The 72,089-nt window shown below is 35.4% G+C and overlaps 5 protein-coding genes and 1 pseudogene across 5 annotated transcripts; all 6 read left to right on the top strand.

Moving 5' to 3' along the window:
- The first annotated feature begins 8,439 nt into the window (after nt 1-8,439).
- Nucleotides 8,440-9,808, top strand: LOC127539650 (olfactory receptor 5B12-like). Its single transcript, XM_051963892.1, has 2 exons — nt 8,440-9,367; nt 9,801-9,808. The coding sequence occupies exons 1-2, from the start codon at nt 8,440-8,442 to the stop codon at nt 9,806-9,808; spliced, it is 936 nt and encodes a 311-aa protein (XP_051819852.1).
- A 14,458-nt stretch (nt 9,809-24,266) lies between these two features.
- On the top strand, nt 24,267-25,202 carry LOC127541627 (olfactory receptor 5B12-like). Its single transcript, XM_051966846.1, has one exon. The coding sequence runs from the start codon at nt 24,267-24,269 to the stop codon at nt 25,200-25,202; it is 936 nt and encodes a 311-aa protein (XP_051822806.1).
- A 9,852-nt stretch (nt 25,203-35,054) lies between these two features.
- On the top strand, nt 35,055-35,989 carry LOC127541626 (olfactory receptor 5B12-like; annotated as a pseudogene).
- A 10,538-nt stretch (nt 35,990-46,527) lies between these two features.
- LOC127541625 (olfactory receptor 5B12-like) lies at nt 46,528-47,463 on the top strand. The gene has a single exon (XM_051966845.1). The coding sequence runs from the start codon at nt 46,528-46,530 to the stop codon at nt 47,461-47,463; it is 936 nt and encodes a 311-aa protein (XP_051822805.1).
- An 11,495-nt stretch (nt 47,464-58,958) lies between these two features.
- On the top strand, nt 58,959-59,906 carry LOC127541624 (olfactory receptor 5B12-like). Its single transcript, XM_051966844.1, has one exon. The coding sequence runs from the start codon at nt 58,959-58,961 to the stop codon at nt 59,904-59,906; it is 948 nt and encodes a 315-aa protein (XP_051822804.1).
- Nucleotides 59,907-70,671: 10,765 nt separating this feature from the next.
- On the top strand, nt 70,672-71,619 carry LOC127541623 (olfactory receptor 5B12-like). Its single transcript, XM_051966843.1, has one exon. It carries the CDS (start codon nt 70,672-70,674, stop codon nt 71,617-71,619), a length of 948 nt encoding a protein of 315 aa, XP_051822803.1.
- The last annotated feature ends 470 nt before the right edge of the window (nt 71,620-72,089 follow it).

Raw genomic sequence — 72,089 nt, 5'->3', positions numbered from 1 at the left:
TTTAACCATTAAACATTGCTATAGTTTGATAATAATATCAACAGAAATAATACGTGTCAGATGCAGGGAAAACTGGGACACTGATGCATTGTTGGCGGAGTTGTGAACAAATCCAACCATTCTGGAGAGCAATCTGCAATTATGCCCCAAAAGTTATCAAACTGTGCATACCCTTTGATCCAGCAGTGCTACTACTGGGCTTATACCCCAAAGAGATACTAAAGAAGGGAAAGGGACCTGTATATGCCAAAATGTTTGTGGCAGCCCTGTTTGTAGTGTCTAGAAACTGGAAAATGAATGGATGTCCATCAATTGGAGAATGGTTGGGTAAACTGTGATATATTAATGTTTTGGAATATTATTGTTCTGTAAGAAATGACCAACAGGATGAATACAGAGAGGCTTGGAGAGACTTATATGAACTGATGCTAAATGAAATGAGCAGAACCAGGAGATCATTATATACTTCAACAAGTATATTCTGATGGAAGTGGATTTCTTTGACAAAGAGAAGATCTAACTCAGTTTCAATTGATCAATGATAGACAGAAGCAATGATAGATAGAAGAAAGAACACTGGGGAATGATGTAAACTGTTTATATTTTGGTTTTTCTTCCTGGGTTATTTTTACCTTCTGAATACAATTCTTCCTGTGCAACAAGAAAACTGTTGGGTTCTGCACAAATATATTGTATTTAGGATATACTGTGACATATTAAACATGTACAGGACTGCTTGCCATGTGGGGGAGGGTATGGAGGGAGGGAGGGGAAAAGTTGGAACAGAAGTGAGTGCAAGGGATAATGTTGTAAAGGATTACCCAGGCATGGGCTCTGTCAATAAAAAGTTATAATTATTTAAAAAATAAATAATATGTGTCTCTACTTTCTACATCAATAAACCATGGTCTTTACATAACACTTATATTTGAAATAATTTATAATCCCTGATTAGATTTGTGATCTCTGCGAGCAAGGGTTATTTTACTTTTCAGTATACACCCTCAGCACTAGAAATGCTACTTTGTACATATTAGATACTAAATAAATGTTTTTTACCCATTCATTTATTCATTATTACATTTTTCATTGCCAATACAGCATAAAAGGTAAACCACATGATTCCTTTCAATTAAAACGACAAATTTTATCAACCAAGAAAATCACACTCATTATTATCAGAAACTGAAGAAATTTTATTCTGTGCACATAATTACTGTGTTACACATAGGATATTTGGACCAGAGTTCAACTTCATTTCTCTTTTTCAGTGAATTTTAACAAATACTTGATAAGAACTTACTTTGTAAAAGGCTAGACTAGAAGCCAGAATAGTTCCAGAGGCTAGAGAGACAATGGTTTAATGCAAGGTTTCCCTTTTAGTGTTTCACAAACTCTTTGGGGATTTGCAATGATACTTCAAGGCATTTTATTATGCCATAAGAGTAAATAATGACTTAATTGTGTTAAATGTGTCTTTTCCCCTCTGTGACAATAAGTTGCATATATCTGAATAATTTTAGGCTGGTTTCTGCAGCAATTTGAAACTTTCAAGATAATGGATACAATAATTTGGCGATATATGCAAATTTTACATCCAACTCTTGGACTACATCTGACAAATGTGAGGGATTCTTTCATTTCTTCAATTCCTCAAATCATTTCCAAAATATCACAAAGGTTTTACATTTGAATACACATTGATTCTCAGTAGATGGCCACATGCAAGTAAATTTCCTCTTTCATTTTATCATCCAAGAGTATTCTTTTCTGTTACCATATAAATAATCAGCTGAGAAATCTAATGATGTTATGTTATAGAGATGATATGTAACTTTGTGCTGTTGAAAGCAAATCATCAGATATAGCTAATGTATGAGCACTAGGATGGTGATGATAATTATGGTGATGGTACCTACCAGTTATACAACACCCTCAAATGGAAGGCACAGAACTAAATCCTTTACAAATACCATCCCATTTGATCCACAACCACCCCGAAAGCAGATGTTATTAATATCCTCACCATATAATTGAGAAGAAAGTGAAGCAAACACAGGTTCAGTGACTTGCAGCTAGTTTCCACCAAGGGATTTGAACTCAGGAGTGTGACTAATACAAGGATTTTTTTTGGTGAGACAAATAGGGCAAAGTGACTTGCCCAGCATTATATGTCAAGTAAGTGTCAAGTGTCTGAGATCAAATTTGAATTCAGCTATTCCTTATTCCAGGGCCACTTATCTTCCACTGCACTACCTAGCTGCACCTTTATTTCTATTTCAAAAAAAATAAAATAACTTGAGAATTAGAGGTGTTCAGTGACATGGCCAATATCACTCACCTAGGAGATGGTAGAAACAGGTCCCATTCCACCTCATTTTTTTTCTAAAAATAAGTTAGGATGACAAAGTATCCATGAGGAAATTGTTCTTTTCCCATACTCAAAGCATAATTTAATTGTTTGTTTTGTTCAGCAATTGGCAGCATACCTGCCAGAACTTCCAAGGGAGCATAATCTCCCAAGAGCCTCAAGGTTCTCAGGTCTGCATAAAGTCCTAGGTTTAGCCACTGACACTGAAACATTTCACTATAGGGCTAAGTGCTGAGGATCCAGCTGGTAGGTCAAATTCACTCATTCATCTAGTTTCTGTTGTTTCCTGAGGTTTAACTGCATGGGTGGTAGGAGTAGGTATTGCTAACTCTACTACCATCAATACCATAGCAATGGCCAGAAGTGGCTACTCTACTATTAGATATTTTTGAACACTTTTTCCCAATACAATTATGTGTTTCCTAATTTGCAACTTCAAGGTCAACACTTGAATATCACGTTTTCAATATCTCCTTTTGGGCTTCTTCATTATTTTTCTTTATATTAACCTGGCTGTGTATGAGGATATCCAATTCAAAACTGTAGGGCTTACATAGATACCAAAATGGGAGAGTAGAAACACTGCTGGACATGGAAGCAGGAAAACTGGCATAAAAATCTTCTCTCAGACATTGACTCATTTTCCCTATGGGTAAGTCTATTAAATTCAATTTTCTTATCCATAAACTATGTATAATTACAATTGCAATACATATTTCATTGGATTGTCTTAGAGCTCAAATGAAATCTTGTATGGAAACTATGCTCAAACATTCAAATATTACTTCTTTTCAAGCTCCTCATTCTTCAATAATCAAATGATCCTTCTGAGGAATAGGTGACTCTGTAAACCTAATGAGTACATAATTTGATCATGTTAATTATCTGTACATTGTACACAAAACACAGCATCAAAAGGATTTAATAAGAAAATTTAGGAGAGTCTTTGTCCTGAATGATAATACCTTATATTTGTATGCTATTACAAGGATCTTCAATTTTTTAAAATTTTCTCTCCCAACTATTTGAAATAAATATTATTACTATGATGTCCATTCTCCTTTGAGAGGTAAACAACATGAAGCTGTTTGACTTAAGTGAATTGTCTAGAAATAAACGAACTAATAAGGGTCTGAGATGGAATTTAAATGTACGTCTTCTTGATTCAAAGATCAAATCTCTCCATTCTGCCATATCGTCACTTTAATACTTTGTTTTGTGGGAGTTCCTCTATCTTTTCATATGAACATATCTGTGTTTCTCAGAGCATTTGCTCAACCATTGTCATGTACAAGCCCAATAACCTGATCTTGGTTAACTCTGAAATCTATAGCATTTAAATCTTGACAAATAATTTCCTCCCAAATACTGTGATCCACATACATGAAGAAATATTATTCGCATTGTTCAAATGATCAGAGGTGCAATAGGATCAACTAACTTCCATTGAATAACAGAAAAAAATGAATATCCAAATAACATTAGAAGTCAAATATTCATATCCCTAATCAATCTTTTCCAAGAGAATGGTATTTACTAACATCTGGGGATTTTCTGAAGAGAAAACTAATCACATTTTCAAGTCTGCCAACCTAAAAGGATTCTCTCTAAACATGGGGACTCAATAGCACCAAACCTTGAGTATATCAATGAAAAAAGTTTGTCACAGACTATATCTATATCTCTATCTATCTGATATAAGTTATCAATTACAAAACTGATACAATGCGATGCATGCAACAAACATTAGTAAAATCCTGATTGTTATTTGATTGTTCTCTGCTTACTATAGTTTCTATTATGTTAGTATAAAATATTTATTTCTTGATATTTGCTAAAATAGATTATTTTATATTTCTCTAAGAGTCTATATAATGAGTTTTTATTCATTTACTTTATCCTTAGCTATCAGTCTCACATTAACCACATTAGAAAAAAAAGTCCTTTCAATGTAGTGCTATGAAGAATAATGGATATTTTTAAAACTAATACATATTAAAAGTTTGACAGGATCATCAATTCAGAAATAGAAAGAACTTCAGAAACCTAAGAGTTCAGCAATTTTCTTTATCAATGACCAAGTTGAGGATAATGATATCTTAGTTCTACAATGTCCAAAGATATTTGTGAATAGTAAGATGGAGAGTAGCAGTAGTATTAAATAACAGCAGATAATGCTGTTATAGAGGTTTAAAGTTTTAAAAGCATTTTACAAAATCATCTCTTATACTCAGAATAGTCCTATAATGAAAGTGCCATTATTTTATCTTTTTTTTTTTTTTTTACTTGTGACTGAATGGAGACTCTGAGGAGATGTGGCTTATCCATGGTAACAGGGATATTAAGTAGAGGTAGGAATAAAATTTTCCTATAAAATTAAAATAAACTTTTTTCACTTACTCTCCATATGCTCTATTATATGTATATATATGTATATATATCATATACATATATTTGTGTATACATATAATCTATATATGTGTGTGATATAATTGAACAGAAGGTCAACTAACTCTTGCCTTAATATTTCAAGTTGGGAGAAATCTAGTACATGTTAAGACAGCACCTCTTACTTCTGAATATCATCATTTGGGAATATTTTTCTTAAATCAAACCTAAATTTATTTCTCCTTAACCTCTATCCTTTCCTTCTAGTTCTTCCTTTATACCAAAGCTTTCCTCTCCATGTCAATCCTTGAGGCATTTGAAGATATCTACAATCCCAATCGATACCTCCAGCTATCTTTTATCTTATCTACATCAAATATCCTCACTTCCTTCATAATTCCCAATATGTCAACATTTCAATGCCTTTCTCCATCCTGGCCGAACTCCTCTGAAAAAAAAAAACATGAACTTATCAATGTTCTTCCTAAGGTGTGGAATTCATAACTGAACATGTTGCTTCAAAGGTAAAATAGAGAGGGACACCTTTGTGTACCTGTCTCTGTCTCTTCCTGCAGTGTAAGGTCAAATTGATGTTCTTTTTTTCATGGCACAAACTTATTGTGGGAATTGAATGATCCAATGTATTTAAAGAACTTTGAAATTTTTAAAGAGGCATCTGTGGTAGAATGGAAAAAGCCTTGAGACTGGAGTCAGGAATACCTGAATTTAAATCCAGTTGTGGACATTTAAGGTATGATCCAGGGGCAAGTCACTCAACATCTGTTTACCTCAGTTTCCTCAATTTTAAAATAAAAATAATAAAAGTAAATATATTACAGGGTTGTCATGAGAATCAAATAAGAAAACATTTATGAAGTGCAGCACACTGTTTGACATTTAATGGACGCTATACAAATAGTTCTTCCCTTCTCTCCACAGATATAGGTTCTTGTTCTCATTTTCTTTGGTATAAACTCTTTTTCTATTATTCTAAATCAAAAACTCATTATCTTTGTCAGAGAAAATAGAAAATCCAAACTGAACAGATCTGCCTTTGTTTGTCATTCATTGTACTTATATCCTCAGCCTTCAGAATTAGTTCCTTATTTGACTAATTTTTGTTTTCCAAAATAACCCAGTTTTCAATAAAAAGCACCCACCTCTTTGTATTCTTTAAAGCTTTCGTCAGTTCACACTAAGTCCTCTGGCTATAAGTATAAAATAGGGTCTGCTTTTAATTCATCTTTGCTTACTTCTTTTTTTTCTTTTCTGCAGTTTTTTTCATATTTAACTCTACCTAAATGTCAATTTTTCATTATATTTTCAAAATTTCTTTCTTGAGATCTTTCTATCCCTTCAAGTTTGAACAAGTCTATAGAATTAATCCATTAGATCCCATTTTAACCTTCTTTTAAAAAGCCTGGAATTGATTGTCCAAGCAAAATGTGCATTACTAACAATTTCTAAGTTTCATTTCTTTCATTTCATTTCTCAAAGTTTAGGGGGATTTAATTACTTTCCCCCATTCTTAAAACAACCTCATTTATTTTGACCTTCCCTAATAATCCCCTATGCTTCGTGAGAATTAAATCGAGAATAAAATTCTTTCATGTTTGTTCCTTTATTTTGAGCTTTTAATTAATTAACAAATCCATTTACATCAAATTTTCAATACCTGTTCTTTGAAAAAAAGAGACAGAGATAGATTGAAAGATGATAGGTAGATAGGTAGGTAGATATGCAGATAGAAAGAGACACAAAAGGAGAAGCAAGATTATAAAAGAAAAATGAAAAATTAGAGACAGTGAAACACATGTAGAAAGAAATATGCAAAGATATATGGAGAGACAGAGAAAGAGGCAGAGGACAGCATTGAGAGACAGAATAAAAAAAGTATAGAATAAGCAAAAACATTCTGGCGGATGCCCAGATAATTTAAATCTCCCATTAGTAATATACTGATAACAGTATAAATACTTTCCATAATGTCTTCCCACTGAAGTTCATGAATTCTTTATATCACCAGATTTTCTCAGTTTAAAAATATTATGGTTGCTAGAAGTAAACTATCCTATTTCATTTAAATAAAATAAAAACCTATACTAATCCACATCCTAGTTCAAAGTCCCATATGCCAAGTCTCAATGGTACCTTGCCAGTCAGATGTGTTTCCATGTTTGACAGATTCTAATTCTTCTTACATATGAGCTATAATTCTTTGAGGACTTTGAAGTTATTATAGATCCATATAATTCATCTCTTTCATTCTTTCTTCTTAAGAAGCTCTTCTGCTTTTCCAATATTTCATTACTTTTGGAATATTTTGATAAAGGTGATTCCTGGTCAGATATGATTGAAGTAGCTGACCTCTGAGGAACCATGTTGACTTCAGATTCTCTGCTTCTGTTTACTATACATAAATGTTTAAAGATATAACCTGTAATACCATGTGGCAGCCTACTTATAACATCTATGAAAACTTAAATAATTCATGATGATAAAGATGAAAGTAATCACTCTTTGAATAAAAGAACGATGCACAATTGGATAAGTTCCTTTCCAAGCTGTGATGCTTGGGGATGTAAAATAACATTATGTGAAGCTTAAAGACCAGCTTTGCTTACTTCAGTCATTGACGGTTAATACCAACTAATCTGTGAGTCAATATGTCTAGCACCATGCTAAGCACTGAGAACAAAGAGAGGTAAAATATAGCCCCTGTTGGCAATGAATCTTATAGTCTCTCTGCAAATCATGCAAATATTAGCTTACAAATAAGCAATAGCCAGGATAAATTAGAAATAATCAAAAGAGGGGAGGCACTGAATTGAGTTCAGTGGATTTAAAAAGACTTTTTTAGGTGAAATTTTAGTTCAGACTTGAAAGAAGCAGAGCCCAAAATTGGAGATTTCTCTGGCACCCCAAACATATAATAAAAGGAATGACAAAATATCTCCATTTGTGACTGCCTTCTGTTTCCATAGTAGCAGTGGTGAATGGAAAAGGGAAGACTGGGTAAAAGAAAAAAAGGGGAAAAACCCTATACATATTGTTATGTGATCTAGTAGTGATCTTTTGGACAAAGGAGTCCCACAACTGTATTACTGGTGTCAATTGACAACTGTTCCTACTTAGGAACTGCTGACCAGTCCATTCAATAAAGTCCAAAGTCACAGTGAGTCCTAATCAGGATCCCCAGAGAACTGTTGGCCAACACTTTAATCCTCTCCAAACTTCTTGCAGTTTTTTTTTTTTAACTTTTCTCTTGGTTCCTTCTACTTTTCCTTTATTTCTCTTTTCTCCCTTTCTTCATCATAGGGAAGCATGTTCATATTAAAAGATTGAGTTCTCTAACCTTTACTTAAAGTAATCCCTTTTCTAATGCTAATTTTTCTTCACAGACTAAGACATTTCCCTTTCTGGAAGTGGGAAATATCGCTTTGAATATGGTTAAATTTGGGGAAGATTTTTAAAAGTAAAAAGTAATTCATAAAGGACATTAATTATGAGAAAATGGATTAGTGAATTTTGAGGATTTAGAGTAACTGCTACAACTACCTAGATATTATTGGTCTCTTGATTGTTTATTTCTAGCCCTCACATAAAATAGATATCTAATTGAAGTGGATTTTTCTGAAGATTATTACTCTTTTGTTGCAGGTGAATGACATCACTACCAAATGGTATCTATGGAAAACAGATCTGAAGTGAATGAGTTCATCCTCAAAGGAATAACAGATGATCCAGAGCTTCAGGTTCCTCTCTTCATCATGTTCACCCTCATCTACCTCATCACCCTGGTAGGGAACCTAGGAATAGTATCTTTGATCTCCTGGGATTCCCACCTCCACACACCCATGTACTTTTTTCTCAGTAATCTCTCTTTGGTGGATTTTGGCTTTTCTTCAACTATAACTCCCAAGGTGATGGCTGGGCTCCTAAGAGGGGACAAGGTCATTTCCTTTAATGGATGTGCTACACAGCTGTTCTTTTTTGCATCTTTTGGTACTATGGAAAGTTTCCTCTTAGCCTCCATGGCCTATGATCGGCATGCAGCTGTGTGTAAGCCCCTACATTATACCACTATCATGACATCAACTGTATGTGTACATCTAGTCAGTGGTGTTTACTTCTGCAGCTTTCTAGCCATCTCCATAGTCACAGGAAACATATTTAGCCTTTCCTTTTGTAGATCAAACATACTCGAACACTTTTTCTGTGATGTTACCCCTCTGCTACTTCTCTCTTGCTCTGATATCCACATCACAGAGGTAGTAGTCTTTATAGTAGGGATATTCACTGTATTTTCTCCAATTCTTATTATCTTTACTTCTTACTTACTAATCTTCATCACCATTCTGAAGATCCATTCTGCTGAAGGCCGTGAGAAAGCCTTTTCCACCTGTGCTTCCCATCTCACAGCAGTGTCTATATTTTATGGAACAAGCACGTTCATGTACTTACAACCTAGTTCCAACCATTCAATGGGCTCAGACAAAATAGTGTCAGTATTCTATACGATGGTCATCCCTATGTTGAATCCTCTAGTGTACAGTCTTAGGAACAAAGATGTCAAAAACACTTTCAGGAAAGTTGTGAGGGGACAACATTAATTAGGTCAACATTTTTCTTAAAGAGAAATACAATCTGTACCATCCCCATTCTGGGATGCAATCAAGAAATCGGGTTATTTTTTTTTTATGCACAGAGAAGTGCATTCAACATCTTAGATTTTTCATTTTATAGCTGATCCATTTATAGATCTTTCTAACTTCCCATATAAGGATGAATTTATATTTGTATATGTCTATGTAGGTAGATAGGTATATATCTATATGCATTTTTAATAGGGGGAGAAGTAGAAACTTCTCTTATGTAAAAATCCAAAATACTATTCTATCAATAATCAGTACAATGTATAACAAGGAAAATCCCCAACTAACTAAGAGGAGAACATATGGAATCAGGGTGAGTTGTGGTGTAAGTATAAATCTTAGGATCAGACATCAAGAATGCTTTTAGGACACTATGAGAAAATAACAACTTTAATTAGATCATCTTTTTTCTTAGAAAGAAAATACAATCTGTACCTTCTTTCCTCTGGGATCCACTACCAAAATTAGGCTCTTTTTCTTATGCACAGACAAGTATTTGCCAATCTTTTTAGAGGCAATATCATATATTAGAAGGTGTCATAGAAAGAGTTAGAAGAGACATGAATTTAAATTCCATCCCAGATACTTTCACATTGCATAAGTCAAAAATCCTGACTGGTTTAGAAAGCACAGCTTTGATGGTAATACCACTGCTTATTCACTAGACCCTAAACCAGAGGTGAACTGGGAAATGCTTAAGAACTTGACATTCAATTAAAAAAATACAGCCACGTAACCCACTTTAAAATTTAATCAGCATTTTGTTCCCTTGCATTCTGAAAATTAAATCATCAATAAAACAATGAAAGAAATTTGGAACTATAGAACAGTAAAGTGAAATCATAAGAGATTTGACAAAGACAAACTAATTCATTTGTACACGGCAAAATGATACAATTAGCTCTTAAGATCTTTCTCATTTTTAGAGAAATATATATAGAGGGCACAGGTATGAGTTGAGGATGGCTGGATATTTTTAAAAAATAAATTTATGAGATAAGGAAGAGGAAAGGGCTGAGAAAGGGAGAAAAAGAGATATGTAATAGAGCAAATTATCTAATATAAAAGTTCATAAGAGCTTTTATAGTTTTTGCTACTATTGAAAGTTTTCTTTTAGCCTCCATGGCCTATGATCACCATACAGCTGAAAGTAAGGCCCTACATTATACCTTCATCATGACATCAACTCTATGTACAATTCTGTCAGTGGTGCTCACATTTTTGGCATTCATGATATCCACCATAGTCACAGGAAGCATATATAGCCTTTCCTTTTGTAAGTCAAACATAGAGCATCATTATTTCAGTGATACCCCCCTTCTCCCAGTTCTGTCTTGCTCTGATATTCATATCACTGAGTTAGTAGTCTTTATGTTAGCATCATTCAGAGTTTTTTTTGCCATTTCTTGTCATCTTTGCTAATTTTCATCACCATCATGAAAATCCGTTCTGCTGAAGGTCGCCATAAAGCATTCTCCACCTGTGCTTCCCAGTTAATACTGGTGACTTTATTTTACGGGACTATCATTTCATGTACTTCCAATCCAACTGCAATCATTCAATGGACTCAGATCAACTTTTTTCTTAGAAGAGAAAATCCAATCTGTACCATTCCCACTCTGGGATCCATCATTGAAATCAGGTTCTTTTCTTCTGCACAGAGAAGTGCAATGCAAATCTTTCATTTTTATACCTGATATTTATACATTATAGAGAGTTACAGATAATGGGGAAAAGATATAAGACTCTTTGGTCCAGTAAAATGAACCCTGCTGATGTGTCTAGATAAGTTCCCCATCCCTCCTAGGGGTGACTCAGCCTTCCTGAGAAGTCAGGGTGTTTGACAACCTATGTTATAATCAAAGCAATGTTATACAAAAGTGACAAGGAGACATCTACACATAATAGCAAGTTGTTTATGTGGTCCCACATGTACAGTATATAGTTAGCACATGTTCAGTGTGCTATAGTTATATAAGTGTATTAGGGTATATAGGCTGAGAAAATTTTGAATAAATGGACTCTTGTGTGACTGTCTTTGTGAGTTATGCCCCTTCACTCCTCACCCATGATCAGGATTCAGGCTGATACTGAAATCCTCTAGTGAGCAAGTCCAGACAAATGGCGTTCAATGCAATGTCCTGGAAAGCAGGATACACAGCAGCTCGGCTGACAAGATCAGTGCAAGTTCAGGAGAGGAATCCCTCTAACTCAGGAACAGCGTTAAAAAACAAAACCCTGTTTAAAAAAACACAGGTAAGTAGGAAGATTCAATAAAGGCTAATCTAGTTACTTTCATTTTCAGCCAAATTGAGGCAAGTGTTAAGAAAAGAGCCTCCCTTTCAAGGAAAATATGAAGAAAGCTTAGTTAGGTTGATAAAGAAGCAAGATTTTTTAAGGAACCAGAAGCAGATCACAGAGTTCTTGAATGTTGTGGAGTGCACATGTCCGTGGTTCTCTGGGAAGGAGAGGTTGGAGCCAGAGATGTGGAAGATAGAGGGAGAACAATTAACTGAAAAATTGGCTTTAAGAAATCCCACATATAAGAAAACAAAAGATTTTAGTGTGGAATATCAAACAAGGAAGTATGAGGAGAACAAATATGGAGATGGTACCCACAGCCCCAGAGAATATGATGCATGGGGCAGGGATGAAGACAGGTATTGGACTAGGAAGTCTAAGAGGTGTGGTGATTTTCAGTTTCTAAGCCCCCCTACATCTATGCCTATGCAGGCATCGTTGGGGTATTCTACACTTCTGATCCTTCTCTCACAATTCCAACTTTGGGAGCAGGAAAAGGAGAAGCTAGAGGGCAGTGACACCATAGGCACTGCAACACAGTTTTGTCCTCCTCCTTTATCCTGATCATAAAAGGCATTAGGTAAAGCAAGAGAGGAGAGATGGGATATATTTAGGTTGAGAAGAAAAGCACACCCCTGACTCTAATGGGCCTCCAGGTCAAATCAAGAGAAGACACACTCCTTTTAATCAAGTCAAAGAATTGAAAAAGGCTTGCATTTTTTATAGATCTGCATCATTTTATGTTAGTATATTATTAGAGAATTTGGCTTATGAAATCCTAACCCCTAATGACAGTAAATCCATAACAAAAACAGTACAACTAGAACAAAGGCTTAATTCTTATCCAGTGCTTGTGGCTAAAATTGTTAAAAGCCATTAAACAAGTAATACAATTATCTGGCATAGGATCTAACAAGATATACATGTTTTATACCAATGTACAAATTAATGTATGCTGTGAAACCATCCCAGCTCCTTTTCTCACTTTTTGAAACCATTGGCCACAGCTCCTAATTTTACACATGAGTCTCCCTTAAAGATAGCCTGGCTGTTACATAATTGGTCATGAGTTTTTAAAGAAAAGGTTTCTAAGATTCCTCTTAAAGGACTGACCATCTTTTTACAGATGTGTCCAAACATAACATTTGTGCTGTCTCCTAACATATTTATATAAAGAGTATTCAGTCCATTCAGCAGAAGGAGTTATATGCAATTATGCTAGCTCTTATTAACCAGGAGATATAAATATAATATCTGAATCTACTTATTCAATAGGTGTATTACAAAGAATTGCCACAGCCCAAATAAATTTGTAGCCTCTAATATATTTCAGCTTTTTAAGGAACCTCAGGAGCAAGTGCAAAACCACCCAAGTAATATTATCTCTTGCATATCCCCTCTCATACTGGTCTTCCAGAACCTATTTTTTTTGGACACTCAGAGGTAAATCATCTCATGATTTTAGCCAATACTCCTGTATTTTAGGCAGCCCAAGAATCTCATTCTAAATATCATCAGGCAGCTTGAGCTTTACATCTGCAGTTTGGAAAACAAAAGAGGAAACTAGAAGCATAGTAATAGCCTGTACAGCTTGCTTCCCTTTCCATACTCCTACACTTCCTCCAGGGAAGAACCCTCATGATTTGAAACCCTATGAAATTTAGCAAATGGATGTGACTTAATTTAAATCTTTTGGTCATCTGTCTTTTATCTATGTTGCCATGGATACCTTCTCAGGATTTACTTTTGCAATACCAGCAACAAAAGAGATGGCCCAGGGAGTCACTGAATTCCTTACACAGGCCTTTGCAGTTAGGGGTGTGTTACAAGCAATAAAAACAGATAATGGACTTGTATATACTTCCAAACATTTCTTACACTGTTTTGTACAGTATCAGATTTCACACACCACTGGCATATTCTTCAGTCCTCAAGGACAGGTGATAGATAGTCGAAAGGAGAAACAAAAAGCAAAGAAAGGGGGAGCCACAGGTAACCTTAGAGAATTTCTAAACTTACTTCTTTATACTATTTTTTTTTTTTGATGAGAACACACTGGCTCTGGCAGACAGGTTTCATAACGCATCAGAAAAGCAGTGTCCAGTGTGAGCAGCTCCAGTATCTTTAGATAATCACCACATGATGTAGAGAGATCTGGAGAGTGGTGAATGGAATTTCTTGGGAGACAGGGTTTGTTTGTGTCTCTATAGATGGAGAAGGATTTCAATGAATGCTAACAGTTCTTATTCCTTATTCCTTATCTGAACTTACTTTCTAGGAAAAAAGGAGCCAATGAAGTTTCAAGGAGACATAGGAATTTCCACCACCAGAGGGGGGGCAGGGTTTGATCTGGAACATTCGCCTTGACCTCAGGGTTCATAGTAAACTGAAGGGTACATTCTTCCTTGATACATATCATTGTGCTAATTCTCTCATCCACACTAGAAGAGCCTAGTAATTGTGTGGAGCCAAACAAAGCAGGCTACAGGCAGGAAAGTGAAGGATCATGCAGAATTTTAAAATTTCAGAGCAAGGGAAATGCTTGTAAACACAATCCCCCATTCTGAGGAGAGCTTAACATGTTGGGCAAAGGCAGAGCTTATACTCATGCAAAACTACAAGTCAACTAGGCCACAGCACAGTAATTCTTAGATCTTGAGTAGCACTTCTCATGGCAGGTTCAGGGTGAACAATAGTTATTTATGGACACTGTAGGGAAAGTTTTTCAGTTGATTGTTTCAAGGCTTGTGGATCATTAAACTGATCAGCAGGGGGTTCAGCACTAGAGTTAGTGTGGCAGGAACAGGAGGGAAGTATCTGCTTTGGTAAAGTTAGAAATTATGAAATAAGGAATGTGCCCATGTCAAGAGCTGTGATGGAGGACTCCCAAGTCCTGGGAAATAAGAGTTCCCAGACTTGGTAGGGCAGCAGTGTGACCCTGAGGGAAGCAGACTCTGAAGGTGTTGGTCAGGGAAAGTGAGAAAAGTAGAGTGTTGGACTGCCAAAAGTAGACCAGGAAACAAGAGAAGGAAAGTTGTGGCTTAATACTGGGGCTAAAGGAAAATAGCTGTCTCAGGCTCAAGATAAAGCCAGTTCTAGTACTGCTATTCACTGTGAAGACAGAAATGTGTGGCCCAACTCCATCTTGCAAAAGGCTTGCCCGAAGTGAAATCCAAACTTTTCAAAGTTAAAATTATCTAGTGGAAATTATCATAAACTTAAGAGTATGGAGAGACCTGAATATATATGTAAAATATCTTAGACCCTTTCATGCCCTAGTCAAATCACCATCTAATGTAAATAAGTGTCTTTGTTTAATGGGTCTTAATAGTGTTCCTTATATTATCTGATTATGTGGAAGAAATCAGGTATAATAAATAATATGTGTGTGTCTCTTCTTGTTGTTCAGTTGTGTCTTGCTCTTGATGACCTCATTTTGGGATTTTCTTACGCAAAAGACTGATTTATCATTTTGTTCCCCTGTTCATTTCAGATGAAGAAACTGAGAAAAACAAGGTTAAGAGACTTGCCCAGAGTCACATCTCCTAAGTTATTGGGGTTGTATTTTAAATCATGAAGATGACTTCTCTTGGTTTCAAACCCAGGATTTTATAAACTGGACCATGTAAATACATCACCCTCCCCTCTTCCAACACACATATCTAAATGCAAGAGAGCAATTGTAGTGATTTTCTAGAAAGAGGAAGATTAACTAGATGATTTTGAAGAGTTTATTATTTCAAAAGCAAAGCCACAGAGTTGCTTAGAAGATATAGCATTGATGCTAATGACACTGTTTATTCAGCAGCCCCAAAACCAGAGGCATCTGATAAATACTGAAGAATCAGACTTACAAAATTAAGACAACTCTAAGATACCATCTCACACATCTCAGCTTGGCTAAAATAACAGAAAAAAAACAATGACAAATGTTGGAGGGGAGATGGGTAAAGTGGGACACTAATACATTGTTGGTGGAATTGTGAACTGCTCCAATCATGCTGAAGAACAATTTGGAACTATACCAAAAAGGCTATCAAACTATGCAAACCCTTTTGATCCAGCAGTGTCTTTATTGGTCTGTATCTCAAAAAAAGATCATGAAAGAGGGAAAAGGACCCACATGTGCAAAAATATTTGTAGCAGACTTTTTTGTTGTGCAAGGAACTGGAAATTGTGTGAATGTCCATCAGTTAGAGAGTGGTTGAATAAACTATGGAATATGAATGTAGTGGAATATTATTGTTCTATAAGAAATGATGAACAGGATGATTTCAGAATAGCCTGGAAAGAGAGAACCATTTGCATCTAGAGAGAACTATGTAGACCAAATATGGACCAAAGCATAATATTTTCACCTTTTTTGTTGCTGTTATTGTTTACTTATTGTTTTTTCTTTCTAATTTTTCTCCTTGCTCTGATTTTTCTTATACAACATGAAAAATACAGAAATATATTTAAATGAATTGCCCATATTTGACCGATATTAAATTGCTTGCTAACTTGGAGAGAGATGAGATGAAGGTGATGAGGAAGAAAAATTGGAATATAAAGTCTTACAAAAATGAATGCTAGAAACTATCTTTGCATGTATTTAGAAAAATAAAATGCTATTGAAATTTTTAAAAATGAGACTTTCAGAAAAAGGAATTTGTACATGACACACTGAAATTTATCTATGATATTTATTTTTCATCACTCATGAAAATGCTTGACCAACTCCCCTTTGCAGTCCCATTCACCTACATCCACATGCCAGATTGGTTCTAAGAAATTCAATGTCAGGCTAAAGTGTTCATATAAAGTGGCAGGGTAAAATGGAGAAAATGATGAACCTGGAGTTGGAAAGATCTGAACTAAAAATCTTTCCTGAACAAGATATAATACATGATTCTGATGGAGTATTACTGTGTTATGAGAAATGATGAGTTCAATAATCTTAGAGAAATATTGTAACACATACAAAATAAGGAAAAGTGAAATGAGCAGAAACAGAACATTGTATATAGCAACAGGAACACTCTTTTAAGAATGACTTTGAGTGAATAAGTTACTTTGACTATCATAAATATCTAAATTAACCATAAAGAACATATGACAGATACTATCTGTATCCAAATAGTATTTGCATTTTTGTATAGTATTATATAGTATTTGTATATGTGTGTGTGTGTTCTTATATACAAATGTATAAATATGTATTTGTATCTAATGGTGGCCATCTCCAGGGGAAAGAGCAAGAGAAAAAAAATAAATTTACATAATAACTTTGTGGTATATTTAAAAGGACTAGTAGTTGTTATATAGGGAATTTATACCTTCATGTTCAATCATTTTTTTCATTAAACTATGTTATCAAAAAGGCTTGTTTTATTCCACAAATTAAAAAAAAAATAACCACGAACATTGCCTCTGACATTACCTTCTATGGATACCCTATACAGTTTGTGTGTACATAGTTATTTGCTTATCTCCCATTTAAAATGTGAATTCTGAAGGTCAGGGACTTGTTTTTGTCTTTTTGGTTTCCCCAACACTTAGCAGAATACCTTTGACACTGAATGTGATGAGGAAATGCTTGTGGACTAACAACTTTACCTCAAAAGCTTACTAGCTGATTCCTCCTGGATAAGTTGCCTCATTCCTCTGAGGCCCAGTGTTCTCCTCCAGAAAATAACACTTATGCCTGATAACACCTATGGACTTTTCCAGGACCACCTGAGATAATATACACAAAGTGCTTTGCAAACATACACTTGAGTTCTAATCTTGTCTGGATTGGCCACTAATTTTTTATATCCAATGATAGTTCAACCTGCTCTTCTTTAGAAGGTTTCTCTTCAAACTTCAATATGGGTGCAATGTAGTACCTCGTGAGATATCGTGAAATATCATTAGATATCATGGATTTTTTAAGATCTCAAGAAAGGTCTTTTTCTTCAAATGAAATCTACTCTTCCCTCATCTCCTTTATTTCTCTTTTCTCTATCAGTGTTAGATTTTCATAAGAGAAAAACTACTTCTACAACCCTAAAAAAAAAAATAATAATCACCCTTCCCCCCTCCCACTTATGCTGATTTTGGTCAGGTAAGGTCTTTTTTCACCCTTGAAGTGGGAAATGCCACATAGAAGACAGGTAAACTTGTAATAGATAAAAACCCCACACAATTCAGTCACTAAAATGTTTTTCCTAGATTGTACATATGGTCATGTCCCCCAGTCCCCAAGGGATTCCAGTGCTTTCCTATTGTCTCCAGGAAGCAATTTGGAACCATGCCCAAAAGCCTGCATCCTAAAAAAGATCATAAAAGAAGGAAAAGGATTCATATGTTCAAAAATGTTTCTAGCAGCCCTTTGTGTAGTGGCAAGAACTGGAAACTGAGTGGATGCACATCAGTTGAAGAGTGGCTGAATAAATTGTGGTTTATGAATATAATGGAATAGTATTGTTCTCTCTAAGAAAGGATCAGCAGGATGTTTTCAGAAAAGCCTGGAAAGATTTACATGAACTGATGCTGAGTGAAGTGAGGAGAACTAAGGGAACACCATACACATCAACAACAAAATTATCTAATGATTAACTGTGATGAACTTGGTTCTTTTGAACAGTGAGGTGATTCAGGCCAGTTTCAATAGATTTGTGATGAAGAGATCCACCTGCATCCAGAGAACTGTGAGGACTGAATGTAGATCAAAACAAAATATTTTTATCTTTGTTGTTGTTTTCTTTTTTGTTTGTTTTTTCTTTCTCATTTTCCCCTTTTAATCTATTTTTTCTTGTGTGCTATGAAAAATGTAGAAATATGTTCAGAAAAATTGCACATATTTAACCTGCATTGGATTAATTGCTATCTGAGAGAGGGAAGAGGTAGGGAGTGGAAGAAAAATTTGGAACAGAAGGTTTTGCAAAGCTGAATGCTGAAAACTATCCTTGAATGTATTTTGAAAAATAAAAAGCTATAATTATATTAAAACTAAAGAGAGCCAATATAAGGAATCAATCATAAAAAAAAAATTAAGGGAGAAGTAACACAAGAGGGAAGACAAGTAGGTGGTATAGAGAATGGACTGTTGGGACATAAGTCTCAAAAAATGACTGGGATTTTCTTGGTTGGTAAAATCTATTGTGTTAATTGAAGGGAGATACCGGGTTTATATGGTACAATGTTAGCTTTTGTAAAGATGAAATCTGCTAACTGTTTCTCCAAGTTCTATATTCAGCTACCCTCCCTGAAACCAATGCTACTAAATATTTGACTGGAAAAACACTGTTGCCACCAAAGATAATGCCAATATCAAATGGTTAACCATTAAACACTGCTATAGTTTTTAATCAATGAAATTATAAATGGATAATAACATCAACAGAAATGACATATGCTCCTATTTTCTACATCAATGAACCATGATCTTTACATAACACTTGCATTGGTGAGACAAACAGAGTAAAATGACTTGCCCAGGATCACACAGCAAGTGTCAAGTGTCTGACATCAAATTTAAATTCAGCTGTTCTTGATTGCAGGGCCACTGTACTTCCACTGCCCTACCTACCTGCCCTTTTATACCTATTTCAAAGAAGCAAAATAAATTGAGAATTAAAGCTGCTCAGTGACTTGCCCAATGTCCCCTAATTAGAAGATGGTCCCATTCTGCCTCATTTTTCTAAAAACACGTTAGGATGGCAAAGTATTCATGAGACAATTCTTCTTTTCCCATAATCAAAGCATAATATAATTATTTGTTTTGATCAGGAATTGGCAGCAGATCTGCCAAAACCTCCAAGGAAGCATAACCTCCCAAGAGCCTCAGAGCTCCCAGGTCTGCATAAAGTCCCTGCTTCAGCCACTAACATTGAAATATTCCACTAAAGAGCTTAGTGCTTGGGATCCAGCACTTCCCCCCACTCCCCAGATAACTAGTGAAGTGTTTTTCCAATATGATTATATGTTTCCTAGTTTGGGACTTCAAGGCAAAACTTGAATATAAAGTTTTTGTCTCTCTCTCATTTTCAGGGTGTTGGTCGTATAAGCTGGCTATGTTTGAGGATATCCAATTCAAGACTGCAGGGCTTACATAGATACCAAAATGATATAGTAGAAACACTGCTTCCATGGAGTCAGGAAGACCAGTATAAAACTCTCCTCTATCTTAGACATTGACTCATTTTCCTCATGGGTAAGTCTATTAAATTCAATTTCCTTATTCATAAACTATATATAATTACACTTGCAATACTTGTTTCATAGGATTGTCTTAGAGCTCAAATTTCAGTTGCAGATATTTAAAATATAACCATAAACAAGTTTATGTCAGTTTTGCCAACTTTAAAATGGGGATAATTACATTACAGGGTTGTTGTGAGAATCAAATCAGATAATATCTATGAAGTGCAACACAATGCTTTGCACATAATGGACTTCCTATAAATGGCTCTCCCTTCTTTCCATTAGTATAGATGCTAGTTTTTATCGTCTTTGTTATAAATTCTTATTCTGTTCTTCTAAATCCAAAAATCATTCTTTTTGTTACAGAAAATAGGAACAAAATACAAATTGAGCAGGTCAGCCTTTCCGTATCATTAATTGTACTCTTCTGTCAGCCTTGAGCATGAATCCAATTCTTCAATTAATCTTTGTTCCCCAAAATAGCCAAATTTTCAATTAAAAACACCTATATATTTGTATTATTTAGCTTTCTGAGCTTCCCTTAATTAAAACAGAGATCTGGCACACTCTGGCTCTATTACTGTAAGATAGGGTTAGCTTTGCATTCAACTTTGGTTATCATTCTTTTATTTTTCTTTTCTATAATTTTTTCATACCTAATTGTCATTTTCCCCTATATCTTAAAATGTTCATTCTTGAGCCTTCTTATCCCTTCAAGTTTGAAGATAGAATCCTCCTTAATTCTCCCTCTAAAATGCCTTCAATTGACTGCTCAAGCATAATGTGCATTATTGACAATTTATAACTTTCCTTTCCTTTTCTCAAATTTTAGGATGATTTACTTTCCTTTGTTTTGTGACATCCTTTTCTCAAATTTTCCTTTCCTTTTGTGACATCCCCATTCATTTTTTTAAAATTATTTTTTATTTGTTTTTTTATTATACCTTTTTATTTACAAGTTATATGCATGGGTAATTTTACAGCATTGACAACTGCAAAAACCTTTTGTTCCATTTTTTCCCCTCCTTCCCTCTATCCCCTCCCCCAGATGGCAGGTTGACCAATACATGTTAAATATGTTAAAGTATAAATTAAATACAGTATAAGTGTACCTGTCCAAACAGTTATTTTGCTGTACAAAAAGAATCGGACTTTGAAATAGTGTACAATTAGCCTGTGAAGAAAATCAAAAAATGCAGGTAGACAAAAATATAGGGATTGGGAATTCTAGTAATGGTTCATTGTCATCTCCCAGAGTTCTTTTGTTGGGTGTAGCTGGTTCAATTCATTACTGCTCAATTGGAACTGATTTAGTTCATCTCATTGCTGAAAATGGCCACATCCATCAGAAGTGATCATCAAATAGAACTCATATTGAAGTATATAATGATCTCCTGGTCCTGCTCATTTCACTCAGCATCAGTTCATGTAAGTCTCTCCAGGGATTTCTGAAATCATCCTTCTGGTCATTTATTACCGATATTCCATATTATTCCATAATATTCATATACCACAATTTATTCAGCCATTCTCCAATTGATGCATTCCCTTCATTTTGATCCTACCTTATGATTCTAGCTGCATTATGAGAATCAAATATAGAATGACATTTTCTTGTATTTGTTCTTCCATTTTGCACTGTTAGTGGGTAAAAATATCATTTTAATCAATCAATATCTGTTATTTGAATAAAAAGACAGAGATATAGATAGATTAGGTGAGAGAGAGAGAGAGAGAAAGAGAGAGAGAGAGAGAGAAAGAGAAATAGGAGATGCAGGTAGTCAATGAAAAAGGAAAAAAATCTAAGATAGGGAGACAAAGACAGAAACAAATATTCCAAGGAACAGAGAGAGAATCAGAAAGAAACAGGAACAGAGTACATTGGGCATGGAGTAAGAAAGAGACAGAATAAAAGGTATAGAATAAGAGAAAAGATTTTGGCAGATGTCCAGATAATGGGAGACTCCCATCAGCAATATACAATTAAGAATAGAAATGCTTGCCACATGTGTTCCCAATGTAGCTCCTGGATTCTTTATATTACTATATTTTCTCAGTTTTAAAATATAATATCCATCTGTAAACTATGGTATTTCATTAAATTTTTTTTCAAAAAAAGGAAAAAAATGCTCAGAAGATGAGTTAGGAGTCCTATTCATGGAGTTTCAATGGTTCCTTGACAGTCATACACACACACACACACACACACACACACACACACACACACACAAATATAACAATACAGCATATTGTATAATATATACAAATATAACAACAAATATAACACAGCATGTGACAGCCTACTTATAACTTCTATGAAAATTTGAAATGACTCATTATTATCAGGATGAAAATCATTGCTCTAAGATTAAGAGAGTGATATACAATTGTGGAAGGTTCTTTCAAGCTGTAAAACTTAAAATTGTGCCTGAGAATGGACACAGACATAGTTGTCCAATGCCTAAAGGCCAACGTAGCTTAGTTAACACATTGAAGGTTACCAGTGGCCATTTGGTGAGTCAATAAGCATTTTTTAAGGACCCTCTTTTGTGTCCAGCACTAAGCTAAGCACTGAAAAAACAAAGGAAGGTAAAATACAGGCCCTGCTATCAAGGAGTCCCATATTCTCTATACAAATACCATGCAAATATCAACTTACAAACAAACTATATAGAGGATAAATTAGACATAATCAAAAGAGGGAAGGCACTTAAATTGAGATCAGTGGATATCCTCTAGATAAGACTTTTTTTTTAGCTCAGATTTGAAGGAGACAGACTCCAAAATCAAAAATTCCTCTGGAATCCCTAAAAACTATTTACCAATGAAAGGACAAAGTTTGTGGCTGCCTTCTATTTCCACAGTAGCCATGATGGAGAATTTAAAAAGGGACAAGTTGGGTAAAGGAAACACATTTGAAAATCATGCAAATATTCTTAAATGATTCACCAGTGATCTTTTGGATGGATGACTCACATAACTACACCACTGGTGTCCACTGACTACTGTTCCTACTCAGGAACTGCTGACTTCAGTCCAGTGCATTAACCTTAAGGTCACAATTAATCCTAAATAGGATTCCAGTAAACTCTTGACCAGCTTTCTTTCAAGCTGTCCTACCTTCTTTGTTTTTAAACTTTGCTTTTATTCTGTTTTTTTTTCTCTTTTCCTTTACTTCTTTTCTTCCTCCTTCATCACAGTGAAACATGCATTAGAAAAGATCCACTTCTCCAATCTTGATCTATAGTAATCCCTCTTCAAATGCTTGCTTTGTCACAGGCTAAGGCAATTCCCTTTCCTGCAGTAGAAAATGTCTTTTGGGGGATTGTTAAATACATGGTAAATTTTAAAAAGTAACAAGAAAAAAAACTGAGTACATGTGTGTGGGTGTATATATATAAAATCTCCTTTGATCCAACAATATAACTACTAGGCATTAATCCCAAAAGAGATTTTTAAAAAAGGAAAAGGATTGATACATACAAAAATCTTTATAGCAGCCCTCTTTTCAGGGCAAAGAATTGAAAATGAAAGAGATGACCATCAATTGTGGAATGGCTAAATAAATTGTAGTATGTGATTATGATGAAATATTGTTCTATGGAAAATGGTGAACAGGATGCTCTCAGAAAAACCTAGAAAATTTTCCATGAGGTAACACAAAGTGAATTGTCCTGTGTACAAAGTAATAACAAAGTTATGGAATGATCAGCTATCAATGCCTTCCCAATGACATTACACAATATAATGATCCATAACTACTCTGAAGAACTTTTGGTGAAAAATGGTATGCAAACTCAAAGAAAGAACTGATTGTGACTAAATATAGATTGAAGTAAATTGTGTTTTACTTTATTTTTCTTGAGTTTTTTTTTTTTTGATGGGGGAGAATATCTATATTTTCTTTCATAACATGGCTTTTATGGAAATGTTTTGCATAATTTCACATGTGCCTTCTCGATTGGGGTGGGAGTAGGGAGGAAGGGAGAGAATTTGAAACTTAAGTTTTTAAAAACAAATGTAAAAATTATTTTGCATCTAGCTGGAGGAAATAAAAAATATTAAAATAAATCAAATTTAAATTGAATTAAATTAAAAATAAATAAAATAATAAAATAAAAATATTAAACATTTAAAAATAAATTAATTTTTTAGAAGCATGAGGTAATACAAAAGGTAATGTGAAGAGGGATTTATTCTCTTTATGAGAAATATGAGAAAATGGATGAGTGAATTTGGGGGGCCTAGAGTAAATGCTATGACAGCTAACTAGATGTTATTGATCCTTACATAAAATAGATATTTGACCATTTTTATGTATTGAAATGGATTTTTCTCAAGATAATTACTCTTTTGTTGCAGGTGAATGACATCACTACCAAATGATATCTATGGAAAACAGATCTGAAGTGAATGAGTTCATCCTCAAAGGAATAACAGATGATCCAGAGCTTCAGGTTCCTCTCTTCATCATGTTCACCCTCATCTACCTCGTCACATTGGTAGGGAACCTAGGAATAATATCTTTGATCTCCTGGGATTCCCACCTCCATACACCCATGTACTTTTTTCTCAGTAATCTCTCTTTGGTGGATTTTGGCTTTTCTTCAAGTATAACTCCCAAGGTGATGGCTGGGCTCCTTCGAGGAGACAAGATCATTTCCTTTAATGGTTGTGCTACACAGCTATTCTTTTCTGCATCTTTTGGTACTATGGAAAGTTTCCTCTTAGCCTCCATGGCCTATGATCGCCATGCAGCTGTGTGTAAGCCCCTACATTATACCACTACCATGACATCAACTGTATGTGTACATCTAGTCAGTGGTGCTTATTTCTGCAGCTTTCTAGCCATCTCCATACTCACAGGAAACATATTTAGCCTTTCCTTTTGTAGATCAAACATACTTGATCACTTTTTCTGTGATATTACCCCTCTATTACTTCTCTCTTGCTCTGATATTCACATCACAGAGGTACTAGTCTTTATAGTAGGGATATTCACTATCTTTTCTCCCATTCTTATCATCTTTACTTCTTACTTACTAATTTTCATCACCATCCTGAAGATCCGTTCTGCTGAAGGCCGTCAGAAAGCCTTCTCTACCTGTGCTTCCCATCTCACAGCAGTGTCTATATATTTTGGGACAATCATGTTCATGTACTTACAACCTAGTTCCAACCATTCAATGGGCTCAGACAAAATAGTGTCAGTATTCTATACAATGGTCATCCCTATGTTGAACTCTCTGGTCTACAGTCTTAGAAACAAAGATGTCAAAAACACTTTCAGGAAAGCTGTGAGGGGACAACAACATTAATTAGGTCAACATTTTTCTTAAAGAGAAATCCTATCTGTACCATCCCCATTCTGGGATGCAATCAAGAAATCGGGTTATTTTTCTTATGCACAGAGAAGTGCATTGCACATCTTAGATTTTTCATTTTATAGCTGATCCATTTATAGATCTTTCTAATGTCCCATATGTGGATAAATTTATATTTGTATATGTCTATGTAGATAGGTAGGTATATATCTATATGCATTTTTAATAGGGAGAGAAGTAGAAACTTCTCTCACATAAAAATCAAAAATACTATTCTATCAACAATTAGAGGGATCAATACAATGTGTAAACAGAAAAGCCCCAACCAAGTAAGAGAAGAACATATGGAATCAGGGTGAGTTGTGGTGTAAGTATAAGTCTTAGGATCAGACATCAACAATGCTTTTAGGACACTATGAGAAAATAACAACTTCAATTAGGTCCTCTTTTTTCTTAGAAAGAAAATACAACCTGTAACTTCTTTCCTCTGGGATCCACTACCAAAATTAGGCTCTTTTTCTTATACACACAGAAGTATTTGCCCATCTTTTTAGAGGCAACATCATATATTAGAAAGTGGCATAGACAGAGTTAGAAGAGACATGAACTTAAATTCCATCCCAGATATTTTCATGTTGCATAAGTTAAGGTAAGCTACTAAATGACTCAGTCTCAGTTTCCTCATTTTTAAATGACTTTAATAGCCTGCCCATATCTTAAAATATAGTTTTGTGGAATGAATCACATACACACAGAAAGAAGCATGATATTATGATTCTAGCTGTTTTCCTTTTAGAAAAAGAAAGATCAGCTGTATCAGTTTACTATTTTACATAGTCGTTTAGAAAGCACAGTTTTAATAGTAATAACACTGCTTTTTTACTAGACCTTAAGCCAGAGGTGAACTGGGAAATGCTTAATAACTTGACATTCATTTTAAAAATATAGCCACATAACCCACTTTAAAATTTTCCCCCTCGCATTCTGAAAATTAAATCATCAAGAAAACAATAAGAGAAATTTGGAACTATAGAACAGTAAAATGAAATCATAAGAGATTTGATAAAGACAAACTGTTTCTATTTGTACATGGCAAAATGATGCATTTTACTCCTAAGATCTTTCTCATTTTTAGGGAAACATATACAGAAGGCATAGGTATGAGTTGAGTATGGCAGGATATTTTTTAAAAATAAATTTATGGGATAAGGAAGAAGAAAGGGCTGAGAAAAGGAGAAAAAGAGACACATAATGGAGTAAATTATCTAATATAAAAATCCCATGAGAGCTTTTATAGTTTTTCCTACTACTGAAAATTTTCTTTTAGCCTCCATGGCCTATGATCACCTACAGCTGTGAGGCCTTATATTACACTTTCACCATGTCATCAACTCTATGTGTATTTTGTCAGTGATGCTCACATTTATGGCATTCCTGATAGCCTCCATAGTCACAGGAAACATATATAGCCTTTCCTTTTGTAAGTCAAACACAGAGCATCATTATTTCAGTGGTATCTCCATTCTCCTAGTTTGGTCTTGCTCTGATATTCATACCACTGAGTTAGTAGTCTGTGTTAGCATCATTCAGTGCTTTTTGCCATTTCTTGTCATCTTTGGCTCTTACTTACTAATTTTCATCACTGTCCTGAAAATCCACTCTACTGAAGGCCGCCAGAAATCCTTCTCCACCTGTGCTTCCCATCTCACGGAAGTGTCTATATTTTATAGGACCATCATTTCATGTACTTCCAACCCAACTTCAAGTTTCAATGGATTCAGACAAAATGGTGTCAGCATTCTACACCATGGTCATCCCTATGTTGAACCCTCTGGTCTATAGTCTGAGGAACAAAGATGTCAAGAACACTTTCACAAAAGTTGTGAGGGGACAACAATGTTAATTAGGTCAACTTTTTTCTTGGAGAGAAAATCCAGTCTGTACCATCCCTACTCTGGGATCCATGCTTGAAATCAGGTTCTTTTCTTCTACACAGAGAAGTGCAATGCAAATCTTTCATTTTTTATACCTGATATGTACAGCTTGTAGAGAGTCACAGATAGTGGGGAACCCTGGACAAGATATATGACTCTTAGATCCAGTAAAAAGAACCCTGCTGAGTATGCTGTGAAACCATCTCAGAGTGACAAATTTTATTGGCCACAGCTTCCTAATTTTACGATCTATATCTAGAAATAGAAGTGATAAATAAAATTATGTATAGGATACTTTCATATATATCTATGTATTTGTGTATATATTATATGCAAATGCATAAATATGTATTTTGTCTAGTGGTGGCCATCTCCAGGGGGAAGAGCAAGAAAAAAAAATTTATATGATAACTTTGTGGTATATTTAAAAGGACTAGTAAGTGTTATATAGGGAATTTACACTTTCATGTTCAAACATCTTTTTCATTAAACTATTTTATCAAAAAGGCTTGTTTTATTCCACAAATTAAAAAAAATAACCACAAACCATGCCTCTGAGATTATCTTCTATGGATACCCTATACAGTTTGTGTGCATATAGTTATTTGCTTATCTCCCATTTAAAATGTGAATTCTGAAGGTCAGAGACTTGTTTTTGTCTTTTTTGGTTTCCCCAACACTTAGCAGAATACCTGTGACACAGAACGTGATGAGGAAATGCTTGTTGACTAACATCCTTACCTCAAAAGCTTACTAGCTGATTTCTCTTGGATAAGTTGCCTCACTCCTCTGAGGCCCAGTGTTGTCCTCCAGAAAATAACACTTATGCCTGATAACACCTATGGACTTTTCCAGCATCACCTGAGATAATATACATGAAGTGCTTTGCAAACATACACTTGAGTTCTAATCCTGAATTTGGATTGGCTACTAATTTTTTTGTGCACCCCTTACTGGTGCACGGGAACTATTGTATATTACCAAGTACATGTTTGGACTGTTATGTGTCAATTTCATGCTATTCCTTTTGTACTACATGATTATTTTGTACTACCTCACATACAAAGTAATTACATAGATCATAATAATGTAACTCACATCTTAGTTGACTGTGTAATGATGAATAAGGGTAGAATATGTGGGATGACGGCCTAGCAGATGGAGCCCTGCCTTCTCCCACATTCTTCTAATCTTTGTGATCTCACTCTATATCCTTTAAATAAGTTTTCTATGCTATATGAAGTTTTTGCCCAACATGTATTTATTATGTCTAATAACAATACTGATCTAGCCTCTGTTTTTCAGACTCCTCCTTATTCTGGCTATTTAATGTTTCCTTCTTACACTAGCAGGGTGATGATTTCTATTTTTCCCCTGACATTGATGTGATACAGAATTTGACTTGGCTACCCAAATTGTTACCTCTTCCCCATACCGCTTTGTCTTTACAATTTTTAATTAATATTCTAAAGCAATCTCATGTCCTGAAGCAACTATTACAGTCTAATCAGCGTGCCTTGAATGAACATTGAATTCAGGATAGCTGCTCGAGGCCTCACATTTAGTTACTTCTGATACTAATCATCATTGGTATGATTTTTTATTTAAATCTAAAAGTGCTACTTTATATTTTAATAGTTCAGCCATTCCCATATTATTGTTATCTATATTCCTAATATCTTTCTGTTTATATAACTGTTATATGGATTCTAAAATGAAAAGTATTTATTCTAATTTCACCCCCCCCCAGTCACGTCCTTTTATGCTTCTCATGAACTTAAGGCCAAATGAATAAGAAAGGCCTTCTTATTAGTAAGTTCATTTCAAATCATTGTAAGAACATGACTCTCTCCATGGGAACTGAACCCTTCTTTAACCCTATGAGGCCGGGAATGTGCCACATGTGTTTGGCTTCACTTCTGCAATTCCAGGATCTAGCCACTCTTTGGAACACAATAAGATGTCAGTGAGGGTTGGCTCCCCTCCCTGATATCAACATTAATTGAGTTATATCCTGAAGCCCATCTGGAACTTCCATCTCCTATATATAATATTCTATATGTAAGCAAGTTAACTCTGTCCCTTCTTTGTTTTCAAATCCTATAAAAACTCTGCTCAATTTAATCGTCTTTGGAATTTCACCCATGTAGATGACGATCTGCCTGGGATCTTCCATTTCAGGACTCAAAGGCTGCTAACCTGAGGTTCCCCAGCCAGACTACAATTTAGAGTTGGTGCTCCCCCGAATTGGTGATGTTCTCTCTCTCTTATCTAGCCTTTTTTACAATTTTAATCATAATTCTCTTTATTCTTTATCTTTTATGTAGTATATACTGTATTGGTTGTTATTGTAAGCAATCTATTCCGTGTATTGTATAATTAAATTTTACTTTCACTTTGATTGAGCCTGAGAGTGTCATTTATAGGATTGGATTCTTTGAGGCATAAGACTTGAAAGCCCTCAGGAATCATTGGATTTTCTGAGAAATGATAAGACTGTTACAGGACTTCAAAATCTGCTGGAATCATTGGATTCCCTAAGACATAAAAAGACTTTTGCTGGACTTCAAAAACTTGGGGGGATCATTGGATTCCCTGATATGTGAAGCAATGGACAATAAACTGGTTTTGGACTATCTCTTGGCTGCTGAAGAGGTGTATGTGTGACTGCTATTTACACACTCTCCTTCTAGGACTTCTGGCAATCTTTTACATCATAATGTTGATTTATATTGTTTGTTATACCGTTACTTGGGTGTATAATTCATGTTTGTTACACCACATCAAGCCTGCACTGACTGTGGGGAGAGTCATCACTAATAGCCTCTGCGTTGTTGCTATGTGCTATGTGCTATGTGTTCCCATGCTGATGGGTTTGTGCATAATAAGACCCTTAAGCCCAGAAACCTGCTAGCAACCCCCACTTCCCTTTGGTGCTTTTCATCTCCCTTCCTGAGATGTCAGGGAGGGCGTGATTATCTCCTTTTTAGTGCTTTCACCTCCCTTCCTGAGAAGTCAGGGGGGTCGTGATCACCTCCTTTTCGGTGCTTTCACCTCCTTTCCTGAGAAATCAGGGAGGGTATGATCACCTCCACTTGGGGGCTCTGACCTCCCTGAGGAGTCAGGGATGGCATGATCACCTGTGTTCTAAAACAAAAGAAAGCGGGAGATGTAATGGGCTGAGGCTTGAGTTGATGCACTGAGGTCCCAAGCACATGAGGCTAAATAGTAATTGGACCATACTCTATTAATATATAAGCTTGGAGAAAGAATGGCCCCCACCCACTCTTTGTGCAAGTCCTGATGTGTTGTATAGGAAATGACGATTTTGATGGGTGGAGGCAGGGGAGTGGAAAAGGAAGGGGAAGAGAGACTTTTGGGATTGCCATTGCCACGGTTGGCTCGGCTCGCGTCTCTCTCTCTTAGCTGGCTTCCTGTTGCAACTGCCTACATTTGCTATCGCAATCTTTATTGCCTATATTTGCTATCACAATCTTTATTCACCTCTTCACCAATAAATATTGAAGATTTTTCCCTTAACCTGAATTCCTGACTCCGGCTGATTTTAAATGCGCGGTCATTACAAGTGAATCCAAACTTTTCCCTAAAATCACATAACAAACCAGCTCTTCTTTAGAAGGTTTCTCTAGAAACCTTAATATGGGTGGAGCCCATAACCTCCTGAGATATCCTGAAATATCCTGAGATATCACAGATTATTTAAGATCTCAAGACTTGGGGTCTTTTTCCTCAAATGAAATCTACTCTTCCCTCTTCTCCTTTATTTCTCTTTCCTTTCTTTATCAGTGTTAGATTTTCATAAGAGAAAAACTACTTCTACAACCCTATAAGAAATAATAATCACCCTTCCCCCCTTCCATTTATGCTGATTTTTGTCAGGTAATGTCTTTTTTCCCCTTTGAAGTGGGAAATGCCACACATCAACAGAAATGACATATGCTCCTATTTTCTACATCAATGAACCATGATCTTTACATAATACTTGCATTGGTGAGACAAACAGGGTAAAATAACTTGCCCAGGATCACACAGCAAATGTCAAGTATCTTACATCAAATTTAAATTCACCTGTTCCTGATTGCAGGGCTACTGTCCTTACACTTCCCTACCTACCTGCACCTTTATACCTATTTCAAAGAAGCAAAATAAATTGAGAATTAAAGCTGCTCAGTGACTTGCCCAATGTCCCCTAATTAGAAGATGGTCCCATTCTACCTCATTTTTCTAAAAACAAGTTAGGATGGCAAAGTATTCATGAGAAAATTCTTCTTTTCCCATAATCAAAACAGAATATAATTGTTTGTTTTGATCAGGAATTGGCAGCAGATCTGCCAAAACCTCCAAGGAAGCACAACCTCCCAAGAGCCTCAGAGCTCCCAGGTCTGCATAAAGTCCCTGTTTCAGCCACTAACATTGAAATATTCCACTAAAGGGCTTAGGGCTTGGGATGCAGCACTTGCTCCCTCCCCCCCTCCTAGATAACTAGTGAAGTATTTTTCCAATATGATTATCTGTTTCCTAGTTTGGGACTTCAAGGCCAAAAGTTGAATATAAAATTTTTGTCTCTCTCTCCTTTTCAGGGTCTTGGGCATATTTCTCTATATTAAGCTGGCTATGTTTGAGGATATCCAATTCAAGACTGCAGGGCTTACATAGATACCAAAATGATATAGTAGAAACACTGCTGCCGTGGAGTCAGGAAGGCCCGTATAAAACTCTCCTCTATTTCAGATATTGACTCATTTTCCCCATGGGTAAGTCCATTAAATTCAATTTCCTTATTCATAAACTATACATAATTACACTTGTAATATTTATTTCATATATTGTTTTAGAGCTCAAATTTCAGTTGTAGATATTTAAAATATAACCATAGGCAAATTTACCTCAGTTTTCCCAACTTTAAAATGGGGATAATAAAAGTACCTACATTACAGAGTTATTGTAAGAATCAAATAAGATAATATCTATAAAGTGCAATACAATGCTTTGCACATAATGGACTTCCTATAAATGGCTCTCCCTTCTTTCCATTAGTATAGATGCTAGTTTTTATTGTCTTTGGTATAAACTCTTATTTGTTCTGTTCTTCTAAATCCAAAGATCATTCTTTTTGTTACAAAAAATAGGAACAAAATACAAATCAAGCAGGTCAGCCTTTCCATATCATTAATTGCACTCTTCTATCAGCCTTGAGCATGAATCCAATTCTTTGATTAATCTTTGTTCCCCAAAATAGCCAAAATTTCAATTAAAAACACCTATATCTTTGTATTAGTTAGCTTTCTGGGTTTCCCTTATTTCAAACAGAGCCCTGGCACACTCTGGCTTTATTACTATAAGACAGAATTAGCTTTGCATTCAACTTTGGTTATCATTCTTTTATTTTTTTCTTTTCTATAATTTTTTCATATCTGTCTAATTGTCATTTCCCCGTATATCTTAAAATTTTCCTTCTTGAGTCTTTTTATCCCTTCAAATTTGAAGATAGAATCCTCCTTAATCCTCCCTCTAAAATGCCTGCAATTGACTGCTCAAGCATAATGTGCATTATTGACATTTATAATTTTCCTTTCCTTTTCTCAAATTTTAGGATGATTTACTTTCCTTTGTTTTGTGACATACTTTTCTCAAATTTTCCTTTCCTTTTTTGACATCCCCATTCATTTTTTTATTATTTTTTTCTTATACCCTTTTATTTACAAGTGATATGCATGGGTAATTTTACAGCATTGACAATTACCAAACTTTTTGTTCCAATTTTCCCCCTCCTTTCCCCTATCCCGTCCTCCAGATGGCAGTTTGACCAATACATGTTAAATATGTTAAAGTATAAATTAAATACAATATAAGTATACATGTCCAAACAGTTATTTTGCTGTATAAAAAGAATCGGACTTTGAAATAGTGTACTATTAGCCTGTGAAGAAAATCAAAAAATGCAGGCAGACAAAAATATGGGGATTGGGAACTCTATATAATGGTTCATTGTCATCTCCCAGAGTTCTTTCACTGGTTATAACTAGTTCAGTTTATTACTGCTCCATTGGAACTGATTTGATTCATCTCATTGCTGGAGATGGCCACGTCCATCAGAATTGATCATCATATAGTATTGTTATTGAAGTATATAATGATCTCCTGGTCCTGCTCATTTCACTCAGCATCACTTCATGTAAGTCTCTCCAGGGATTTCTGAAATCATCCTGCTGGTCATTTCTTACTGAACAATAATATTCCATAATATTCATATAACACAATTTATTCAGCCATTCTCCAATTGATGCATCCCCATTCATTTTGATCCTACCTTATGATTCTAGATGCATTATGAGAATCAAATATAGAATGACATTTTCTTGTATTTGTTCTTCCATTTTGCACTTTTAGTGCGTAAAAATATCATTTTAATCAATCAATACCTGTTATTTGAAGAAAGAGACAGAGAGCCAGATAGATTAGATGAGAGAGAGAGAGAGAGAGAGAGAGAGAGAGAGAGAGAGAGAGAGAGAGAATGAACACGAGAGACAGGAAATGCAGGTAGTCAAATATTCAAAGGAACAGAGAAAGAATCAGAAAGAAACAGGGACAGAGTACATTGAACATGAAATAACAGAGACAGAATAAAAGGTATAGAATAAGAGAAAACATTTTGGCAGATGTCCAGATAATAGGAGACTCCCATCAGTAATATATAATTAAGAAGAGAAATGCTTTCCACTATGTGTTCCCAATATAGCTCCTGTATTCTTTATATTAGTATATTTTCTCAGTTTTAAAATATAATATCCACCTGTAAACTATGGTATTTCATTCAAATTTTTTTCAAAGAAAAGAAAAAATTGCTCAGAAGATGAGTTAGGTGTCCTATTCATGGAGTTTCAATAGTTCCTTGACAGTCATACACACACACACACACACACACACACACACACACACACACACACACACACAAAAATATATAACAATAAAGGATATTGTATAATATATACAATTATAACAACAAATATAACACAGATAGCATGTAACAGCCTGCTGATAACTTCTATGAAAATCTGAAATGACTCATCATTATCAGGATGAAAATCATTACTCTAAGATTAAGAGAGTGATATACAATGGTGGAAGGATCTTTCAAGCTGTAAAACTTAAAATTGTGCTTGAGAATGGACACAGATATAGATGTCCGATGCCTAAAGGCCAACGTAGCTTAGTTCACACATTGAAGGTTACCAGTGGCCATTTGGTGAGTCAATAAGCATTTTTAAGGACCCTCTTTTGTGTCCAGAACTAAGCTAAGCACTGAAAAAACAAAGGAAGGTAAAATACAGGCCCTGCTATCAAGGAATCCCATATTCTCTCTGCAAATATCATGCAAATATCAACTTACAAACAAACTATATACAGGATAAATTAGACATAATCAAAAGAGGGAAGGCACTTAAATTGAGATCAGTGGATATCCTCTAAATAAGACTTTTTTTTAACTCAAATTTGAAGGAGAGAGACTCCAAACTCAAAATTTGGAACTCAAGTTTTTAAAAACAAATGTAAAAATTATTTTGCATCTAGCTGGAGGAAATAAAAATATTAAATTAAATTAAAATAAAAATAAATTTAAAAATAAAATAAAATATTAAACATTTAAAAAATAAAAATTTTTTAGAAGCATGAGGTAATAGAAGAGGTAATGGGAAGAAGGACTTATTCTATTTATGAGAAATATGAGAAAATGGATAAATGAATTTGGGGTCCTAGAGTAGATGCTATGACAGCTAACTAGATGTTATTGATCCTAACATAAAATAGATATTTGACCATTTTATGTATTGAAATGGATTTTTCTCATGATTATTACTCTTTTGTTGCAGATGAATGACATCATTACCAAATGATATCTATGGAGAACAGATCTGAAGTGAATGAGTTCATCCTCAAAGGAATAACAGATGATCCAGAGCTTCAGATTCCTCTCTTCATCATGTTCACCCTCATCTACCTCATCACCCTGGTAGGGAACCTAGGAATAATATCTTTGATCTCCTGGGATTCCCACCTCCATACACCCATGTACTTTTTTCTCAGTAATCTCTCTTTGGTGGATTTTGGCTTTTCTTCAACTATAACTCCCAAGGTGATGTCTGGGCTCCTAAGAGGGGACAAGGTCATTTCCTTTAATGGATGTGCTACACAGCTGTTCTTTTTTGCATCTTTTGGTACTATGGAAAGTTTCCTCTTAGCCTCCATGGCCTATGATCGCTATGCAGCTGTATGTAAGCCCCTACATTATACCATTACCATGACTTCAACTGTATGCATATATCTAGTCGGTGGTGCTTACTTCTGCAGCTTTCTAGCCATCTCTATAGTGACAGGAAACATATTTAGCCTTTCCTTTTGTAGATCAAACATACTTGAACACTTTTTCTGTGATATTACCCCTCTGCTACTTCTCTCTTGCTCTGATATTCACATCACAGAGATACTAGTCTTTATAGTAGGGATATTCACTATCTTTTCTCCCATTCTTATCATCTTTACTTCTTATTTACTAATCTTCATCACCATCCTGAAGATTCGTTCTGCTGAAGGCCGTCAGAAAGCCTTCTCCACCTGTGCTTCCATCTCACAGCAGTGTCTATATATTTTGGGACAATCACGTTCATGTACTTACAACCTAGTTCAAACCATTCAATGGGCTCAGACAAAATAGTGTCAGTATTCTATACGATGGTCATCCCTATGTTGAACCCTCTGGTCTACAGTCTTAGGAACAAAGATGTCAAAAACACTTTCAGGAAAGCTGTGAAGGGACAACAACATTAATTAGGTCAACATTTTTCTTAAAGAGAAATCCTATCTGTACCACCCCCATTCTGGGGTCCAATCAAAAAATCAGATTATTTTTCTTATGCACAGAAAAGTTCATTGCACATCTTAGATTTTTCTTTTTTATAGCTGATCTATTTATAGATCTTTCTAACTTCCCATATATGGATAAATTTATATTTTTTATGTCTATGTAGGTAGGTAGGTATATATCTATATGCATTTTTAATAGGGAGAGAAGTAGAAACTTCTCTCACGTAAAAATCAAAAATACTATTCTATCAACAATTAGAGGGATCAATACAATGTGTAAACAGAAAATCCCCAACCAAGTAAGAGAAGAACATATGGAATCAGGGTGAGTTGTGGTGTAAGTATAAGTCTTAGGATCAGACATCAACAATACTTTTAGGACACTATGAGAAAATAACAACTTCAATTAGGTCCTCTTTTTTCTTAGAAAGAAAATACAACCTGTAACTTCTTTCCTCTGGGATCCACTATCAAAATTAGGCTCTTTTTCTTATACACACAGAAGTATTTGCCCATCTTTTTAGAGGCAACATCATATATTAGAAAGTGGCATAAACAGAGTTAGAAGAGACATGAACTTAAATTCCATCCCAGATACTTTCATGTTGCATAAGTTAAGGTAAGCTACTAAATGACTCAGTCTCAGTTTCCTCATTTTTAAATGACCTTAATAGCCTACCCATATCTTAAAATATTGTTTTGTGGAATGAATCACATACACACAGAAAGAAGCATGATATGATTCTAGCTGTTTTCCCTTTAGAAAGAGGAAGATCAGCTGTATCAATTCTAAGCAGTTTACTATTTACATAGTGGTTTAGAAAGCACAGTTTTAATAGTAATAACACTGCTTTTTTACTAGACTCTAAACCAGAGGTGAACTGGGAAATGCTTAAGGACTTGACATTCATTTAAAAAATACAGCCACTTAACCCACTTAAAAATTTAATCAGCATTTTCTCCCTCACATTCTGAAAATTAAATCATCAACAAAACAATAAGAGAAATTTGGAACTATAGAACAGTAAAATGAAATCATAAGAGATTTGACAAAGACAAACTGCTTCTATTTTTACATGGCAAAATGATGCATTTTGCTCCCAAGATCTTTTTCATTTTTAGGGAAACATATACAGAGGGCACAGGTATGAGTTGAGTATGGTAGGATATTTTTTAAAAATAAATTTATGGGATAAGGAAGAGGAAAGGGCTGAGAAAAGGAGAAAAAAGAGACACATAATGGAGTAAATTATCTAATATAAAAGTCCCCTAAGAGCTTTTATAGTTTTTGCTACTACTGAAAGTTTTCTTTTAGCCTCCATGGCCTATGATCACCTACAGCTGTGAGGCCCTACATTACACCTCCACCATGACATCAACTCTATGTGTATTCTGTCAGTGATGCTCACATTTCAGGCACTCCTGATAGCCTCCATAGTCACAGGAAACATATATAGCCTTTCCTTTTGTAAGTCAAACACAGAGCATCATTATTTCAGTGGTATCCCCTTTCTCCTAGTTTGGTCTTGCTCTGATATTCATATTACTGAGTTAGTCGTCTTTGTGTTAGCATCATTCAGTGCTTTTTGCCATTTCTTGTCATCTTTGCCTCTTACTTACTAATTTTCATCACTGTCCTGAAAATCCACTCTACTGAAGGCCGCCAGAAATCCTTCTCCACCTGTGCTTCCCATCTCACAGAAGTGTCTATATTTTATGGGACTATCATTTCATGTACTTCCAACCCAACTTCAACTTTTCAATGGATTCAGACAAAGCATTCTACACCATGGTCATCCCTATGTTGAACCCTCTGGTCTATAGTCTGAGGAACAAAGATGTCAAAACACTTTCACAAAAGTTGTGAGGGGACAACAATATTAATTAGGTCAACTTTTTTCTTAGAGAGAAAATCCAGTCGGTACCATCCCCACTCTGGGATCCATGCTTGAAATCAGGTTCTTTTCTTCTACACAGAGAAGTGCAATGAAAATCTTTCATATTTTATACCTGATATTTACAGATTGTAGAGAGTCACAGATAGTGGGGAACCCTGGATAAGATATACAACTCTTAGATCCAATAAAAAGAACCCTGCCGAGTATGCTGTGAAACCATCTCAAAGTGGCAAATTTTATTGGCCACAGCTCCTAATTTTACTATCTGTATCTAGAAATAGAAGTGATGAATAAAATTATGTATAGGATAATTTCATATATATATATTTGTGTATATATATGTATGTGTGTGTTCTTATATGTAAATGTATAAATATGTATTTGTATCTAGTGGTGGCCATCTCCAGGGGGAAGAGCAAGAAAAAAAATAAATTTATATGGTAACTTTGTGGTATATTTAAAAGGACTAGTAAGTGTTACATAGGGAATTTACACTTTCATGTTCAAACATCTTTTTCATTAAACTATGTTATCAAAAAGACTTGTTTTATTCCACAAATTAAAAAAAAAAATAACCACAAACCATTGCCTCTGAGATTATCTTCTATGGATACCCTATACAGTTTGTGTGCATATAGTTATTTGCTTATCTCCCATTTAAAATGTGAATTCTGAAGGTCAGAGACTTGTTTTTTGTCTTTTTGGTTTCCCCAACACTTAGCAGAATAACTATGACACAAAATGTAATGAGGAAATTCTTGTTGACTAACATCTTTACCTTAGAAGCTTACTGGCTGATTCCTCTTGAATAAATTGCCTCATTCCTCTGAGGCCCAGTGTTCTCCTCCAGAAAATAACACTTATGCCTAATAACATCTATGGACTTTTCCAGGACCACCTGAGATAATATATATGAAGTGCTTTGCAAACATAAGTACACTTGAGTTCTAATCCTGACTGGATTGGCCACTAATTTTTTTATATCCAATGTGCACCCCTTATTGGTGCACTGGAACTATTGTATATTACCAAGTACATGTTTGGACTGTTATGTGTCAATTTCATGCTATTCCTTTTGTACTACATGATTATTTTGCATTACCTCACATACAAAGTAATTACATAGATCATAATAATGTACCTCACATCTTAGCTGACTGTGTAATGACTAATAAGGATAGAATATGTAGGATGACGGCCTAGCAGATGGAACCCTGCCTTCTCCCACATTCTTCTAATCTTTGTGATCTCACTCTATATCCTTTAATTAATTTTTCTATGCTATATGAAGTTTCCACTCAACATATATGTATTGTGTCTAATAACAATACTGATCTAGCCTCTGTTTTTCAGACTCCTCCTTATTCTGGCTGTTTAACTAATGTTTCCTTCTTACACTAGCAAGGTGATGATTTCTATTTTTCCCCTGACACTGATGTGATACAGAATTTGACTTGGGAACTCAAATTGTTACCTCTTCCCCATACCTCTTTGTCTTTACAACCTTTAATTAATATTATAAAACAATCACATGTCCTGAAGCGACTATTACAGTCTAATCAGCGTGCCTTGAATGAACATTGAATTCAGGACAGTTGCTCGAGGCCTCACATTTAGTTACTTCTGATACTAATCATCATTGGTATGATTTTTTATTTAAATCTAAAAGTGCTACTTTATATTTTAAAGTTTAGCCATTCCCATATTATTGTTATCTATATTCCTATTATCTTTATGTTTATGTAACTATTATATATATTCTAAAATGAAAAGTATTTATTCTAATTTCACCCCCCCAGTCACATCCTCTTATGCTTCTCATGAACTTAATAAGAAATGCCTTCTTATTAGTAAGTTCATTTCAAATCATTGTAAGAACATGACTCTCTCCATGAGAATTTAACCCTTCTTTAACCCTATGAGGTCGGGAATGTGCCACATGTGTTTGGCTTCATTTCTGCAATTCCAGGAACTAGCCACTCCTTGGAACACAATAAGATGTCAGTGAGGGTTGGCTCCCCTCCCTGATATCAACATTAATCGAGTTATATCCTGAAGCCCATTTGGCACTTCCATCTCCTATATATAATATTCTATATGTAAGCAAGTTGGCTCTTTGCCTTCTTTGTTTTCAAACCCTATAAAAACTCTGCTCAATTTAATCGTCTTTGGAATCTCACCCATGGAAATGACGATCTGCCTGGGATCTTCCAGTTCAGGACTCGAAGGCTGCTAACCTGAGGTTCCCCAGCCAGACTACAATTTAGAGTTGGTGCTCCCCCAAATTGGTGATGTTCTCTCTTATCTAGCCTTTTTTACAATTTTAATCATAATTCTCTTTATTCTTTATCTTTAATGTATTATTTACTGTATTGATTGTTATTGTAAGCAATCTATTCCATGTATTATATAATTAAATTTTAATTTCACTTTGATTGAGCCTGAGAGCGTCATTTTTAGGAGCAAATCTGAACTTTTCCCTAAAATCATATAACAAATGACAACTCAACCAGCTCTTCTTTAAAAAGGTTTCTCAAGAAACCTCAATATGGGTGCAGCCCATAACCTCCTAAGATATCCGGAAATACCCTGAAATATCACAGATTATTTAAGATCTCAAGACTTGGGGTCTTTTTCCTCAAATGAAATCTACTTTTCCCTCATCTCCTTTATTTCTCTTTTTTCTCTTTATCAGTGTTAGATTTTCATAAGAGAAAAACGAGTTCTACAACCTTATAAGAAACAATAATCACCCTTCCCCCCCCCATTTATGCTGATTTTGGTCAGGTAAGGTCTTTTTTCCCCCTTGAAGTGGGAAATGCCACATAGAAGACAAGTAAACTTGTAATCAACAAAAAACCCACACAATTCAGTCACTAAAATGATTTTCCTAGATTGTACATATGGTCATGTCCTTCAGGGATGGGGCTCCAGTGCCTTCCTATTGTCTCCAGGAAGCAATTTGGAACTATGCCCAAAGGCCTGCATCCCAAAAAGATCATAAAAGAGGCAAAAGGGTCCATATATTCAAAAATGTTTCTAGCAGCCTTTTGTGTGGTAGCAAGGAACTGGAAAACTGAATGGATGCACATCAGTTAATGGAATATTATTGTTCTCTAATAAAGGATCAGCAGGATGTTTTCAGAAAGGCCTGGAAAGATTTACATGAACTGATGCTGAGTGAAGTGAGGAGATCTAAGGGAACACCATACACATCAACAAGAAGATTATGTAATGATCAACTGTGATGAATTTGGTTCTTTTGAACAGCAAGGTGATTCAGACCAGTTCCAATAGACTCGTGATGAAGAAATCCACCTGCATCCAGAGAGAACTGTGAGGATTGAATGTATATCACAATAAAATATTTTTATCTTTGTTGTTGTTTTCTTGTTTGTTTGTTTTTTCTTTCTCATTTTCCCCTTTTAATATAATTTTTCTTGTGTACTATGATAAATGTAGAAATATGTTTAGAAGAATTGCACATGTTTAACCTATATTAGATTAGTTGCTATCTAAGAAAGGGAAGAGGTAAGGAGTGATAGAAAAAAATTGGAACACAAAGTTTTGCAAAGCTGACTGCAGGAAACTATCTTGAATGTATTTTGAAAAATAAAAAAGCTATAATCTTATTAAAAAATAAAGATAGCCAATACAAGGAACCAATCATAAAAAAATTAAAGGAGAAGTTACACAAGAGGAAAGAAAACTAGGTGGTATAGAGCATGGACTGTAAGGCCAGAAATCTCAAAGAAATGATTCTGTGATTTTCTTGGTTGGTAAAATCTTTTGTGTTAATTGAAGGGAGATGCCTGGTTTATACTTTACAATGTTAGCTTTTGTAAAGATTAAATCTGCCAACTGTTTCTCCAAGTTCTATATTCAGCTATCCTCCCTGAAACCAATGCTACTAAATATTTGACTGGAAAAACACTGTTGCGACCAAACATAATAGCAATATCAAATGGTTAACCATTAAACACTGTTATAGTTTTTAATCAATAAAATTACAAATGGATAATAACATCAACAGAAATGACGTATGCTCCTATTTTTTACATCAATGAACCAAGGTCTTTACATAACACTTGCATTTAAAATAACTTAGATTAATGCTTTTGGTGAGACAAATGGTAAAATAACTAAGTGTCAAGTGTGTGACATCAAATTTGAATTCAGCTGTTCCTGATTCCAGGACCACTATCCTTAAACTGCACTACCTAGCTACACCTTTATACTTGTTTCAAAGAAGCAAAATAAATTGAGAATTAAAGCTGCTTAGTGACTTGGCCAATGTCATTCAATTAGAAGATGGTAGGTAGAAAAGCAGGACTAGAAGCCTTTAGAGGTTCCATTCTACCTCATTTTTCTAAAAACAAGTTAGGATGGCAAAGTATCCACGAGAAAATTGTTCTTTTCCCATAATCAAAGCAGAATATAATTGTTTGTTTTGTTCAGGAATTGGCAGCAGATCTGCCAAAACCTCCAAGGAAGCACAACCTCCCAAGAGCCTCAGGGCTCCCAGGTCTGCATAAAGTCCCTGGTTCAGCCACTGACATTGAAATATTCCACTGTAGGATTTAGTGCTTGGGATCCAGCACTTTTCACCCCTAGATACTAGTGAAGTGATTATATGTTTCCTAGTTTGGGACTTCAAGGCCAAAACTTGAATATAAAGTTTTTGTCTCTCTCTCATTTTCAGGGTCTTGGTCATATTTCTTTGTATTAAGCTGGCTATGTTTGAGGCTACTTAATTCAAGACTGCAGGGCTTACATAAATACCAAAATGGTATAGTAGTAACACTGTTGGACATGGAGTCAGGAAGACCAGTATAAAACTCTCCTCTATCTCAGACATTGACTTATTTTCCCCATGGGTAAGTCCATTAAATTCAATTTCCTTATTCATAAATGATACATAATTACACTTGCAATACTTATTTCATAGGATTGTCTTAGAGCTCAAATTTCAGTTGCAGACATTTAAAATATAACAGTAGGCAAGTTTACCTCAGTTTTCCCCACTTTAAAATGGGGATAATAAAAGTACCTACATTACAGAATTGTTGTAAGAATCAAATAAGATAATATGCATGAAGTGCAACATAACGCTTTGCACATAATGGAATTTATATAAATGGTTCTCCCCTTGTTTCCACTAGTATAGATGCTAGTTTTTATTGTCTTTGGTATAAATCCTTATTTGTTCTGTTCTTCTAAATCCAAAGATCATTCTTTTTGTTGCAGAAAATAGAAACAAAATACAAATTGAGCAGGTCAGCCTTTCCATATCATAAATTGTACACATCTTATCAGCCTTGAGCATGAATCCAATTCTTTGATTTATCTTTGTTCCCCAAAATAGCCAAATTTTCAATTAAAAGCACCTATATCTTTGTATTACTAGCTTTCTGGGCTTCCCTTAATTCAAACAGAGCCCTGGCACACTCTGGCTCTATTACTATAAGATAGGATTAGCTTTGCATTCAACCTTGGTTATCATTCTTTTATTTTTTCTTTTCTATATTTTTTTCATATCTGTCTGTCATTTTCCCCTATATATCTTAAAATTTTCCTTCTTGAGCCTTCTTATCCCTTCAAGTTTGAAGATAGAATCCTCCTTAATCCTCCCTCTAAAATGACTGCAATTGACTGCTCAAACATAATGTGCATTATTGACAATTTATAATTTTCCTTTCCTTTTCTCAAATTTTAGGATGACTTACTTTCCTTTGTTTTGTGACATCCTTTTCTCAATTCTCCTATCGTTTTGTGACATCCTATTGACTTACTTTCCTTTGTTTTGTGACATCCTTTTTCTCAATTTTCCTTTCCTTTTGTGACTCCACATTCATTTTGATCCTACCATATGATTCTACATGCTTTATGAGAATCAAACATATAATGACATTTTCTTATATTTGTTCTTCCATTTTGCACTTTTAATGGGTAAAAATATCATTTTAATCAATCAATATCTGTTATTTGAAGAAAGAGACAGAGAGAGAGAGATTAGATGAGAGAGAGAGAATGAGAGAGAGAGAGAGAACAAGAGAGAGAGAGAGAGAGAGAACAACAAGAGAGAGGGGGGGGGGAGGAAGGAGACACAGGTAGTCAATGAAAAAGGAAAAAAATCAAAGACAGGGAGACAAAGACAGAAACAAATATTCAAAGGAACAGAGAGAGAATCAAAAAGAAACAGAGACAGAGTACATTGGGCATTGAGTAACGAAGAGACAGAATAAAAGATACAGAATAAGAGAAAACATTTTGGCAGATGTCCAGATAATGGGAGACTCCCATCAGTAATATACAATTAAGAATAGAAATGCTTTCTACTATGTGTTCCCAATATAGCTCCTGTATTCTTTATATTAGTATATTTTCTCAGTTTTAAAATATAATATCCACCTGTAACCTATCTTATTTCATTCATTTTTTTTTTCAAAGAAAGAAAAAATTGCCCAGAAGATCAGTTAGGAGTCCTATTCATCGAGCTTCAATGGTTCCTTGACAGTCATACACACACACACACACACACACACACACACACACACACACACACAAATATAACAATACAGCCTGTAACAGATAGTATGTGGCAGCTTACTTATAACTTCTATGAAAATTTGAAATGACTCATGATTATCCGGATGAAATTAATTATTCCGAGATTAAGAGAGTGATACACAATTGTGGAAGGTTCTTTCAAGCTGTAAAACTTAAAACTGTGCCTGAGAATGGACACAGACATAGTTGTCTGATGCCTAAAGGCCAATGTAGTTTAGTTCACACATTGAAGGTTACCAGTGGCTATTTGGTGAGTCAATAAGCATTTTTAAGGTCCCTCTTTTGTGTCCAGCACCAATCTAAGTACTGAAAAAACAAAGGAAGGTAAAATACAGGCCCTGCTATCAAAGAGTGCCGTATTCTCTCTGCAAATACCATGCAAGTATCAACTTACAAACTATATACAGGATAAATTAGACATAATCAAAAGAGGGAAGGCACTTAAATTGAGATCAGTGGATATCCTCTAGATAAGACTTTTTTTTAGCTCAGATTTGAAGGAGGCAGATTCCAAAATCAAAAATCCCTCTGGAATCCCTAAAAACTATATGGCCAATGAAAGGACAAAGTTTGTGGCTGCCTTCTATTTCCACAGTAGCCATGATGGAGAATTTAAAAAGGGACAAGTTGGGTAAAGGAAACACATTTCAAAATCATACAAATATTCTTAAGTTACCCACCAGTGATTTTTTTGGATGGATGACTCACATAACTACACAATAGTTAGTTAAGTGTCCACTAACTATTGTTCCTACTCAGGAACTGCTGACTTCAGTCCATTGCATTAACCTTAAGGTCACAATTAATCCTAAACAAGATCCCAATAAACTCTTGACCAACTTTCTTTCAAGCTCCCCTACCTTCTTTGTTTTTAAACTTTGCTCTTATTCTGTTGTTGTTTTTTTCTCTTTTCTTTTGTTTCTTTTCTTCCTCCTTCATCACAGTGGAAACATGCATCAGAAAAGATCCACTTCTCTAATCTTGATCTATAGTAATCCCTCTTCAAATGCTTGTTTGGTCACAGGCTAAGGCAATTCCCTTTCTTGAAGTAGAAAATGTCTTTTTGGGGATTGTTAAATGTATGGTAAATTTTTAAAAGCAACAGGAAAAAGAACTGAGTATGTGTATATGTGTGTGTGTGTGTGTGTGTGTGTATGTATTCTTTGACCCAACAATACAACTGCTAATCATTAATCCCAAAAGAGATTTTTAAAAAAGGAAAAGGATTGATACATGCAAAAATATTTATAGCAGCCTCCTTTTCAGGGCAAAGAATTGAAAATTGAAGAGATAACCATCAATTGTGGAATGGCTAAATAAATTGTAATATGTGATTATGATGAAATATTATTGTTCCATGGAAAATGGTAAATAGGATGCTCTCAGAAAAACCTAGAAAGTCCTCCATGAGGTAACACAAAGTGAATTTTCTTGTGTACAAAGTAATAGCAAAGTTATGGAATGATCAGCTATCAATGACTTCACAATGACATTACACAATATAATGATCCATAACTACCCTGAAGAACTTTTGATGAAAAATGGTATGCAAACTTAAAGAAAGAACTTATTGTGACTAAATACAGATTATTTTTTACTTTATTTTTTGAGGTTTTTTTTTTTATGAGGAGAGAATGTCTATATTTTCTTTCATAACATGGAAATGTTTTGCATAATTTCACATATGCCTTCTTAATTGGGGTGGGAGTAGGGAGGAAGGGAGAGAATTTTGAACTTAAGTTTTTAACAACAAATGTAAAAATTATTTTGCATCTAGCTGAGAGAAATAAAAATATTAAACATTTAAAAATAAATTAATTTTTTTAAAAAGCATGAGGTAATGTGAAGAGAGACTTTGTCTCTTTATGAGGAAATAGATGAGTGAATTTTGGGGACCTAGAATAAGTGCTATGACAGCTACCTAGATGTTATTGATCCTTACATAAAATAGATATATGACCATTTTTATGTTTTGAAATGGATTTTTCTAAAGATTATTATTCTTTTGTTGCAGGTGAATGACATCATTACCAAATGATATCTATAGAGAACAGATCTGAAGTGAATGAGTTCATCCTCAAAGGAATAACAGATGATCCAGAGCTTCAGGTTCCTCTCTTCATCATGTTCACCCTCATCTACCTCATCACCCTGGTAGGGAACCTAGGAATAGTATCTTTGATCTCCTGGGATTCCCATCTCCACACGCCCATGTACTTTTTTCTCAGTAATCTCTCTTTAGTGGATTTTGGCTTTTCTTCAACTATAACTCCCAAGGTGATGTCTGGGCTCCTTCGAGGAGACAAGGTCATTTCCTTTAATGGATGTGCTACACAGCTATTCTTTTTTGCATCTTTTGGTACTATTGAAAGTTTCCTCTTAGCCTCCATGGCCTATGATCGGCATGCAGCTGTGTGTAAGCCCCTACATTATACCACTACCATGACATCAACTGTCTGTGTACATCTAGTCAGTGGTGCTTATTTCTGCAGCTTTCTAGCCATCTCCATAGTCACAGGAAACATATTTAGCCTTTCCTTTTGTAGATCAAACATACTCGAACACTTTTTCTGTGATGTTACCCCTCTGCTACTTCTCTCTTGCTCTGATATTCACCTCACAGAGGTACTAGTCTTTATAATAGGGTTATTCACTGTCTCTTCTCCACTCCTTATCATCTTTACTTCTTACTTACTAATTTTCATCACCATCCTGAAGATCCGTTCTACTGAAGGCCGTCAGAAAGCCTTCTCCACCTGTGCTTCCCATCTCACAGCAGTGTCTATATTTTATGGGACAATTATGTTCATGTACTTACAACCTAGTTCCAACCATTCAATGGGCTCAGACAAAATAGTGTCAGTATTTTATACAATGGTCATCCCTATGTTGAACCCTCTAGTGTACAGTCTTAGGAACAAAGATGTCAAAAACACTTTCAGGAAAGCTGTGAGGGGACAACAACATTAATTAGGTCAACAGTTTTCTTAAAGAGAAATCCAATCTATACCATCTCCATTCTGGGATACAATCAAGAAATCGGGTTATTTTTCTTATGCACAGAGAAGTGCATTGCACATCTTAGATTTTTCTTTTTTTAATAGCTGATCCATTTATAGATCTTTCTAACTTCCCATATAAGGATGAATTTATATTTCTATGTGTCTATTAAGTAGGTAGGTATATATCTATATGCATTTTTAATAAGAGGAGAAGTAGAAACTTCTCTCATGTAAAAATCCAAAATACTATTCTATCAACAATCAGTACAATGTATAAAAAGGAAAATTCCCAACCAACTAAGATGAAAACATATGGAATCAGGGTGAGTTGTGGTGTAAGTATAAGTCTTAGGATCAGACATCAAGAATGCTTTTAGGAAACTATGAGAAAATAACAACTTCTTAGAGAGAAAATACAACCTGTACCTTCTTTCCTCTGGGATCCACTATCAAAATCAGGCTCTTTTTCTTATACACACAGAAGTATTTGCCAATATTTTTAGAGGCAACATCATATATTAGAAAGTGGCATAGACAAGAGTTAGAAGAGACATGAATTTAAATTCCATCCCAGATACTTTCACGTTGCATAAGTTAAGGTAAGCTATTAAATGACTCAGTCTCAGTTTCCTCATTTTTAAATGATCTTAATAGCCTGCCCATATCTTAAAATATTGTTTTGTGGAATGAATCACATACACACAGAAAGAAGCATGATATTATGATTCTAGCTGCATTCCCTTTAGAAAGAAGAAGATCAGCTGTATCAATTCAAGCAGTTTACTATTTACATAGTGGTTTAGAAAGCACAGCTTTTATAGTAATAACACGGCTTTTTTACTAGACCCTAAACCAGAGGTGAACTGGGAAATGCTTAAGAACTTGACATTCATTTAAAAAACATAGCCACATAACCCACTTAAAAAATTAATCAGCTTTTTCTCCCTCGCATTCTGAAAATTAACTCATCAACAAAACAATAAGAGAAATTTGGAAGTATAGAACAGTAAAGTGAAATCATAGGAGATTTGACAAAGACAAACTAATTCTATTTGTACATGGCAAAATGATACATTTAGCTCCTAATATCTTTCTCATTTTTAGAGAAATAAATATAGAGGGCACAGGTATGAGTTGAGTATGGTGGGATTTTTTAAAAATAAATTTATGAGATAAAGAATAGGAAAGGTCTAAGAAAAGGAGAAAAAAGAGACATATAATGGAGTAAATTATCTAATATTAAAGTACATAAGAGCTTTTATAGTTTTTGCTACTACTGAAAGTTTTCTTTTAGCCTCCATGGCCTATGATCACCTACAGCTGTGAGTAAAGCCCTACTTTACACCTCTACCATGACATCAATGCTATGTGTATTCTGTCAGTGCTGCTCACATTTCTGGCATTCCTGATATCCACCATAGTCACAGGAAACATATATAGCCTTTCCTTTTGTAAGTCAAACACAGAGCATCATTATTTCAGTGGTATCCCCTTTCTCCTAGTTTGGTCTTGCTCTGATATTCATATCACTGAGTTAGTCGTCTTTGTGTTAGCATCATTCAGTGCTTTTTGCCATTTCTTGTCATCTTTGCTCTTACTTACTAATTTTCATCACTGTCCTGAAAATCCACTCTGCTGAAGGCCACCAGAAATCCTTCTCCACCTGTGCTTCCCATCTCACAGAAGTGTCTATATTTTATGGGACTATCATTTCATGTACTTCCAACCCAACTTCAGCTTTTCAATGGATTCAGACAAAGTGGTGTCAGTATTCTACACCATAGTCATCCCTATTGAACCCTCTGATCTATAGTCTGAGGAACAAAGATCTCAAGAACACATTCACTAAAGGTGTGAGGAGTCAACAATATTAATTAGGTCAATTTTTTTTCTTAGAGAAAAAATCCAGTCTGTACCATCCCCACTCTGGGATCCATGCTTGAAATCAGGTTCTTTTGTTCTACACAGAGAGGTGCAATGCAAATCTTTCATTTTTTATACCTGATATTTACAAATTGTGGAGGGTCACAGATAGTGGGAAACTCTGGACAAGATATAAGACTCTTTGGTCCAGTAAAAAGAACCCTGCTGATGTGTCTGGATAAATTGCCCAACCTCTCTAGGAGAGACTTAACCCTTATGAGAAGTCAGGGTGTGGGACAACCTGTGTTATAACTAAAGCAATGTTATATTAAAGTGACAAGTAGACATCTGCACACAATAGCAAGTTGTTTATGTGGTCCCATGTTATGATCTTCTTCTTTAAAATAATGGTTCTCTCTGGGGAGAGCAGGTTTCTCGGGGAGGTTTTCTGGAGGCAGCCTTAGTTTCAGTTAAAAGTAATAATCACCCAAAATGCAGCCAGCTGATAAAAATGCAAATGTTTATGTTCTCCTTCCAAAATAGCCCAGTTAGTTGAGGCCTATCTCTCTGCTTGGTTCTAAGAGCTCTTGCAACTTTGTCCTTTGCTTCTGCCTCTGCTTTCTTCAGCCTTCAGCCAACACCAAGTTGAATCTATTTTGCCTCCGAGAGAGGGCTTCTGGCTCTCAATCTCCCAGAGTGCTCTGTGTCTGTCCCAGAATGCTCCTCTCCAATCCTTGGGAATGTTCCAAAGTAAAACTCCTGGCTCTAGCTCAACTCCGACTTGGGGCTTCTTCTGAACTGAATTCTCTCCACTCTGAAAAACTCCCTTGATTGGTTCACTGAAGCTCTATTTCTTCAAGAGAGGGATTGTGGGATTTCTTCCAGAGTGCTCTCTGGCCCTAAGAACTTCAGGGGAGGTGTGAATTCACAAAGTTACAAAGTTTACTTTGTGAAGCTCCCATACTTGTGAACTCCAATGAGTACTTAAATACTTCTTGCTTATATGAGCTCTCTAAAGGTGTGAACACAAGCATTGTTTCTATTAATTCTACTTAGTACCTTGTTTCAGGTTCTAGACCAAAACATCTCCTTGTAAGATCAGATCAATGATACTGAACCATGCTAAATTAGATAATTATTGTCTCTATCAACTCTAATGACTTAACAGTTTGTAAAAATTCCAACAATCCCACATGTGCAGTATATAGTTACCTCATGTGCAGTGTGCTATAGTTATATAAGTGTATTAGGGAATATAAGGCTGAGGAAATTTTGAATAAACAGACTCTTGCATGACAGTCTTTGTAAGTTATGCCCCTTCACCCCTTACCCATGATTAGGATTAAGGCTGATGCAGAAATCCTCTAGGGAGCAGCTCCAGACAATTGGTGCTCAATGCAGGGTTCTGGAAAGTAGGACACCCAGCAGCTCAGCTGACAAAATCAGTGTAAGTTCCGGAGAAGAATCTCTGTAACCCAGGAACAGGGTAAAAAAAAAAAAAAACTCTGTTAAAAAATAAGCAAACAGGTAAGTAGGAAGATTCAGTAAGGGCTAATTTAGTCACTTTTATTTTCAGCCAAATTGGGGCTAGTGCTAGGAGAAGAGTCTCCCTCTCAAGGAAAGTATGAAGAATGCTTAGTCAGGTTGATGAAGGAGAAAGATTTTAAGTGACTCAGAAGCAGATCACAGAGTTCTTGGATGTTGTGGAGTGCATGTTTCTGTGGCTCTCTGGAAAGGAAAGGTTGGAGCCAGAGATGTGGAAGGCAGTGGTAGAACAATTAATTGAAAAACTGGCTTTAAGAAATCCCACATAGAAAATGAAAGATTTTAATGTGGAGTGTGGATTTGTGAGGAGAACAAATCAGGGGATGGTACCCACATCCCCAGAAAATATGGTGTTTGGGTAAAAGATGAAGATAGGCATTGAACTAGGAAGTTTGAGAGGTGTGGTGATTTTCAGTTTCTCAGTTCCCCTTCACCTATGCCCATGCATGCATCCTTGGGGTATCCTTCACTTCCTTATCCTTCTCTCACAATTCCAACTTTGGGGGCAGGAAAAGGAGAAGCTGGAGAGACAGTGACACCATAGGTACCAAAAACAGTTTTGTCCTCCTCTTTGTCCTGATCATAAAAGACATTAGGTAAAGCAAGGGAGGAGAGATGGGATATATTTGGGTTGAGAAGAAAAGCATACCCTGTGATTGAAGAACCTGACCCTACTGGGCCTCCAGGTCAAATCAAGAGAAGACACACTCCTTTGAATCAATTCAAAGAATTGAAAAAGGCTTGCACTCTTTAAGGATCTATATCATTTTATGTTAGGATATTATTAGAGAATTTGGCTTATGAAATCCTAACTCCTAATGACTAAATCCATACCAAAAACAGTACAACTAGAACAAAGGCTTAATTCTTATCCAGTGCTTGGGCCTAGAATCTTGTGAAAAGCCATTAAACAAGTAATACAATTATCTGGGATAGGATCTAACAAGATAGATATCTTTTATACCAGTGTAGAAATTAATGTGTGCTGTGAAACCATCTGAGAGTGGCAAATTTTATTGGCCACAGCTCCTAATATTACACACGAGCATCCCTTAAAGATAGCCTGGCTATTACATAATTGGTCATGAGTTTTTAAAGAAAAGGTTTCTAAGATCCCTCTTAAAGGACTGACCATCTTTACAGATGTGTCCAAAATAACATTTGTGCTGTATATTCCCCTAACTTATTTATAAAAAGAGTAGTCAGTCCATTCAGCAGAATGCGTTGTATGCACTCATGCTAGCTCTTACTTATTTCCCAGGAGATATAAATATAATATCTGAATCAACTTATTCAGTAGGTATATTACAAGAATTGCCACAGCCCAAATAAATTTGTAGCCTCTAACATATTTCAGCTTTTTAAGGAACTTCAGGAGCAAGTGCAAAACCACCCAAATAATAGTATCTCTTGCATGTCCCCTCTCCTACTGGTCTTCCAGGGCCTATTTTTTATGAACACTCAAAGGTAAATCATCTCCTCATGATTTTAGCCAATACTCCCATATTTCAGGCAGCCCAAGAATCTCATTCTAAATATCATCAAGCAGCTTGAGCTTTACATCTGCAGTTTGGAATAACATAAGAGGAAGCTAGACGCATAGTAAAAGCCTGTACAGCTTGCTTCCCTTTCCATACTCCTACACTTCCTCCAGGGAAGAATTCTCATGATTTGAAGTCCAATGGAAATTTAGCAAAATAATTTAAATTATCAAAAAGGCTTGTTTTATTCCTCAAATGAAAAAAAAATAACCACAAACCATTGCCTTTGAGATTATCTTCTATGGATACCCTATATAGTTTGTGTTTACATAGATATTTGCTTATCTCTCATTTAAAATGTGAATTCTGAAGATCAAGGACTTGTTTTGTTTTTTTAGTCTCCCTAACACTTAGCAGAATACTTGTGATGCAGAATGTGATGAGAAAATGCTCGTTGACTAACATATTTACCTCTGAAGCTTACTAGCTGATTCCTCTTGAATAAGTTGCCTCATTCCTCTGAGGCCCAGTGTTCTCCTCCAGAAAATAACACTTATGCCTGATAACACCTATGGATTTTTCCAGGACCACCTGAGATAATATACATTTGCAAACATAGGTACACGTGAGTTCTAATCCTGACTGGATTGGCCACTAATTTTTTATATCCAATAACAGCTCAACCAGCTCTTCTTTAGAAGGTTTCTCTAGAAACTTCAATATGGGTGCAGCCCATAACCTCCTGAAATATCCTGAAATATCCTGAGATATCACAGATTATTTAAGATCTCAAGACTTGGGATCTTTTTCCTCAAATGAAATCTACTTTTCCATCTTCTCCTTTATTTCTGTTTTCTCTCTTTCTCAGTGTTAGATTTTCATAAGAAAAAACTAGTTCTACAACCCTATAAGAAACAATAATCACCCTCCCCCTTCCCATTTATGCTGATTTTTGTCAGGTACTGTCTTTTTTCCCCTTTGAAGTAGGAAATTCCACTTAGAAGACTGGTAATCTAGTAATCGACAAAAAACCCTCATAATTCAGTCACTAAAATGATTTTCCTAAATTGTACATATGGTCATGTTCCCTGGTCCCCCAGGGACTCTAGTGCCTTCCTATTGTCTCCAGGAAGCAATTTGGAGCTATGACCAAGGCCTACATCCCAAAAAGATCATAAAAGAGGCAAAAGGGTCCATGTGTTCAAAAATGTTTCTAGTAGCCCTTTGTGTGGTGGCAAAGAACTGGAAAACTGAGTGGATGCACATCAGTTAATGGAATATTATTGTTCCTAAGAAAGGATCAGCAGGATGTTTTCAGAAAGGCCTGGAAAGATTTACATGAACTGATGCTGAGTGAAGCAAGGATACCTAAGGGAACACCATACACATCAACAAGAAGATTATGTAATGATCAACTGTGATGAACTTGGTTCTTTTGGACAGTGAGGTGATTCAGGCCAGTTCCAATAGACTCATGATGAAGAAATCCACCTGCATCCAGAGAGAGAACTGTGAGGACTGAATGTAGATCACAACAAAATATTTTTATCTTTGTTGTTGTTTTCTTGTTTGTTTGTTTTTTCTTTCTCATTTTCCCCTTTTGATCTAATTTTTCTTGTGTACTATGATAAATGTAAAAATATGTTTAGAAGAATTGCACATGTTTAACCTATATTAGATTAGTTGCTATCTAAAAACGGGAAGAGGTAGGGAGTGAGAGAAAAATTTAGAACACAAGGTTTTGCAAAGCTGACTGCAGGAAACTATCCTTGAATGTATTTTGAAAAATAAAAAAGCTATAATATTAAAAAATAAAGGTAGCCAATACAAGGAACAAATCATAAAAAATTAAGGGAGAAGCAACACAAGAGGGAAGACAACTAGGTGGTATAGAGAATGGACTGTAGGGCCAGAAGTCTCAAAAAAGTGATTCTGTGATTTTTTTGGTTGGTAAAATCTTTTGTGTTAATTGAAAGGAGATGCCTGGTTTATACTTTGCAATGTTAGCTTTTGTAAAGATGAAATCTGCTAAATGTTTCTCCAAATTCTACATTGTGCTACCCTCCCTGAATGCTACTAAACATTTGATGAGGAAAACACTGTTGCCACAAAAGATACTGGCAATATCAAAGGTTAACCATTAAGCAATGCTATACTTTTTAATCAGTGAAATTATAAATGGATAATAACATTAACAGAAATGACATGTCCCTATTTTCTACATCAGTAAACCAAGATCTTTACAAAACACTGGCACTTGAAGTAACTTTGATTAATGTTTTTGGTGAGACAAATGGTAAAATGACTAAGTGTCAAGTGTGTGATATCAAATTTAAATTCAGCTGTTCCTCATTCCAGGACCACTGTCCTTCAACTGCACCACCTAGCTACACCTTTATCCCTATTTCAAGAAGCAAAATAAATTGAGAATTAAAGCTGCTTAGTGATTTGGCCAATGTCACCCAATTAGAAGCTGGTAGGTAGAAGCAGGACTAGAAACCTTTACAGGTCCCATTCTACCTCATTTTTCTAAAAACAAGTTAGGATGGCAAAGTATTCATGAGACAATTTTTCTTTTCCCATAATCAAAGCAGAATATAATTGTTTGTTTTGATCAGGAATTGGCAGCATGTCTGCCAAAACCTCCAAAGAAGCACAATCTCCCAAGAGCCTCAGAGCTCCCAGGTCTGCATAAAGTCCCTGGTTCAGCCACTGACATTGAAATATTCCACTATAGGGCTTAGTGCTTGGGATCCAGCACTTTTCTCCCCTAGATACTAGTGAAGTGTTTTTCCAATATGATTATATGTTTCCTAGTTTGGGACTTCAAGGCCAAAACTTGAATATAAAGTTTTTGTTTCTCTCTCCTTTTTGGGGGTGTTGGGCATATTTCTCTATATTAAGCTGGCTATGTTTGGGGATATCCAATTCAAGACTGTAGGGCTTACAAAGATACCAAAATAATAAAGTAGAAACACTGCTGCCGTGGAGTCAGGAAGACCAGTATAAAACTCTCCTCTATTTTAGACATTGACTCATTTTCCCCCTGGGTAAGTCCATTAAATTCAATTTCATTATTCATAAACTATACATAATTACACTTGCGATTCTTATTTCATAGGATTGTCTTAGAGCTCAAATTTTAGTTGCAGATATTTAAAATATAACCATAGGCAAGTTTACCTCAGTTTTCCCAACTTTAAAGTGGGAATAATAAAAGTACCTACATTACAGGGTTGTTGTAAGAATTAAATAAGATAATATCTATGAAGTGCAACCCAATGCTTTGCACATAATAGAATTCATATAAATGGTTCATTCCACTAATACAGATGCTAGTTTTTATTGTCTTTGGTATAAACTTTTATTTGTTCTGTTCTTCTAAATCCAAAGATCACTCTTTTTGATGCAGAAAATAGAAACAAAATACAAATTGAGTAGGTCAGCCTTTCCTTATCATTAATTGTTCACATTTTATTAGCATTAAGCATGAATCCAATTCTTTGATTTATCTTTGTTCCCCAAAATAGCCAAATTTTCAATTAAAAATACCTATCTCTTTGTATTATTTAGCTTTCTGGGCTTCTCTTAGTTCAAACAGAGCCCTGGCACACTCTGACTCTATTACTATAAGATAGGATTAGCTTTGCATTCAACCTTGGTTATCTTCCCTCTAAAATGCCTGGAATTGACTGCTCAAGCATAATGTGCATTATTGAAAATTTAAAATTTTCTTTTCCTTTTCTCAAATTTAAGGATGACTTACTTTCCTTTGTTTTGTGACATCCTTTTGTCAATTTTTCCTTTCCTTTTGTGACATCCCCATTCATTTTGATCCTACATGCTTTATGAGAATCAAACATAGAATGACATTTTCTTATATTTGTTCTTCCATTTTGCACTTTTAGTGGATAAAAATATCATTGTAATCACTCAATACCTGTTATTTGAAGAAAGAGACAGAGATAGATTAGATGAGAGAGAGAGAGAGAGAGAGAGAGAGAGAGAGAGAGAGAGAGAGAGAGAGAGAGAGAGAGAGAGAGAGAGAAAACAAATGAGAACTAACATGAGAGACAGGAGATACAGGTAGTTGATGAAAAAGGAAAAAAAAATCAAAGACAGAGAGACAAAGACAGAAATGAATATTCAAAGGAACAGAGAGAGAATTAGAAAGAAACAGATTCAGAATACAGTGGGCATTGAGTAACAAAGAGACAGAATAAAAGGTATAGAATAAGAAAAAACATTTTGGCAGAGGTCCAGATAATGGGAGACTCCCATCAGTTATATACCATTAAGAAGAGAAATGCTTTCCACTATGTATTCCCAATGGAGCTCCTGGATTCTTTATATTAGTATGTTTTCTCAGTTTTAAAATATAATATCCACCTGTAAACTATGGAATTTCATTCAATTTTTTTTCAAAGAAAGGAAAAAATTGTCCAGAAGATCAGTTGAGTCCTATTCATCGAATTTCAATGATTCCTTGACAGTCATAAATACACACACACACACACACACACAAAATATAACAACACAGCCAGTAACAGATAGTATGTGACAACCTACTTATAACTTCTATGAAAATTTGAAATGACTCATGATTATCCAGATGAAATTAATTACTCTAAGATTAAGAGAGTGATATACAATTGTAGAAGATTGTTTCAAGATGTAAAACTTAAAATTTTGCCTGGGAATGGACACAGACATAGTTGTCTGATGCCTAAAGGCCAACGTAGCTTAGTTCACACATTGAAGGTTACCAGTGGCTATTTGGTGAGTCAATAAGCATTTTTAAGAACCCTCTTTTGTGTCCAGCACCAGCTAAGCAGTGAAAAAACAAAAGAAGGTAAAATATACAGGCCCTGCTATCAAGGAGTCCCATCTTCTCTATGCAAATATCATATCAACTTATAAACAAACTATATACAAGATAAATTAGACATAATCAAAAGAGGGAAGGCACTTAAATTGAGGTCAGTGGATATTCTCTAGATAAGACTTTTTTTAGCTCAGATTTGAAGGAGACAGACTCCCAAATCAAAAATCCCTCTGGAATCCCTAAAAACTATATAGCCAATGAAAGGACAAAGTTTGTGGCTGCCTTCTATTTCCACAGTAGCCATGATGGAGAATTTAAAAAGGACAAGTTGAGTAAAGGAAATACATTTGAAAATCATACAAATATTCTTAAGTTACCCACCAGTGATTTTTTGGATGGATAACTCACATAACTACACCACTGGTGTCCACTAACTATTGTTGCTACTCAGGAACTGCTGACTTCAGTCTATTGCATTAACCTTAAGGTCACAATTAATCCTAAACAGGATCCCAATAAACTCTTGACCAGCTTTCTTTCAAGCTCCCCTACCTTCTTTGTTTTTAAACTTTGCTCTTATTCTGTTTTTTTTTTTTGCTCTCTTCCTTTGTTTCCTTTCTTCCTCCTTCTTCACAGTGAAACATGCATCAGAAAAGATTCACTTCTCTAATCTTGATCTATAGTAATCCCTCTTCAAATGCTTGTTTAGTCACAGGCTAAGACAATTCCCTTTCCTGAAATAGAAAATGTCTTTTGGAGGATTGTTAAATTTATAGTAAATTTTAAAAAGCAATAGGAAAAAGAACTGAGCATGTGTGTGTGTGTGTGTGTATTCTTTGACCCAACAATACAACTACTAGGTATTAATCCCAAAAGAGATTTTTTAAAAAGGAAAAGGATTGATACATGCAAAAATATTTATAGCAGCCTACTTTTCAGGGCAAAGAATTGAAAAGTGAAGAGATGATCATCAATTGTGGAATGGCTAAATAAATTGTAGTATGTGATTATGATGAAATATTATTGTTCTATGGAAAATGGTAAATAGGATGCTCTCAGAAAAACCTAGAAAGTCCTCCATGAGGTAAAACAAAGTGAACTGTCCTCTGTACAAAGTAATAGCAAAGTTATGGAATGATCAACTATCAATGACTTCACAATGACATTACACAATATAATGATCCATAACTATTCTGAAGAACTTTTGATGAAAATTGATATGCAAACTCAAAGAAAGAACTGATTGTGACTAAATACAAATTGAAGTAAACTATTTTTTTCTTTATTTTTCTTGAATTTTTTTTTGATGGGGGGAGGATATCTATATTTTCTTTCATAACATGGCTTTTATGGAAATTTTTTTTTGCATAATTTCACATGTGACTTCTTAATTAAAGTGGGAGTAGGGAGGAAGGGAGAGAATTTGGACTTCAAATTTTTAAAAACAAATGTAAAAATTATTTTGCATCCAGCTAGAGGAAATAAAAATATTAAATATTTTAAAAATAAATTTTAAAATTTTAAAATCATGAGATAATACAAGAGGTAATGTGAAGAGGGACTTTTTCTCTTTATGAGAAAATGGATGAGTGAATTTTGGGGACCTAGAATAAGAGCTATGACAGCTACCTAAAAGTTATTGGTCCTCACATAAGATAGGTTTCTGACCATATTGTATGTGTTGTTATGGATTTTTCTGAAGGTTAGTCTTTTGTTGCAGGGGAATGACATCACTGTCAAAAGGCATCTATGGAAAACAGATCTGAAATGGATGGGTTCCTCCTTAAAGGAATAACAGATGATCCAGAGCTTCAGGTTCCTCTCTTTATCATGTTCACTCTCATTTACCTCATCACTCTGGTAGGGAACCTGGGCATAGTAGCTTTGGTCTTCTGGGATTCCCACCTCCACACCCCCATGTACTTTTTCCTCAGTAACCTCTCTCTGGTAGATTTTGGTTTCTCTTCAACCGTTACTCCCAAGGTGATGGCTGGGCTCTTAAGAGGGGACAAGACCATTTCCTTTAATGGGTGTGCTACACAGCTGTTCTTTTTTGTAGCTTTTGCTACTACTGAAAGTTTTCTTTTAGCCACCATGGCCTATGATCGCCATGCAGCTGTGTGTAAGCCCCTACATTACACCACCACCATGACATCAACTCTATGTGCATCTCTTGTCTCTGGTGCTCACATCTGTGGATTTCTGACCTCCTCCATAGTCACAGGAAACATATTTAGACTTGCCTTTTGTAGGTCAAACATAGTGCATCACTTTTTCTGTGATATCCCCCCTCTCCTGGTTCTGTCTTGCTCTGCTATCCACCTCATTGAGTTAGTAGTCTTTATCTTAGGGTGTTTCACTGTCTTTTTCCCATTTCTTGTCATCTTTACTTCTTACTTGTTAATCTTCATCACCATCCTGAAGATCCGTTCTGCTGAAGGCCGCCAAAAAGCCTTCTCCACCTGTGCTTCCCATCTCACAGCAGTTTCTATATTTTATGGGACAATCTTCTTCATGTACTTCCAACCTAGTTCAAAGCATTCAATGGACTCAGACAAAATAGTGTCAGTGTTCTACACCACAATCTTTCCTATGTTGAACCCTCTGGTCTACAGTCTCAGGAACAAAGATGTCAAAAATGCTTACAGGAAAACTGTGATTGGACAGCAACTTAAATCAGATCATCTTTTTTTTTAGAGAGAAAATCTAGTCTGTACTTTTCCCACTCTGGGATATGATCATTCTATTTTTCTTATGCACAAAGAAGTGTAATTGATTTTTTTTCTTTTTCTTATTTTTTATAACTGCTCAGTTTATAGATATGTCTGTCTTCATAAATATAAACATATATATATACATATATGAATGTAAGTAGGTATATATGCATATACATTCTCTATATAAAAGGAGAAGAGAAATTTCTTCTATGTAAAAATCTAAAATACAATTCTATCAACAAATAGAAGGATTAGTATAAAGTGTATCCAAGAAAATTCCAAATCAATCGATAGGAGATTGTCTGGGCTGCTTTGGAAGCATCAGTTGTTGCTCTGTGGAGTTACAGGAAAATATGAAAAATGGCAGGCAGGATTCCACCTTTTGGCATGCATGGTGTTGAGAGGAGGGTCCATCTGGTGGGGTCTTGAAGGGGGAGAGGAGATTGCCCACCCATAGTGCCAGAAACAGAGCTGGCAGTGCTGGGCTCACTCTCCTGAAGAATGGAATTGATGAAGTTTCAAGGTGACATAGGAGTCCCCACCACCAAAAGAGATGGTGGCCTTCTTCCTCCTTGATTCATATCATGGGATTGATCCTCTCATCTGCCCTGACAATGAGGGAGCCATCTGAATGGCTGAAACCAAACAAAACAAGGTAGAGACAGGAAAGCAGGGAATCAAACAGGAGTTTAATTAATTTCAGAGTAAGGAAAAACTTCCTGCAAAAGTCCCCCTACTTAAAAGGAGGGCTTAACATGCAAAGGCAGAGTTTATATTCATGCAAAATCACGAATGGATTAGATCATGACACAATAATTAGATCTTGAGTAGCAGCTCTCATGGCAGACTCAGGGTGAACAATGAAGTCATTTATGGATTCTGTGGGAATAATCTGCCAGTTGATTGCCTCAGATTTTAAGGATCGTTAAAACATTCAGTGGGGTCCAGAACCAGAGATAGTATGACAGGAACAGGAGCAAAGTACCTGGTTCAGTTCACTTGGAAATATGATAAAAAGGATTGTGATCATGTCAGTAGATATGATGGATGATTTTTAGGTTCCCAAGAAATAGGAGGAGCTCCAACAAATCTACTCTCAGTGATTGCCTCGTGCTGGTCAAGGGAATACATTTTGCTAGAGAGTAAGATCATCCAGAGTACAAAGGATTGTGGGTTTGCCAAGTTCAAAGCATAGCCTGCTTGCTGGGACTCAGCTCCGGGAAACAAGATATCTTGTTTCCAAAAACAAATATCTTGATACTATCATTCAACATCAGGGAGATCTCGCCCTTCACCCAGAGCATCTAGTTTGATTGAACTAGAGAGATGTAAAATTGGATCAGCTGTTGACTACTTTAAATGTTGGGCATGCTTCTGCCAAAAGCTGTCGATCTCACTCCATAAGGCTTTTTATTCTTGTGTTTGAGGAGACCAGCTTTAAGTCCATATTCTCCTGTTTGCCCTTCATCTTCTTAGCATTTGCCAGGATTTTGGTAACATTTTCCTGTTGGACCTTTGTATCCTCATGCTTTATGCTAAAAAACACTGGTCACTTTCCTCTTGAAGTACTCTAGGAACTGCTCCTGGACTCAGATAAGGTATGAATGATGAAACATGGTGTCATCTTTCTCAGACTTCACCAGGCAACCTTGTTCAATGTGGACAAACTTCCAAAAACTAGACATATTGAGCTGTCAGATGAATCTTGCCATGTTGTCGTGTTTGAAGCTCTTTGGCAGTACGTATTTGGCAAACTGGGCTTGGTTAAACCATGGATGTTATTCCCAATCAGGGCCCAACAGATTATCAGATCTGTCCTCAGATTTGACCTGTCCTCGGGTCATTCATTAGGGCTACAACTTGATCCAGATCATTCACTTTAGGTCCACAGAGTGGTCAGCAATGTAGGGTCATTGGTAGGTTCTGACATACTAGGTCCTCTAGGAAACTCCATTCTAGGAGCTGGCAGAGTGGGCAGAGCAATGGTGTGACTTGAGGGAGGCAGAACCTGAGGTGGGCAGGGGCAGTGAAGGAAGTAAAGGGCTGGACTACTGAGAGTAGACCAGATAAAGAGGGAAGGAAAAGTTGAGGCTTAGTTCTTGTAGTTACTTGAGTTAAAGGAATAAAGAGGCCTCAGTCTCAGGCACCACTGTAGTCAATTCCTCTCCTCCTACCCACTGTGAAGACAGAACTTTGAGATCCAGCATAGCCTCTGCCATTTTGCAACGGGCTGGTCCCAAGTAGAATCCAAACTTTTTCAAAGTCAAAATCACCTAGTAGAAATTGTCATAGATTTAGAATTGGAGTTTGTTTTATATTTAGACACTTACATATCATATAGCCCTAGGCAAATTTCAGTCTCAGTTTCCTTATGTTTAAAGGATTTTTTTTTGCATCTCCTATCATATATTTATGTGTGTGTGTATATATATATATATATTAATGAATTTTATTATTCATTAGTTTAGTATTCATTTTAATACTTCAGGGATTCTTTCTCTCTATGAGAAATTGAAACAAGGAATTTCTGTGACCTAGAGTGACTACAACACAACTGAAAACTACTTTCATGTTTTTGGCCCCTCAGTTTCTTATTTCTGTACCTAACATAAGACAAGTCTCTGACCGTGTTTTGTCTTGGCATCATTTTTCATGCAGAGTGGCTTTTTCTGATAGTTGCTCTTTTGTTGTAGGTGAATGGCATTACTCTTGAATGATATCTTGCAATACCTCAGTTTCCCTGAATTATTATGCTGTACCCTGAATAAAATATTATGGCCACCCCCCCTTTTCTTTACCCCATTAAGCTCTGGTCACTCTCACATTCCAGTGAGTCACAAACTCCAGATGGTTTATCTCAAGTGCCTGAGTATCTCTTGCCTAAGACTCATTTATTCCTACACTCAATTTTCTTACCCTGACCTCCATCCTGTCAGGATTAAAGTGATGGTCCTTCCTTAAATTATGATTTACCCAGGGTTCTGCCCCCTCCTGCCTTTGTTTCCCTGATAGCCAGAACCCTATAAAAGTCTCTGGCATTGCTGGATGCTTTGAAACAAGACTCTCATTCAGCCAGCTAGTTTTAACTAGCTCAAATTCTCCACTATTAATATATTAAAAACCTAATCTCTATAAATAAATTAGAAGAACATAGGATAGTTTTCCTCTCAGACCTGTGGAAGAGGAAGGAATTTATGAGCAAAGAAGAACTAGAGATCATTATTGATCACAAAATAGGTAATTTTGATTATATTAAGTTAAAAAGTTTTTGTACAAACAAAACTAATGCAGACAAGATTAAAAGAGAAGCAATAAATTGGGAAAAAAATTATAGTCAAAGGTTCTGATAAAGACCTCATCTCCAAATATATAGAGAATTGACTCAACTTTATAAGAAATCAAGCCCATTCTCCAATTGATAAATGGTCAAAGGATATGAAGAGACAAGTTTCAGATGAAGATATTGAGACTATTTCTAGTCATATGAAAAGGTGCTCCAAATTATTATTGATCAGAGAAGTGCAAATTAAGACAACTCTGAAATACCACTACACACCTCTCAGATTGGCTAAGATGATGACAAATGTTGGAGGGGATGTGGGAAAACTGGGACACTGATACACTGTGAATGAATCAAACCATTCTGGAGAACAATTTGGAACTATACTCAAAAAGTTATGAAACTGTGTATACCCTTTGACCCAGCAGTTTTACTATTGGGCTTATATCCCAAAGAGATTTTTTTTATTTTTTAATAACTTTTTATTGATAGAACGCATGCCAGGGTAATTTTTTACAGCATTATCCCTTGCATTCACTTCTGTTCCAATTTTTCCCCTCCCTCTCTCCACCCCTTCCCCCAGATGGCAAGAGTCCCCAAAGAGATCTTAAAGAAGGGAAAAGGACCCACATGTGCATAAATGTTTGTGCAACCTTTTTTATAATGGTTAGAAATTGTAAATTGAATGAATGCCCAGCAATTGGAGAATGGCTGAATAAATTGTGGTATATTAATGTTACGGAATATTATTGTTCTGTAAGAAATGACCAACAGGATGATTTCAGAGAGTCTTGGAAAGACTTACACGAACTGATGCTAAATGAAATGAGCAGAACCAGGAGATCTTTATACATGTCAATAACAAGATTATACAATGATCAATTCTGATGGATGTGGCTCTCTTCAGTGATAAGATGATTCAAACCAGTTCCAACTGTTCAGGAATGAAGAGAGTCAGCTACACCCAGAGAAGGAACACTGGGAACTGAGTCTGGAACACAACATAGGACTTCCACCCTCTCTGTTATTGTTTGCTTGCATTTTTGTTTTCCTTCTCAGTTTTTTTTTTACTTTCTTTCTAGATCAGATTTTTCTTGTGCAGCAAGATAACTGTATAAATATGTATACATATATTGGATTCAACATATACTTTAACATATTTAACATGTATTAGGCTACTTACCATTAAGGGAATGGGGTGGGGAAAGGAGGGGAAAAATTGGAATTGAAGGTTTTGCAAAGGTCAATGTTGAAAAGTTACTACTTTTGCCACCAAAGATACTAGCGGTGTCAATGGTCAACCATTGAACATCACTATAGTTTTTTTTTTAATCAACAACACTACAAATGAATAATAATATCAACAGAAATGGTATGTGTTTCTATTTTCTAAGTTAATGAACCATAGTCTTTATGTAACATTTACATCTGAAATGACTTATAATCCATGATTAGATTAATGATCTCTGAGAACAAGGGTTGTTTTACTTCTCAGTGTATATCTTCAGCACTGGGAACAGTACTTTGTTCATAAATAGGCACTGAATAAATGTTTTCCCCCATTCATTTATTCATTTCAACATTTTATGGTTGACAATAAAGCATAAAAGGTAAACCACATAATTCCCTTCAATTAACACAATAAATTTTTATCAATCAAGAAAATCACGGTCATTATTGTCAGGGCAGAACATCAATATGTTGAAGAATTTTTATTTTGTGCACATCATTACTATGTTATACAGGATATTTGGATCAGGGTTGAGCTTTGTTTCCCTTTTTTGTCCATGAATTTCAACAAATACCTTGCAAGAACTTACTTTGTGAAAGGTTGGAATAGGAATCAGAATAGTTCCACAGGCTAGAGGTACAGTGCTTTAATGCAAATTTCCTTTTAATGGTACACAAACTCTTTAGAGGTTTGGAATGATAATTCACAGAGTTAGAGCCAACCAAATTTTCTTGATGCCACAAACTAATAATTACTCAATTATATTTCATGCGCCTTTTCCCTTCTGTGAAAGCAAGCGTGCACATATCTGAACAATTTTAGGCTGGTTTTTCTGCAGCAATATGAAACTTTCAAGATCATGGACACAATCATTTGGGGATGTGTGCAAATTTTACATTCAACTCTTGGGCTATTTCTGATAAGTTTGAGGGATTCTTTCAATTCTTCAACATTTCAAATCATTTCCACAATGTCACAAAGGTTCTACATTTGAGTGCAGATTGATTCTCAATGGATGGCCACATATAAGTACTGTTCTTCCTTTTCATTCCATCATCCCAGAATAGTTCCCTTATTTCCTTCTGTTACTATATAAATAATCAGCTGAGAAATCTAATGTTGTTATGTTACAAAGATGATATGCAACTTTGTGTTGTTGAAAGCAAATTGTCAGAAGATTTGGAAAGGGGGTTCACAGATCATTCTCATTAAAAACCTTCTTGAAACCATCTTGGATTATTAGAAGTGTACTGTGGAAACCTATTTTATGTTGCGTCTCATTGTAATGGTAAGGCTGGAGATTCCAATTTAACTCTTCCTCTACAGATGTTATTGTTTTTCAACTTGACAAATTCTCATATGACTGGGTTAGTAACACTGGTCAGGCATTCAACAGAGCTTCTGTGGGGATATAGCCAGTGTATGAGTACTAGGATGGTGATGATGATAATAATGATGGTAATGGTAGTTGGTAGTTATACAGCATCCTCATATACCAAATAGAGAATTAAATGCTTTATAAGTACCATCATTCTTGATCTGCACAATCAACCTGGGAGCAGGTATTATTATTATCCTCATTATATAGTTGAGGTAAAACTAAAGCAAACAGAGGTTCAATGATTGGGAGCTAATGTCTGTAGACAGATTTGAATTCAGGACTGTGACTAATACAAGATTTTGTTTTGTTGTTGTTATTTTGAGGTAAACAAGGTAAAGTGACTTGCCCAGAGTCACACTGCAAGGTAAAATCAAGTGTCTAAAGTTATATTTGAGCTCAGGTGTTCCTGATTCAAGGACCAGTATCTGTTCACTGCACAACCAGGTTGCACAATTATACCCATTTCAAAGAAGAATAAATTGAGATTTGCTGTTGTTCAATGACTTGGACAATGTCCCCAAGTTAGGAGATGGAAGAAGCAGGACTAGCCTCTCCCAGGTCCCATTCTATCTCACGTTGCTAAAAACAAGCAAAGAATCACAAAATATCCATGAGAAAATTGTTCTTTTCCCATAATCAAAGCAAAATATAATTGTTTATTTTGTTCAGGAATTGGCAGCAGATCTGCCAAAATCTCCAAGGAAGCACAACCTCCCAAGAGCCTCAGAGCTCCCAAGTCTGCATAAAGTCCCTGGTTCAGCCACTGACATTGAAATATTCCACTATAGGGCTTAGTGCTTGGGATCCAGCACTTTTCTCCCCTAGATACTAGTGAAGTGTTTTTCCAATATGATTATATGTTTTCTAGTTTGGGACTTCAAGGCCAAAACTTGAATATAAAGTTTTTGTTTCTCCTTTTTGGGGGTCTTGGGCATATTTCTCTATATTAAGCTGGCTATGTTTGGGGATATCCAATTCAAGACTGCAGGGCTTACATAGATACCAAAATGGTATAGTCAAAACACTGCTGGACATGGAGTCAGGAAGACCAGTATAAAACTCTCCTCTATCTCAGACATTGACTCATTTTCCCCATGGGTAAGTCCATTAACTTCAATTTCCTTTTTCATAAACTATACATAATTATACTTGAAATACTTATTTCATAGGATTGTCTTAGAGCTCAAATTTCAGTTGCAGATATTTAAAATATAAACATAGAGAAGTTTACATCAATTTTCCCAACTTTAAAATGGGGATAATAAAAGTACCTACATTACAGGGTTGTTGTAAGAATCAAATAAGATAATATCTATGAAGTGCAACACAATGCTTTGCACATAATGGAATACATATAAATGGTTTTCCCCTTCTTTCCACTAGTATAGATGCTAGTTTTTATTGTCTTTGGTATAAACTCTTATTTGTTCTTTTCTTCTAAATCCAAAGATCATTCTTTTTGTTACAGAAATAGAAACAAAATGCAAATTGAGCAGATCAGCCTTTCTCTATCATTAATTGAACACGTCTTATCAGCCTTGAGCATGAATCCAATTCTTCAATTAATCTTTGTTTCTCAAAATAGCCAAATTTTCAATTAAAAACATCTTTTTTTTTGTATTATTTAGCTTTCTGGACTTCCCTTGGTTCAAACAGAGCCCTGACACACTCTGGCTCTATTACTATAAGATAGGATTAGCTTTGCATTTAATCTTGATTACCATTCTTTTATTTTTTCTTTTCTATAATTTTTTCATATCTTTCATTTTCCCCTATATATCTTAAAATTTTCCTTCTTGAGCCTTCTTATCCCTTCAAGTTTGAAGATAGAATCCTCCTTAATCCTCCCTCTAAAATGCCTGGAATTGACTGCTCAAGCATAAGGTTCATTATTGACAATTTATAATTTTCCTTTCATTTTCTCAAATTTTAGGATGACTTACTTTCCTTTGTTTTATGACAACCTTTTCTCAATTTTTCCTTTCCTTTTGTGACATCCCATTGACTTATTTTCCTTTGTTTTGTGACATCCTTTTCTCAATTTTTCTTTTCCTTTGGTGACATCCCCATTCATTTTGATCCTACCATATGATTCTAAATGCTTTATGATAATCAAATATAGAGTGACCTTTTCTTATATTTGTTGTTCCATTTTGCACTTTTAGTGGGTAAAAATATCGTTTTAATCAATCAATCAATATCTGTTATTTGAAGAAAGAGACAAAGATAGATTAGATGAGAGACAGAGAGACAGAGAGAGAGAGAGAGAGAGAGAGAGAGAGAGAGAGAGGAGATGCAGGTAGTTGATGAAAAAGGAAAAAGAATTCAAAGGCAGAGAGACAGAGAGAGAAACAAATATTCAAAGAAACAGAGAGAGAATCAGAAATTAACAGAGACACAGTACATTGGGCATTGAGTAACAAAGAGACAGAATAAAAGGTGTAGAATAAGAGAAAACATTTTGGCAGATGTCCAGATAATGGGAGACTCCCATCAGTAACATACAATTAAGAACAGAAATGCTTTCCACTATGTGTTCCCAATGGAGCTCCTGGATTCTTTATGTTGGTATATTTTCTCAGTTTTAAAATATAATATCCACCTGTAAACTATGGTATTTCATTCAATTTTTTTTTCAAATAAAGAAAAAATTGCCCAGATCTCTTAGGAGTCCTATTCATCAAGTTTCAATGGTTCTTGACAGTCACACACACACACACACACACACACACACACACACACACACACACACACACACATATAACAATACAGCCTGTAACAGATAGCATATAACAGCCTACTTATAACTTCTATGAAAATTTGAAATGACTCATGATTATCAGGATGAAATTAATTACTCTAAGATTAAGAGAGTGATACACAATTGTGGAATTTCTTTCAAGCTGTAAAACTTAAAATTATGCCTGGGAATGGACACAGACATAGTTGTCTGATCCCTAAAGGCCAACTTAGCTTAATTCACACATGAAAGATTACTAGTGGTCATTTGGTGAGTCAATAAGCATTTTTAAGGACCCTCTTTTGTGTCCAGCACCAAGCTAAGCACTGAAAAAAACAAGGAAAGTAAAATACAGGCCCTGCTATCAAGGAGTCCCATATTCTCTCTGCAAATACCATGCAAATATCAACTTACAAACAAACTATATACAGGATAAATTAGACATAATCAAAAAAGGGAAGGCACTTAAATTGAGATCAGTGGATATCCTCTAGATAAGACTTTTTAGCTCAGATTTGAAGGAGGCAGACTCCAAAATCAAAAATCCTCTGGAATCTCTAAAAACTATATAGCCAATGAAAGGACAAAGTTTGTGGCTGCCTTCTATTTCCACAGTAGCCATGATGGAGAATTTAAAAAGGGACAAGTTGGATAAAGGAAACACATTTAAAATTCATGCAAATATTGTTAAGTTATCCACCAGTGATCTTTTGGATGGATGACTCATATAATATGCCACTGGTGTCCACTGACTACTGTTCCTACTCAGGAACTTCACTCCATTGCTTTAACCTTAAGGTCACAATTAATCCTTAACAGTATCCCAGTAAATTCTTGATCAGCTTTCTTTCAAGCTCTCCTATCTTCTCTGTTTTTAAACTTTGCTCTTATTCTGTTTTGTTTTTTGCTCTTTTCCTTTATTTTTTTCTTCCTCCTTCATCACAGTGAAACATGCATCAAAAAAGATCCACTTCTCCAAACCTGATCTATAGTAGTCCTTCTTCGAATGCTTGCTTTGTCACAGGCTAAGGCAATTCCCTTTCCTGAAGTAGAAAATGTCTTTTGGGGGATTGTTAAATTCATGGTAAATTTTAAAAAGCAACAGGAAAAAGAACTGAGTTTATAAATACACACACACACACACACACACACACACACACATCCTTTGAGGCAACAATACAACTACTAATCATTAATCCCAAAAGAGATTTTTAAAAAAGGAAAAGTATTGATATGTTCAAAAATATTTTTAGCAGCCTTCTTTTCAGGGCAAAGAATCAAAAATTGAAGAGATAACCATCAATTGTGGAATGGCTAAATAAAAATTGAAGAGATAACCATCAATTGTGGAATGGCTAAATAAATTGTAGTATGTAATTATGATGAAATATTATTGTTCTATGGAAAATGGTGGATAGGATGCTCTCAGAAAAACCTAGAAAGTCCTTCATGAGGTAAAACAAAGTGAATTGTCCTGTGTACAAAGTAATAGCAAAGTTATGGAATGATCAACTATCAATGACTTCACAATGACATTACACAATATAATGATCCATAATTACTCTGAAGAACTTTTGATGAAAATTGGTATGCAAACTCAAAGAAAGAACTGATTGTGAATAAATACAAATTGAATTAAACTATTTTTCTTTATTTTTCTTGAATTTTTTTTGATGGTGGGAGGATATCTACATTTTCTTTCATAACATGGCTTTTATGGAAATTTTTTGCATAATTCCATATGTGACGTCTTAATTAGGGTGGGAGTAGGGAGGAAGGGAGAGAATTTGGAACTCAAATTTTTAAAAACAAATGTAAAAATTATTTTGCATCCAGCTGGAGGAAATAAAAATATTAAATATTTTTAAAATAAATTTTAAAATTTTAAAATCATGAGATAATACAAGAGGTAATGTGAAGAGGGACTTTTTCTCTTTATGAGAAAATGGATGAGTGAATTTTGGGGACCTAGAATAAGAGCTATGACAGCTACCTAGATGTTATTGGTCCTCACATAAGATAGGTTTCTGACCATATTGTATGTGTTGTCATGGATTTTTCTGAAGGTTAGTCTTGTGTTGCAGGTGAATGACATCACTGTCAAAAGGCATCTATGGAAAACAGATCTGAAATGGATGGGTTCCTCCTTAAAGGAATAACAGATGATCCAGAGCTTCAGGTTCCTCTCTTTATCATGTTCACTCTCATTTACCTCATCACTCTGGTAGGGAACCTGGGCATAGTAGCTTTGATCTTCTGGGATTCCCACCTCCACACACCCATGTACTTTTTCCTCAGTAATCTCTCTCTGGTAGATTTTGGTTTCTCTTCAACTGTTACTCCCAAGGTGATGGCTGGGCTCTTAAGAGGGGACAAAACCATTTCCTTTAATGGGTGTGCTACACAGCTGTTCTTTTTTGCAGCTTTTGCTACTACTGAAAGTTTTCTTTTAGCCACCATGGCCTATGATCGCCATGCAGCTGTGTGTAAGCCCCTACATTACACCACCACCATGACATCAACTCTATGTGCATCTCTTGTCTCTGGTGCTCACATTTCTGGCTTTCTGACCTCCTCCATAGTCACAGGAAACATATTTAGACTTGCCTTTTGTAGGTCAAACATAGTGCATCACTTTTTCTGTGATATCCCCCCTCTCCTGGTTCTATCTTGCTCTGATATCCATATCACTGAGTTAGTAGTCTTTATCTTTGGGTCATTCAATGCCTTTTTTCCATTTCTTGTCATCTTTACTTCTTATTTGCTAATCTTTATCACCATCTTGAAGATCCGTTCTGCAGAAGGCCGCCAGAAAGCCTTCTCCACCTGTGCTTCCCATCTCACGGCAGTGAGCATATTTTATGGGACAGTCATCTTCATGTACTTCCAACCCAGCTTCAACCATTCAATGGACTCAGATAAGGTGGTGTCAGTGTTCTACACCATGGTCATTCCTATGTTGAATCCTCTGGTCTACAGTCTCAGGAACAAAGATGTCAAAAATGCTTATAGGAAAACTGTGATGGGACAGCACCTTAAATCAGATCATTTTTTTTCTTAGAGAGAAAATCTAGTCTGTACCTTTCACACTCTGGGATATGATCATTCTATTTTTCTTATGCACAGAGAAGTGTAATTGATTTTTTCTTTTTCTTATTTTTTATAACTGCTCAGTTTATAGATATGTCTGTCTTCATAAACATAAACATATATATACATATATGAATGTAGGTAGGTATATATGAATATACATTCTCTATATAGAAGGAGAAGAGAAATTTCTTTCATGTAAAAATTTAAAATAAAATTCTATCAACAAATAGAAGGATTAGTATAAAGTGTAGACAAGAAAAGCCCAAACCAATTGATAGGAGGTTGTTGTTGCTCTGTGGAGTTGTTGGAAAATATGAAAAATGGCAGGCAGATTCCACCTTATGGCATTCATGGTGTTGAGAGGAGGGTCCATCTGGAGGGGACATGAAGAGGGAGAGGAGATGGTCCACCCATAGTACCAGAAACAGAGCTGGCAGT

This window comes from Antechinus flavipes, chromosome 6 (genome assembly GCF_016432865.1).
Source record: "Antechinus flavipes isolate AdamAnt ecotype Samford, QLD, Australia chromosome 6, AdamAnt_v2, whole genome shotgun sequence".
Classification (NCBI taxonomy): Eukaryota; Metazoa; Chordata; class Mammalia; order Dasyuromorphia; family Dasyuridae; genus Antechinus; species Antechinus flavipes.
Note: the sequence above shows the minus strand (reverse complement) of the source record. Positions and strands in the feature narration are given on the sequence as shown.

What these genes read in the sequence shown, in the direction of transcription:
- LOC127541624 (XM_051966844.1), top strand. Translation starts at nt 58,959, where the DNA reads ATGGAAAACAGATCTGAAATGGATGGGTTCCTCCTTAAAGGAATAACA.
- LOC127539650 (XM_051963892.1), top strand. Translation starts at nt 8,440, where the DNA reads ATGGTATCTATGGAAAACAGATCTGAAGTGAATGAGTTCATCCTCAAA.
- LOC127541623 (XM_051966843.1), top strand. Translation starts at nt 70,672, where the DNA reads ATGGAAAACAGATCTGAAATGGATGGGTTCCTCCTTAAAGGAATAACA.
- LOC127541625 (XM_051966845.1), top strand. Translation starts at nt 46,528, where the DNA reads ATGATATCTATAGAGAACAGATCTGAAGTGAATGAGTTCATCCTCAAA.
- LOC127541627 (XM_051966846.1), top strand. Translation starts at nt 24,267, where the DNA reads ATGATATCTATGGAAAACAGATCTGAAGTGAATGAGTTCATCCTCAAA.